The following is a 72,089-nucleotide window of genomic DNA, read 5'->3' as shown; positions in this document are numbered from 1 at the left end:
TGTCTAGTTATTCTCCACTCCAGTTGTTCTTTCTTAAAGCTGTTTAAACCAGATAAGAAATTATACACATTAAACTTGTGAAATTTAGTAGCAATATGCTACATTATTTTCAGTTAATAAGGCTATGGAGTTAATAGAAAAACCAGAATTTTAGATGACTCTGTGTTCCTCATTTATTGAGTGACTTTTCAACAAAATGTGGCAAAATGCAACATTTTAAGAAATAGGTTGCATCTTTTTCTGATGTTGTGCTGGAAGGTTAATAATATATGTGTGGAAAGACACCTGTGCTCATATTATAAAAAAGCAGATGTGGAAATGAATGATATTTCTTATTTTAATAACCTTTTTCGAATGTAAACAGCCAAATGGAATGTTAGCTTTTTCTATGAGGTGGGAGCCAAGATTGTCATTCGCCTCAGAGGTGTCAAGCTGCTAAACATCCAAGGTGCGAGAATTCACTATTCTTTTTAGGAAGAAGTAGCCTGAAATTACTTACTCTGTAACGGTGAGAAAGTTGCACGAACCCTGCCAGAAGTAATTCAACAGAAGGTGTCAGTCCCTTATACCCTTTTTAGATAACTCAGATTCAGGGCCTAAGATTTTTTGACTCCATACCAAAAATCTGTTTTTGCTTCATACCTTAAAAATAATTTTTAGAAACCCTGAAATTGTTAGCAGCTTCGTCAGCGCAGCTAGGCATGTGAACATGTGTTGATGAGGCAATAAACATACATAGAACCTGTTTACTTTAGTAAAGAAAACAAGAGTCCTTTTATTTAGCAACTCCACTTAGAAGCGGACAGGAAAGAGAATAGAGTCTAGTCTAATCTATCTAAGAATGCAAGCAGATGAAGGAAGGAAGTTCTGTGTTCTCCATAGTTGCATGATGGAGAGAAAGCAGGTGTGTGCTAGTGAGGGAGAAGGGGGGGGGGAGTTCCCTGAGAGTAGCAATCTACAGCTCAGTAGAACAGGAAGGTGGAATGCATGTCCTCTCTACCTCTCTGTCCTTATAGTATGCTGCTCTGTGTCTGTTACCTGAGACAAGGGGCAGCATAAAGTTATTTACTTGTTACAGAAATATGGTTACTCCAGTGGACTCAGACCACCTGAATCATTCAACAGCAACAAACTTTCCTTGTGAGGTTTCTGAGGTGAGAACTTCACATGGAGGCCAATTCAGATATCTCTTCAATTTCTATAATCTCCCTCCCTCTGCCCCCTTGAGGATGAATAATCACGGAACTCGAGCCTCCTTCTCGAGCACCCACATTTCATAGTGCATGTGGCAGAAGTGTGTCCTTTCACTCTTCCATTGTGCAAGAGAAAACAGGGTTAACATACCTGTAACTTATGTTCATCGAGTTCTTCTGTGCTGACACACATGGGACTGCGCAGGTGCAGGCCAGCTGCCGGAGAATTCTTCAACGCTTCTATAGCTCCGAAGGGGCCGTTTGTCGTGCACCTCAGCGACCGTTTTCCTGCCCAAACGGTCACATGTCTTCCCAGCGACCAACGGCCCCTTCCCTCAGTTTTCCCTTGCCGCCGCTATCCAATACACATAGCCATAATCCTTTAAAACATCAATTTTGTTATAGTCATCATATTATCGTGCATTGGAATTCACAGCGGGGTAGGAGGGAGGGATGTGTGTCAGCACAGAAGAATTCGATGAACATAAGTTACAGGTATGTTAACCCTGTTTTCATCTTCGTTCTTCTGCGCCTCCACACATGGGAGAGTACCAAGCTTCACACAATAAGGAAGGTGGGGTGAAGTCCAACTCAATTTTATTATACAACAACAGTCCTAGTACCAGGACCAATAAATAAATAAAGCATTGTACAGTAACATTTAACTTGTTCAATAAATATATACATATATACATATATACACAAAGTGTCATTGTCAGTTATCACAACAATACTCTCCAGCATCCCTTTAGGAAAACAGGGAGTGAAGGACAGCTTTGGCTACAGAAACCTCTTGCTCTGCATTGACATCCATTGCATAGTGTTTAACAAACGTGTCAGCAGAGGACCAAGTAGCTGCCTTACAGATATTAACCAGCGGCACACCCCTGATGAGTTCCGAAGAGGCTGCTTGAGACCGTGTGGAATGGGCTCTGACCTGCAGTGGGCAACCCACCCCAGCCAGAGAATAGGCCTTACTAATGGCCGACACAAACCACCGTGACAGGGTCTGCGAAGATGCCCTGTGACCCTTGTCCTTGGCCCCGAAACAGACAAACAAGTGGGGACCATTACAGAAGTCCTTTGTCCTATCCAAATAGAAAGCCAAGGCCCTCTTTAAATCTAAGGTATGAAGGGCCCTTTCCCCTTTGGAAGATGGCTGCGGAAAAAATGCAGGTAGCGTAATTTCCTGCGACAGGTGAAAAGCAGACACCGCCTTAGGCAGTAACTGAAGGCATGGCCGCAGGACCAACCTATTACTGTGGAACAGGAGGAAGGGAGGGTCAGCCCGTAGTGCTGATAGTTCACTAACCCTTCTGGCAGACATTACAGCCACCAGAAATGCCACCTTGTACGATAATAAATCCAAGGGGCACGTAGCCAAAGGCTCAAAGGGAGGCAGCATCAGCCTGGACAACACCAGGGACAGGGACCATTGAGGCACCGGAGGGGACACAGACGGGTAAAGATTAAACATCCCCTTCAAAAACTGGCGGGATTTACAGTGTGAGAATACTGTGCCACCGTCTACTTGGGCGTGGAAGGCCGAAATAGCCGCAAGATGGACTTTGAGGGAGGTAACTCTTAAACCCTGCTCCCTCAACTGGCATAGATAATCAAATATGGGCCCCAGGGGGCTACTGGCAGGCACCACTCCTCTAGCAAGTGCCCAAGCCTCAAACCTACGCCACTTAGCCTCATAGGACCGTCTAGTGGACGGCTTCCTAGCATTCAGTAAGACCCTCTCCACCTGATCCGAAAACGCTACTGGTGGGGAACGATCCGCCAGGCCGACAGGTGCAGCTTCCTGGGGTCGTGATGGAACAGGCTCCCATTCCACAGGAGATCCTGCTGGGGAAGCAGACTCATGTACGTCCGTTGGGACATCTGCAGGAGCTTGGGAAACCAAAGCTGCCTCAGCCAAAAGGGGGCCACAAGGATGCAATCCGTCCTGTCCTCCTCTATTTTGCAAAGAACCCTGGGAATCAAGGGGAACGGTGGAAACATATAATGCAACCCTTGGGTCCACATAAACTGGAAGGCATCCCCAATAGAGAGGGGGTCGCTCCCTGCCCTCGAACAGAACCTCTGGGCCTTGGTGTTTGCTGCAGTCACGAAGAGATCTATGTCCGGTTGGCCCCACATCCGGAAGATCGGCCCAATGTACCCTACGTTCAGATCCCACTTGTGATCCAACAAGAGGACCCTACTCAGGGCATCCGCCCGAGCATTGTCTGAACCTGCCACGTGTATAGCTCGAAGCATTACACCATTCCGAATTGCCCACTGCCAAATGAGCGTGGCCTCCCTGCAGAGAATCATAGATGCCATGCCCCCTTGCTGATTTAGGTAGTACATGGCAGTCGTGTTGTCCGTCTGCACCAACACCTGGCGATTTTGTAGCAGCGCTGCAAGGGACACAAGTGCAAAATGAATGGCTCTTAGTTCAAGCACATTAATATGGAGGTTCTTTTCCCTCTCAGACCAGACATCTTGCACACATACATCACCACAATAGGCCCCCCATCCCAGCAGGGACGCGTCAGTGGTCACTGTAACATCAGGATGCTGGTAGCCAAACAGGGTCCCCTTAAACAAGTTGTCATCAGACAGCCACCAGTCAAGGGAGGATAGAATAGCCCTAGGGATGGAGAGTTTGAGAGACGGAGGGTGCTGCATAGCATTGTACCTCCGCACAAACCATTTTTGGAGCAGACGCATATGGAGTCTAGCAAAGGGGACCACAGAGGTGGCTGCCGCCATATGACCCAGCAAACACTGGATGGAGCGGACGGACTGGAACCATTTCCGCTTGAACATGGACACAAGACCCTTCAGGCACTTAGCCCTTTCACGGGGGAGCAGCGCCTTACCCTCTACCGAGTCTAAAATCGCTCCAATATAGGAGACGTTACGGTTGGGCACCAGCTTAGATTTTTCAAAATTTACCAGGAGCCCCAAGCGTTTGCAAGTGCTCAGTTCTAATTCTATGTCTTGCACCAGCTTAGACTCCGAACCAGCCACGATGAGCCAGTCATCGAGGTAGGGAAAGATAGTGCAGCCCTCCTCCCGAAGGAAGGAGACCACAGGAGCCACACATTTGGTGAATACACGTGGTGCCGTGGATAGACCGAAGGGCAGCACCTTATACCGGAAAACCCTTTGCCGGTAAACGAAGCTCAGGTATTTCCTGTGCTCCTCACGTATCCCCACATGAAAATAAGCGTCCTTCAAATCGAGGACAGCAAATCAATCCCCTTTCTTTAGCAATGAGATCACAGTTGACAGAGTGACCATCTTGAACTTAGTAACCTTTAAAAAGGCATTAAGGCCCCTCAAATCTAGAATGGGGCGTAAACCTCCATCCTTCTTGGGGACCAGGAAGAACCTAGAAAAGAACCCCCTTACAGATTCCTCATAGGCCATTTCTTCCACAGCACCCTTGGCCAAGAGCGACACTATTTCCGCATCTAGCTCTGCCATAGTATTATTTACAGCCGTTAGAGGTGAGCTACACCTAGGCAGTTCTAAAAATTCCAGCCCGTATCCCACATCAATGATCGTTAAGACCCATGAGTCAGATGTTATTGACTCCCAGTCAAAGATGAAAGGCTTAAGCCTGTCGGAAAAGTTCGGGGATGTGGCTGGATCGTCCCATCAATACTGCCTTCCAGGACCCTGCTGATCCTTCTTCTGGGCCAAGGGTTGAGGTGCACGAGGTTTGAAAGGCCTACGCCTCCTAGGCTGCTGAGCAGGAGTGTAGTGCCGCTGTGGGTAGGCAGGGTACTGCTGGTAGAAAGGCCGCTGTTGCTGGTACCTGTCCTGGTAGTGATACGGCATGTACCGTGCGGCGTACCGTGGCCTGGGTGCAGGTTTGTCCGATGGTGCCAACCCCAAGGACCGCGCCGTCTGCCTGTCCTCTTTTTTCTTCTTGGCCTTCCTCTGCATAACAGCCCTCATCTTCCTTGGTAGTCACCCATCCACACATTAACCCTGCTTAGCTTCAAAGCTCTGATCACATTATCCTACTCTGGCCTGTCAGGGCTATAATTGTGTATTGTGGTGTCCCAACCAACTCATGACAACCCCAAGAATATGGAGATTTCAAGGCAGAGGTGGTTTGCCATTGCATGCCTCTGCACAGCTGCTTCCTTGGAGGTCTGCCATCCAAGCACTAGCCATAACCAACCCTGCTTAGCTTCCAAGCTCTGAAAAGATCAAGCTTGCCAGAGCTATTCAGACTTTCCTTTCTATCTATTCTATTTTAGGGATCAGCTGTAAAGGTCCATGGAGTCTTATTGAAACTATGTTGACAGACTGAGACCAGCCAAACCCAATTCTCTAATCTGGGAAACTGGTTACAGCCAGGTATTTCATTCTCAGTGATTATTGACAGGGGTAGAAAAAAGGTTATTAGGCAACAATTCCAGGAACACTTACCTAGAAGCGAATTCTATTGCACTCAATGGGATTTTCTTTTGACTAGGTCTTCTAAGGACTGCGCCTTATAGTTCAGTTCAGGAACTATATTATGTTTTATAGTTAACTGGTTCTTGACTGAAAATTATTATTTGGATGAAAATTACTGGAGTTGGCTCCAAGTAGTTTCCATTACAAGGTGCATGGCAAGAAATAGTTTGAGGAGAATTAAAGGGTCTTGAAGAATTATAGCTGGAAGCCACGATTTCCTTTGTCTGAGCATAATGTTTTCCTCTTTGCAGGCAGCGGGTTGCTCTCTCCATGCTGCTGTGGATGGTCCACTGACTTTCAAGAGTGGCTCCTGCGGTACATGAAGGTTTGCAGTGTGAATAAGGGAGAAAATCCCCGTATCCTTACAGAAGTCCTGTGCGTGGCCCTTTGTATCCCAGTCTATATATAGTTTTAAGTGGTGTTGCTCATTAAGTAGGATATTTGTGTTTAAACAGGATTTATAGAAATCAGATTATAAATTCCCCAGTCAGGCAGCATTCCAGAGTTTCAAAGAATAATGAGCTTTTATTGAAGTAATCAGCACCTGCCCTGCTGAGAGCTGGTTTAATGGAACTTTCCATCTCTCTACTGGACTCAGCTAATTATTTGAAATTTAAAAACAGTGGATTATTTGAAAATAATCACTTTAATGCTTGTGAGCTCTTAAGATCTACTACAAACTTATTCTAAGTATCAAGCAGGAATAAATTATATAAGCATATTATTATCCTTTCTTGTAAGACTAATGAAAATGATTTCTTTCTTTAAAAAAGACTTTTAAATACTCTGAATAATTGATGTTACTAACTTCTAGCATTAACACAGTGAAAAATCTTTTCATACTGTTTGATTTAAAATGGAAAACTTTGTTATCTAATGTGTTGGATCCAGCCAGATTTTTTTCATTCAGTCTTGCCCATTCTCCTCTTCACCACAGGCTCCATCCCACACAACATGCAGGTCCCAGAGCATTTTTGACGATCAAAAGGGATTGTTCAATTGTTTATCACTAGCTGAAAAGATCCACTCCTGTGTTAGATGTTGATAATGCTAGAGCATGTATTTTTTGTTCTTGTTTCTTGAAGTGTCATATTTATTTAATTTAAAGCCTGTCTTTCTCCCTAGTTGGGACCTGAAGTGACTTACAACAGAGTCCTTCCCTTGTTCATTTTATCCTCATAACAATAACCCTGTGAAGTAGGCTGAGAAAGACTGACATGCCTGAGATGGTGACTGAGCCATGGCTGAGTGGGTGATTCTTCCATATATCATGTGGGATAATAATGAACTGAGAGTCAGGCAGGAGTAACAACAAAAAGTCTTTATCATCATCATCATCATCATCATCATCATCATTATTATTATTATTATTATTGAGATTAAGATTTATAACCTGCTCTTCCTGCAAGCGGGCTCAGAGCAGGTAACATCAATTAATAAAAATCACATTAAAATACATTAAAACGTAAGAATCAGTGCAAGAAGGCAGCAGCTCTGCACAGCTCTGCACATGCCAACCCCAAACCTAATACATCCCATGGGGGTGGGAGATGGTACATACATTAGACGAGTCAGCAGACAATCAGAAGGAGGGGGAAGCATTCCCTGCTCAACAGGAGATGCAAAATCTGCTTGTAACTCCTCAACATCCTTTCCTTCTTTCCTTCCTTCCTTCTTCTCTGCTGCGTCACTTCCTGTAGCTGTTTCCTCTCACTCTGCTTCCTCCTGTGTTCCTTTCTACTTTCTTAACTAGAATTGGCAGGCCCCCATAACTGAAAAAGAGAGGTGGGGTGCCAAAGGTGCAGGAGTGCCAATCCTTCTATTGCAGTGAACAGAGGCAGGCCAGAGCATGTCAGTCACGCTGGGGGGAAAGTGGGTTAAAATAGTTTTAAATTAGAGTTGCAATGGATCTTTAATCAATAGAGAGTCAGATGCTTGTTTGCCTTTTAAGAAAAGTTTACTCTCAAGGAAAAAGGTACACAGGGTTCCTACAAAATAAAGAAATCTATCCCCTACATCTTGACACTATGGAGTACAAACCTAAACAGCATGGATAATGGAGATTCTTCTTCTTGCTTTTCTTCTTCTCAGGACAGGAAATCACCTGACCTATTGCCCAATAACAGTTTACAAACACATCTCAGTTTCCCAGGCTTTCAGATAGATAAGGCTATTGGCCTTCTGCTGGGTTTCCTTCCAGGTCGATACAAACAATAGAACACTGGGTAAACACATTAACCCCATAATGACTGAATGTCAGAACTTGCAACCTATATTCCAACAAGTCACAGAAATGTTAATGTGTTTTCTAATACTGAACAGACAGTTTCTTCCATGCTACATCTCACACACCTGATAGAGCTCAGATCTACAAAAGCTTCTTACAAGATGTCACAAGGCTCTGTTTTTTCCACAACAGACTAAGGGAGCCATCATAAGCAGGTCTGTTTGGAAATATCCCATTTTATTCAGTTGTTCTTACGCCCAGGAAAGTGTTCTTAGGATTGCAGTCTCATACCTCTTTCCCACTGGAATCATTTGGATTGTTTGGTTTAAAGGCATTTTTCTGTTTCTCTTTGAGTTTACTTAACAGAAGTATCCCCGAACTGTAGTAGGTCTTTAGCATGCCATAATATAGGATGCTTGTGTATATTTGGCATCAACAAGGTTCTGTGAAATGCATCTTTTGATTCTTCCTAGCCAAATATCCGTATTTCAAAGGGTTTAGTGCATTTAGCTTGTATTACCTTGGTTGATATCTCCTTACACTTTTTAATATTTGTATAGTTTATTCAAATATTTCTGGTATTTGCTATGACACGTCTTCTTACCAGATGAGAATGGCCATGTGAATCTTTATTATTTAAAGAATTATCTTTAGGGATGGGGGAAATCTACCTTGTTAAATTACTGAAGTATGAAATGAATAGCCCTCACTCCATATTGTTTTCAAATTATTTCAGAATTGCACTTCTAATCCTACCTTTTCACTTTTCATCTAATCCTTTCTCTCTCTAGCCGGTGAGAAAAAAACCCTTTTAAGAACAGTTTACAAAGATACTGAGCTCTTGCAGGAATTCTTAACACAGAGTCAGTCTTCTATTCCATAACTTGTTTTTAATGAATCTAAAATATCATATTCAATCAATATTTTTTGTTAGGCTCTACTTTCAAATGTGAAATTACTAATAATTTCTAAATGTAATTTTAGAGTTCTTTCTAATTGTACCATTATTGTATATGTATAGTTCTTTAAGGATTATAAACTCAGGAAAGGAGTTTGTTTAGTAAGCCTGTTCTAGAGGGAGGGTTTGTAATTAAGAAATTAGCTTCACAAGGTGCTCCCATATAGCTTGTACGTATTCTAATATCTGAGCATAATGTTAGCTTTACAGTGTGGGATCACTCAAGCCACAGTTGTATAACTTAAATTATTTCCAATTTTCTAGGTCTTTCAACGGAGATATAAAAAAGATACAAAGATCAAAGAGAGAAAAAGTACAATCCCTATCCACAAGGAAATAGATTTTCTATAGCCAACACAATAAATAATTTCTTTATTAGATACCACATTCAGTGTTCACAAATCAGAAAATAATAGCCTAGACCATGTTCCAGCCAACCAATAAACGGAGCATAAATGATTCACACCCTCTCTTCACATTTCTGAAAAACTATATGAAGTTGTGAATGAGAAAACAGAAGCTGCTATACTTGCTTAACTTTGCACTTCATGGTAGGGAAAACACATAGCTTCTACTACACATTATCAAAGAAGCTGGGAAAGAGGTGGTGAAGTGCCTTGCGAATCTTCTGTTGAGACTAGAGATGGGCATGATCGGCATTACGATAGAAAAATACCCACGATAATGGCATTCAAGCGATCAGGACCCGGCGGATCGGTGCCGTCCACGGCGACTGATCCAGCGTTTGGGGGGGGGGCTTCATCGGGGCTTCATTGGAGCGATCGGTATCTGATCGGAGATCCAGTCACTCCGGCACCAGTAATCTATTCCCCTGGCAATGGAGCCAGGGGAATGCCTGAGCTGAGTTTGCCCTCCTTCTGTCACCCTGGAAACCCGAATGGAAGCTCAGCTTGCCTTGATCAGCAGGGCTTCCTTCCAACCACGGAGCAGCAACGTACTCACCAGTTGGGAGAAGACAGCCAGGGGAGGGAGGGGGAAGGGGGTGTTCTGTAACCATGGGCACTCCAAACATTTTTTGCTTTTTAAAAAAACGGGGCTTTGTAGGAGGAATCATTGTTTTTCTGTCTGTCACTCTCTGTTTTTAACCTGCTTTTAAAACACTGTCTTTTGTGGGAAAACCTCATTCACGGTTCTGTGTGTGTGTTTAAAATATGCTTTTGGAAGACTGGCTGCTTGCTTTTAAAATTGGGTGGGGAGGAATGGAGGATTCTGTCCCTGCTTTTTTAAAAAAGCTGGCTGAAACATGATGGGGTGTCATGTTAAAAAGAGCATTTTAATTTGTAGTTCTTAGGTTGTTGAAAATGAGCCTTTAAATCAATATTAGCTTTATATGGTTGAATATAACATTCACAGTTATTTATATTTCTGATATTTTTTCTGTCAGCATTAAAGGAATGTTAAACTGTATAATGAAATTACTGAATCTATAAGATCCCTGTAGATGGTTTTCTCATTTTTACATAGAAATGTGATGTGTATTGTACATGGTACCGTTAGGACAGCTTGTCAGAATGGATTTGGTCTGTTTTCTTACTACTGAGTTTTATATGTCATGATTATATTGTGACAGTTTTCTATGTTTAGTTTAGAAATACAGTATGGGTTTTTTGTATGTATACCTTTTTAGCTTTTTGAAACAGCAGGAAGATCTGGGTTCAAATCTACGCTCATTGTGAAACCTACTGGGTGACCTTAGGCCAGTCACACACTTTAAGCCAAAGCTACTTCACAGGCTTGTTGTGAGGCTAAAATGAAGGAGGGGAAAACCACGTATATAACAACAAAGTTTATTAGCCAGAGGCCATCACATTCTTGAAATAGGAAAACCACATGTTTCCCTGTGTTTCTGGGAATAAGAGCAAGACAAAAATACATTAGATAATAAATAAATAATGGGCTGGAAAGCTCATTATACCTTGTCCCCTCATGGCTGCCAGGTCCCTTGCTATGGCAGGGAATCTCCTACCCCCCAGCCACCACTCCCCACTGCTGCGCACCTGCCTGGCAGGGGGAAAAGGTGTTGGGAAAGGGAGAAGGCAGGCAGGCATGCGTGGAAAGTCAGCACCTGTGGCCCTAAGCAGTTATGTCATTTCTGTCAAGACTTGGACCTTCCCTCTCCCTGTGTCCCTCCACGGCAGCTTCAGGGCCTTCTGCAGGTGCCACTTTGTCTCAGTGAGAAAGGCAGTCTAAAAACATTGTAAATAAATAAAACTAATAAAAATAGTCTTTCCAGGGCTGATTTTTTTTAAAAAATTGCCCCAAAACATAGCTGTGGGCCATGGGCATGCATGTGCTCTTTGCACATGTGCACAGCACCCACACGCCCCATTTTGGACTTAGAGGGACCTGACAATCCTGACACAACTAAATATACTAGAGGTGAAAGCAGTGAATTGTGCTCTAGTTGCTTTTATGAATGTAGTTTACGGCACAATTGTTCAAGTGGTGACAGACAACATCACAGTGAGCCCTGAACAAACATGGAGATACTAACTTTAGCTGTTATGCATAGAAAGTCTGAAATATGGGAAGGTGCATCTCCCCCAATGTCATGATACGTATTGCAGGTGTCCAAAATGTGGTGCTAGATTGCTCATGTAGATCTCTTACAATGGGTGATGAATCAGTCTTATAGTACAGCACCTTCCCCATATTTCCCACTGCTGGAATCATCTAGACTCCATGATATGCCATGCAAAATGTCCTGGGTTTCTCTTCTCCCTTGGGGATGTACTTCTAATTGCTTGATATAGATTTGTGCTCTATTCTCCTTTACGCCCATCTCTCTAATAAGAAAGGTGTGCAGAATCTGACAGGATGGGTCACACTGTGTCTTGATAAACCTTTTCTAATCCAGACAGACCTTATTCATGGCTCTTGTGTCAATGTCTCAAGGTTAATCGCACATACTATTTCCACTTCTTTAAGGAAGACTTGTAAAGGCAAGGGAAAGTGCTTCATCATAACATCAAAGCACTACATTTGTCAGCTTTGGTTTATTCAGATGGTCTGGTTCAAAGAGTCCTTGGAGAAACTAGAAAACCTTTGACTAGGAAATTGTAGTGAGGAAAAAAATGATTTTTTGTGTGTGTGTATGTAATTGGACACTTCAAAAGCACATTAACCCTTAATCCTGTCCCTTGGGTTTAGTAGGTAACTATCTTTTATCCCTGGAAGATACTGGTTTGGCTTGTGCCTGAATCAAAGTTCATCTAGCACTTACAGAAGCTTTTTGTAAGTCCTTGCTCAGAGGGAATCTAAATCCTTTAAAAATGGGCAGTACAATTTGTATCCCCTGATAAAGGCTCCTATTCCTCAATGGTGTTTGTCTCTTGTACTCTCAAAATGAACACTAAAGCCTTTGGAACTGCTAGTCAACTATGCTTTGCAGTTTTTGACATGGAAAACTGTTTTCCTCCTTGTTATCACCTCAGCTCACATAGCCTGAGATCTATAACCTCTTCAACATGAGCTACTATTCCTGAAGTTTCTCAGAGAGAAAGTAGTTCTAAACACTATTTAAAACATGGGAAGACCGGTCATGGCTCTCTTGTGTTTTTCAGTCCTTAGACCACCACATTGCTAAACCCAAACTTGATGCTCTCAGAACATATGACAATTCACCACAGCCATCACTGTTTTAGACCAATGAACAAACTCTTCTGCTGAAATATACCACTTCAAGTATCAAATATTTTGACTGGAGGTATTCATCTGATTTATCAATGCATAAGAACAGTTTATAAAGTATGCCTAAATGGAATGGTCTTACTTGTTATTTATTCTTTGAAAATAGTGCCACCGAGTGGTTGAGATCCTAACTACATGCTTCCAATAGCATAAATATTCCTCTCTCTGCATGAATCAAGAGTATATGCTATTCTTATTTTAGCAATAAACTGGGCTAATTTCAAGGGGGAACACGCAGGAACGCAGTTCTGGCAGTTCATCAAAGAAGTCACATGTCAGGTGGCCCCGCCCACCTGACTCAGCCATTTTGAGCCCGTTTCATCCTGGATTGGGGCCGAAATGGCCTGGATCGGGCTTCTAACGGGTGGTGGATCACTCTCCTGCTCAGCAGAGGCTCACTCCTGACCATTTTGGGCCCCTTTTCGGCCATTTTCAGCCCCTTTTTGCCATTTTGGGCCCAACTTCAGCCCTGAATGGCCAAGATTGGGTCCAAAACAGCCAGGATAAGTGATGGCAGGGGGTGTGGCATATGCAAATCAGTTATGCCAATGAAATATTTCCAGTGGTGGCAAGGGGCATGGCATATGCTAATGAGATATGCTAATGAGTTCCTCCAGCTCTTTTTCTACAAAATGACCTCTGGCAATAAATGTTATTTGATATGAACGTCAATGTACTATAATTCAGAGATTAACTGCTTTCTCATTTATGTGTAAAAGGATCTTATACTATATAAAGTAAGCATAAATTCCAAAACAGCAACAAATACCTAATCTTCAGAGTGTGAACACTAGAACTTTGGCCCAAATGAAGTGAATAAAAAGGGGCACAAACTCTGGGGAAACAAATGTAATTGGAACACAAACTACGAAACTGAGAAATTTATCATTAAAAATGTTAATACAAGCAACAAAAAATTCATTGACTATATCAGAAATAGACCCAAAAACAAAAACAAAAAAAACCTGATACAAATGTCAAAGCCTGACAAACAATCTGACAGAAACTTTATCACATGATGAAGGAGTGAAAGGGAAGATAAAAAGACTGCAAAGCCTAATGACTTCTGTCTATCACTGCAGAAGAACTAAGGCCAAGGAAGCCATTTGAGATTGCAAAACACATGCTGATGGAACTTTAAAAAAAAAATTCTTTCTCAGGATCCCTTAAGTTACTTTACCAAATCTTCAGATATAGTATAAACTTCAAAAGTTACACTGATGGTACCCTAAAGATAATAATGGGTACCTGGAAAACTGGGTAATTAACAATGTTATCCTAAGCAGAGTTACACCCTTCTAAATCCGTTGACTTCACTGGACTACTTAGAAGGTGTAACTGATTTAAATTGCACTGTAAGGATCTGATTGACATAACTGGCATAAAAAGTGGGGAAACAGGTCATTGTGGTTTTCAAGAGGTGCTTCAGGTCCTGAGGCATGGAAAATAGGAAGTAATAAGCCTCTCCTTCTAACAGGAATGGTTTCGAGATATTTTTTCCACTAGAAAGTTTGTTTTTTTAACCAGTTTCATATATTTTTGTCACATAACTGGAAAGAGAAACATGCAAAATTAGGAAAATATTACAGTTTGTCTTTCCCCCCAGATTATATGCTGCTCAAGAAGTCAAAAATCTCTGTTCAGTATCTATGACCTCAGAAAATAACAACAGATACTTTGGGTGATCAGGTAAAGGTAATTGTACAGGAACAGCACTTTAAAAATTTGCAGGACTTCCTCAGTAGCTTTTATGAAAATGCTTTATTCTTGGATGATAATTCAAATCTAGACTCTGAAGGGACTGCCTGAATTTTTGAATGTAATATGCAGGCTTCACATTTCACTAAAAACTGTAATTTTCCAAACAATTCAATTTGGATCTAGTTCAATATTGACAATTTTTCTCTGAGAGCTTTCTAAAAAAAGCATATTTGTTTTCCAAGCATTGTCTTCTAGGTCAGATGTTTGCCCTTACATCTTGACTCGCTGATCTGGGAAGGACTCTTGTTCTACATAACTAGAGGCACTGCTTATCTAAGCTATTTCAGTTATTGGACATGAGATGGGAGGAGCAGATGTGTGCTCACTCTACAAGGGAGAATCTTAATGGCTTGGATATGCTTTCTTCTGTCTGGCTTCATTCTGAGAGGGAGGCTTCTTTGGGTGAGGAATACAGGCTCGAGAAAGAAGAAAAAGGTCAGAGATGGAAATTGGTTAAAATTTGAGTAAGAGGCAACGTTGGGTAGAAAGCACAATCTCTGAGAATTTCAAGTTGTATGTCCATAGAATGGATACAATATATGTATAAGCCTTGAAAATTATGTGTTTGTTTGAAATGTATGAGGCCTATGTTCCTCTGCACAGTGGTTTCTGGTCTTGGATCATGTCCCTCTGGAGGATGGTGACTTCAATGCAGGCTGGGTGAGGGGTTGCTTGGCAACAGGAGTGAAGTGTGGGGTTAGAGTTGCCTGGGATGGTCAATTTTAATGGAAGAAGCATTCACTCTGGAGGTAATGGAGAATTAGGAGTGAAAGAAGGCATTCCTGGGAAGGACAAGCCTCTGGGAAAAGGAGAAGAGTAGTGACAAAGAAGGCATGGACCTCAGATAGGATTGCTATCCCCCTGCCCAGTGTCATTCCCCCTGCTGCTTCCACGGTGTCATGAGTCAGCCAGGCCTCAGGTAGAGCGAGGACTCCTTGGGAGAAGAGGAGCCCCATGTAGCCAGTCCTGAGGTAACAGAAGCCAACCAGCAGGAGAATGAGTGGCAGGCTTGTCAGGATTAATAGCTGGTGCAGAGCCACTGAGACCTTCCAGCCCTGATTCAGCAGGGCAGGGGCAGGCAGATTGCTTTTTACTCTCTCTCCTTCCTTTTGGAAGGTGGGACCAAGGCCAGCGGGGGGGGGGGCTTTCCCAGGCTTTTTCATGTCCAGTCTGCCTACGGTTGCCAGGTCCACCTAGCTTCCTCATGGGAAGGGAGGGGCCCATCACTTACCTGTCCAGAGTGACATTATTGTGCAGGCCCCAGCTGCACTCTCTGACTTCGTGCTGGGCTGATTTGGGCCCCCAAACAGGCTGTATTGGCCAGCGCAAAGCCCACTGGAGGAACAGCAACCCTAAGTCTGCTCCTGCTCAAAAGGTAGTTCTGAGGATAAAATGGAGGAGAGGGGAATGATATAAACTGCTTTGGGTCCTCACTGTAGAGAAAAATGGGGAGGAACTAAAATGAATAAATAATTGGTAGGTAGGTAGGTATAGCTGAAGATGGGGCAGAGGTGTCTAAGGTGGGTGAACCCTCTGGCCACTGTTCCAGGTGCTGCTGACAGCCACCCAGACCCCTAGCAACCCTCCTAGAGGGATACAACTAGAGATGGGCAAGATCCCCCCAAAAATACCGATTAAGCTGTTCGTGGATCTGGGCCGCTGCCGAACCCAGGCCACCGATTCTAACCGATCAAGTCCCATTTCTGATCCGGAATCGGGAACGCCAAAGCGGGAGGGCGCCCTGCTGTTTCCAGCGATATAGGAACGGTGGTTGGTGGCAGCGGCCACCAGGCCCGGCGGGCAGGGGGAGGCAGCGATGAGCCACCTCCCTTCAGGGAGGGAGGGGACATTCACACACACACACACACTTAGAGTGGGGGGGGGAGTTTTTAACCTGGCAACGAGCCGCCTCCTCTCAGGGAGGGGACATTACCAGGGCCAGATCTACAGTTGCCAGTGCCCAGGGCAACCGTAGTCAGGCTCTTGCACATGCATGTGCGCTCCTTGCCCCCCTGCCCACTCAGCAAGCTGGCTGTCCCGATGCGCTGCGGAGCTGGCAGCAGCGTGAGTGGCTCGGTGGCTGCCCGCGCTGTTCACCTGCCCTGCAAGACAAGGGGTGGCCAGCTTGCCCGCGTGCCCCTTGTCCTGGGGAAAGGCAAACAGCGCAGGCGGCCTCCCAGCCTCCTGCGCTGCCTTTTGCCTTTCCCCAGGACAAGGGGCGGCTGGATTGCCCACACGCCCCTTGTCCTGGGGAAAGACGAACGGTGCGGACAGCCACCCAGCCTCCTGCGCTGCCTTTTGCCTTTCCTTTGTGCCCATGGCTTCAGAACACCCCCTTCCCCCTCCTTCCCCTGGGTTGCTGCTCCATGGTTGGAAGGAAGCCTGCTAATCAAGGAAAGCTGGGCTTCCATTCGTGTTTCGAGGGTGACAGAAGGAGGGCAAACACAGCTCATTCCCCTGGCTCCGTTGCCCCGGGAATAAATTAAATTACTGGCGCCAGAGTGTCTGCAATTCCGAACAGAAACTGATACATCCTATCAAGTCTCGAACAAGCAAACCTCTGACTGCTGGATCGGTTGCCGTGGGCGGAACCGATTAGCTGAGTCACGATGGCGCAAACGCCAAAATCGGTTTTTTTTTGAAATCATAATTCAGATCATGCCCATGTCTAGATACAACTCACCTATTTTATATGAGACTCCCCAGTCTCTGGGTTCTTAGTCTGGAGGACCCTGCACACAGTAAGTCAGACACTCGAGGCACAGGCATAAAATAAAGGTAGTTATTTATTGAGTTAGAAGAGTGTTTGCAGCATAGCAGTAACCACTCTCAAGGCACAAGCAATGGCAAATAAAACAAAAACAGCTTTATTCTATTCTGGCTAAAAGCTGACTAACTAGACACATGACTATCTAGCTTGCATTCTCTGGTGGTTGGAGTGCTCATACTCGCAACACTGTCCAAAACCCAGGCCAGGCAGCTCTGGTCGTTTCAGGCCTGACAGGGCACAAAGTCTCTCACATGCTGGTCCATGAGGGTCGAGGCAAGATGGTCAAACCAAAAATCCTAGTGAGAGTGAAGCCAATTTTAGAGTCCAGTGAGGAGCCAACTTTTCTAGCAGTGACAGCCAATCAGCAGTCACTTACTGTCAGCGTTGCTAGGCTGAGACAGAGAAAGAGGCCGTGCAGAAACCAACACTCCCTTTCTGTCAAGGCCGCCTTGTCTAAGCACCAGCAAACAGGTGCGACTCACTAACTGGGTGGCAGGCCAAAACTGGACCTGAGAGATCTTAGGAGCCTGAACAAAAATGCTCTAAATAGGCTTATATGTGAACTTCTAGACAAGGGGCAGAGAAAAGGTAAATTTATTAATGGGTGGGAAGAAGAGAAGAAAGCAAAGAAGGGTAAGGATATGGGCATTGCCAGGAAGAAGAGGGAAAGCGGAAATAGTGTGTGGAAGATGATGCAGTGGAAAATAAGGTGTCCCTCTTTACGAATTCTCCACTGTGCAACTGGGCTTGTGCTTGGAGACTGATACTGAGCAACTGGGCCATAGTTTTCCCAGGCAAAGGCTGCCAGGGGTAGAGAAAGAAGAAAAACTGATGATGGGGTCAGATAAAGGTTGGTTCTCTTGTGGGTGGGAAGGAGAGAAGGAAGCAGGAATAGGGGAGTTACTGGATTTTTCAGAAAAGAGAAAGAGGGAAGGGTGGTGGAGGAGAAATTAGATCCCCCTTGCAAATCCTTGCAGTTCCCAAAGCTTGTTCAGTATATTTTACTAGTCAGCAAAAGCAGACTAGACATAATAGCCACTGAAAGTTTTCTAGTGGTCTGATGGCCTCTCCCCTCTCCTGGCTGCTCCACCCAAGGGTAGAAGGGCCCTGTCTGGACTGGGGGAGAGAGCTTCCAGTCCATGCAAGCTGTGCCCAGCTTGGAAAAGGCATCTCCTGGCCCATGTGTAGATGCACCCAGCCCAGCAGAGCCAGGCACAGCATGTAGATGACTGCCTGGGTCTGGTGGAGCTGTAGGAGGGACACAACCAAGTGATGTGTCAGGCTAGCTGACTTCCTTTGCGAGGACAGGGCTTGGACAGGATCGGGTATGTGTATCCAGGGCCATATTTCTTCACAGTCGGCTGCTAGAATTCAGGCCAGGGCCAAAATCCTCTCTGATCATGTCTTGATTGTATATATTGATTGAACAGAACTGTTGTCAGACTGTGTTCCTAAGCCCTTTGAACTGGATGTCATTTCCATTGAAAAGGTAGAGTTTTGAACTAGAACTTGGGAATGCAATCAATAAGACTGCTTTAGAGTAAGTGCCCCAAGGACTGCCATAATTTGTTTTCTATAATGAAAAACAGGAAATGGAAATCGATTTTCTATTTGTAGAATCATTACTGAATACAAAAGGTATAACTCTTCTACACAGAACTATTTATTCTTTTCCTCAATTTATTTGCCTTGTGGATGCCAGAATTAAGTTCTTCAAATCAACATAAAACAAAGATTTAGTGATGTCTGACAGGGGGTGAGAATGAGACAGAGCGTTAGGTGGATAAATGGAGCTTGTACAATAGCTCGAAATAAATACGTTTGAAATGTCTTATCATTAATGATTCTACTAATTGCGGTTCCCTCTTTCAGAGAAAAACTAAATAAAAAGCCCATCAACTCTTATGATATGTTTGTTGTAGAAAAAGCAAAATCGTCATGCCAGGAAAGACATGTGTGAGGACTTCTGTAGCCCACTCTCAGCATGGCATCTAATGCTGTCAGCACAGCAGTGGATGCTGCTCACAAATCATACAGAGAGTACTCAAGGGCAAAGTTTCCCAAGGGGCAGCACCAGGAACAGCATGGGAGTGCATATTGTGTGTGATCTAGACCTGCTTTCCCACATCACCAAAGAGAAGAAAGAAGGGGCCATACTGGTGAATTATAGCCAGGAAAAGTGGAGCCCTCCTGGCTCCATGGCAACTAGAGCTGCCAATCTTCCAGTGGAGCCTGGAGATCTCCTGGTATGACAACTGCTCTCCAGGGAACAGAGATCAGTTCCCCTGCAGAAAATGGCTTCTTTGGAGGGTGGACTGTATGATATCGTACCTTGCTGAGTTCCTTTCCCATTTCATATTTGTCTTTGGTTTCTAATTGTGGGGTTGTTTTTAGTTAAGATTATTTTATTATATTGCAAATCTCCTCAGGAGAGGTGGCATGGAAACATTTTAAATGTGTAAGTACCTGAAAAACATTTATTCCCTATACCACTGAGTAAACATGCCCCAGTGATTTCAGCAGCTTCAGACTGTGTTTGCGCAAATGGGGCGGGGTGGGAGGAGTTGGCTTAAAGAGCTACACTGCAACCCTACGGGAATAAGTGCCTCTGTAGAACTTCTGAGGAAGCATGTCCTGCATTAGGCTCATAATCAGAAATAAAACTTTCAGGTATGATTGATTTCTATGGAGCTGAAGCAGCTTTCTACAGATTGTTCCCCAGATAATTGTTCCTATTTAACTGAATTTAGCCACACTACAGTCTCATTGAAATTTCAGTGGAACTTCAGCAGAATGAAATTTAGGTGGCCACTTTGTGCCATTAGCACTTAATTCACTTAAGTGCTTTCCTCAATCAGTTCAGAGGACCTGAATAATTTCTTTCTGACACTGTTGATAGGCAAGTGAATTACTAGACAGACAGGAAACTTAGATGCGAGAGCAGAATGCACATTTATTTAAAGATCTGGACATCAAGGTATATCCGAAAGCACTGGTGAATCCAGGTTGGATTTTTTTTTTATGGTCCAGAATTCTGTGGTTGTTGTGTATTTATGGCTCACATGAAATGCTAAGGTGAGATTCTGGATCAGCATTCTCAGTTGTTTGTCTTCTACGACTGCTCTCACCTTCTCTGATCTCGTCATCACCTACAAAAATGCCCCCTTCTGGGGTCATTGCGGAAATGGTAGCCATACAACTGGTACTTGCATCTATGATATCACAATAATTATAGTCTATGGATAGCTGCAGTTTTAATTTCTCTTTATCTCCTTTGTTTGCAGCTGCAGCAGCAGCTTTCTTCTCCTCTTGGCGCATGTCCTGATAGACTTGATGGATGATGAACTGTGTTGTGTTCCTAGGGGCACGCATTCCTGGTGCTCTCCAGCCACACAAGTTCATGGGGCGCAGCCTTCCCTTGATAGCTGCACACATAAGTGCCAGCAATCGCTGTCGCCTCAAGAACCGCTTCCGGCTAGAGTAGCAGCGGCGACGGCATTGCCAGGCCCCACGGCATCTACGGAACCATTGATGGCGTACAGTACACCAACACTTGGTTTGCTTCTTCCTGTGTGATCTCCTCCAGAAGCCTCTCTTTTTCTTCCACTGTTTACAGAATCTGCAGTTGTTCCATTTCACAGAGTAGTGAGTGTTGGGCTGCTTTACTTTAGTATAATGCCAATTGTGAGACATTCTGTTTCTTCCTGCATTTGGGATCATCAGAGGCCATTGTCTGTTATAACCTTGTTGCATACAAAGCTGCTGATAACACAGTAGTCCCTGTCTCCACATCTTAGTGAGAGATAACTTGTTTTAGTCTCTCTGCCTTTGGTACTTACAGTCTTTCCAGTGTTTTCCCTACTGCAACAGCCACAGTCTTTGCTGTTTACTTTGTGCAATGCTGTTTGTTCCAGCTGCCTCTGAATAGCTGGGCACCTACTAATCTTCTAGTGACTTTTTAAAATCTTATGTAGGCGTTCAATCCTCCCTTGTGGCTGTGGTGCCTATTCACTGACAGTAACTCAATGAGACTTTTGGTGTGAGATGCAGTTTGGACCCAGATTCAATAGGGCATACCACCAGTAGTGGTGTCTTCCGTTTCTGTTGAGAGTCCTGTACACGTTGAATAAAGCATCACAGTCACCCAGGGCAACAAAGAACCAATCATAAAGCAATGGGTGGGGCTCTGACTGGACATTCTACTGGCTTTTGATCCTTGAATCAGTATGTGAAAGGTTTATTAAATCAATTGTTCTGTTTCCCTTAGGTTCTGTCACAGCTGGCCCTACACACTTACCATGGTAGCCACAGTGGTGAACATGGTTTAGCTAGAAACAGCTTAAGCCAAATACTAGCTTCAGATAACCCAACACAGTGTAAGTGCTGAAATTCTAAACTATCATATTAATCTGTCATGTCAGAGCTATGTTTTGAAGCCATCACTCAACTTTACAGCATTTAAAATCTATACCAGCATCAAGTTTGAATGCTTTTTCTTGCTCTTGGTGCTTAAACTAACTATCCTGGCTTTCAAAATATTTCATTGATGTTGGCAATCATTACTAATTCTATTTTTTAGAACAGAAGATTGAAAAACAGGCCTGTCTACTTGATTTCCAAATCACAAACTAACGATGAGATCTGGAAACCAATTTTAGATGTTTTAAATGCCAAAGAAGTAATTCCCCCCACACAACAAAGTTAAAATGCTCATTTATTGTAATTCTTGGGTTTTTAATAATTTGCCAAGAGTGGTTTTGATAATGTCTTTTATGGCTTAGTTTTAATCCCTTTCTTGTTTGTACAGTATGGTTTTATCATTTCTTGTATTAAATTTGGATAAATAAAACAAACAAACAAACAAACAAACTAACAGCGAATGCAAGAAGCATAAAAATTTTACCCGTAATCTTCTCTATCTACTAGGTTTGCTGAGTTTAAGCACAATTCCTAAAATGATTCTTGGCCTGAGAGAAAAATACTTAAATCTACAAAAAGAGTGAATGCCATATGCTTTGCTGTTTTTGATTAGCATGCTCTCCTGTCCCCATACATTTCTGGAATTCTTATACATGGCCGTTTTCACACTACATACCTGCTTCCGGAATATCGCAAAATGTAGCACAAAAAATGCAGAAGATAGCATCTTCTCGCGAGAGTTTTGCGCAACATCACGCAAAACTCTCGCAAGAAGATGCTATCTTCTGTGTTTTTTGCGCTACATTTCGCAATATTCCGGAAGCAGGTATGTAGTGTGAAAACAGCCCTTATCTTGATTTTATGGCTAAAGATCATCATTTTATAAATGTTTGCATAGTCAAAGATTCAATTTTGAATTGGTGGAGCTTGCCGTACAGAGGATAATGGCAATGAGGTTGCAGACACAAGAAGGAAAAAAAACTGTTAATTTGTCATACTGTGCTAATACCAAACTATGTGTTATGCAACATTATGTGTAACCAAACCCCAATATCCCTTCTGCTAGGGGTTAAATTGATTTGAGTGACAGTGTCTTGGGGAGAAAAGCTGTGTGTGGGTGTGTGGGTCTCATCCTGTCAATTTCTGCTCAAATTGCTCCATCCAAGGAGTTTTTCCCCATGTAAGATTCCAAATGTGTTTGACCTCACAAAGAGCACTTCTTGAACTGGTGGGGGGAGATGAAAACAAGATGGGGGAATTTGGAGCAGAGAAGCAGGGTTAAACATTTTTCCTGTCCCTACTTTCCATTTTAAAACACACACACACCCTTCCCAAAGGGATTTTTCTTCAGTTAAAGGGAGGCTGAGTTTGATTACAGATCTCAGTGGATCATAAGAAGATTGTGAAAGAATTATCTTTTGATTCTGAGGGTATAATATGACACAGTTATGTCCTCCACACTTCCCCAAGCAGAGAGGAATTCCAAGGGCAGCTGCTTACCTGACTTGGAGGAGAGACCTCTAGGGAACTGGCATATTTGTTGCTTTTGCTTTATTTTCAAATATAGTGGCAGAAGCAAAGAAGCACTGCTATAGGACAGCAAACTTGCTATCCTACCCATATCAGATTCCAGCTCAAGAGATCCTGCCCCTCCTACATGCTACGGCGAAGTCACAGCAATGTTTCTCTCTCTTTTCTTGAATCTAAATTGTTGTTTCTTCACACACTCCTGCCTTTTCCTTTCAACTGGGGGACGGGGGAGACTCCTCACTTCTAAGTCCTGATGAGTGCTTAGACAGAACTGTTTCATAAAATTTAAAACTCATTGAGGAGATATCCACAGTTGTTAAGAAAGACCGTTCTTCTTTCTCAGGCTGCCCCTCCCTCACCCCACAGCATGTCACTTTAGGACATCAATAGAACAGATTAATTCACAGTAACCCTACTCCAAAAACTCACAAATACAGTAACCTTGCTGAAGTTAGCAGGTCTGCTTGGGTCAGTGCCTGGGTGGGAAACCTCTTGGAGACTCTGAATATGCTTCACTGAATTCTATCATTCAAGGACAGATGTGCAATTAGATAGATAAATATCTGAGTGGCTCCCATTAATGTTTGTTAGATCATAAATAGGTTCCAGTATAAGGCACAATAAGGGGTGAAACTTGCTTCCTTCACAAGATCACAAGGAGCATGGAGCACGTTTAGCCCACTCAGTTTCACGGAGGACACCCTCCATGTGAAAAAAGCATCACACATTGCATCTAAGTAACATAATGCACTCCATTGTATATATTGCAAATGACAGTTGTGCCATGCCAACTTAGGCTTGAATTTAAGATTCAGAACATTAGCAGTTAAAAAATACTATAGTATGTGATTCTTATCTTCAAGACACAGAAGACAAAGAATTATCTTCTTCCTGCCTCTATCAGACTGAGGCAATGGTTCCCACCTTATCTTTATTTTCTCCTGACAATTTAAGGAAGTTAAAGGACATACACATACTCTCACAATGATATTCTGAAACTTCAGTCAGCACTGGAGTCTACTATGGAAAGATTACCAAACTTATTTCTAAAAACATACAAAATATGGGGTTTGAAGGGAAAAAAATTAGGCTTTTCCAAGATATTACTGTCCTTCAACACATGGTGGCAGTAGGATTCTGTAAAATGATGACAGATTTGAGCAAATGATCAAGAACAGTCAAAGCTCTTTATATTATTTGCATACATCCTCCCTCCAGGAGTTGGCTGAAGTCCTAAGGCCTGCTCCCAACCCAGCCTCAAAGAGGAACAAGACTTGTTCACCAGCACAAATTCTAAGAGCTGATTAAGGAGAAGTGTGTGTGTTCAATTCTGGCCCATTTTCTCCCTTGTATGCAAGTATAATTTTAATTCTCCTCATGTACATCTCAGAGCATCGTGTCTGTCAGCATGCATGCAACATGTCTGGTATGTTAACTAGAGCTGAGTAAACATTTCGATCCCCCTCCAAAAGTGGCCTCCTGTTTGTGGCCATTTGGGGTGGGGTGGGGACACCAGAAAAGGAATGGGATGATGTGCAGTGGGAGAGGAACGCTTCTCTGTGGCCTCAGCAATCAGGGTGATGCTTCCTGTTTTGTAGCTCTGGGCTGCAGCAATGAAATCAGCACAGCAAAACAGGGAATATATGCACACTGGAATTAGCAAGGGAACACACATCATAATGCACATTTAAAAGTCACAGACTCTAATGGTATAAAATCTTGAACAAAGTAGGCTTGAGAATTTGCTTTCTAGTTTTCTTACCGCTTCAGCACTGTTCTCATAGTCCCAATCTTGAGAAGGACAGTTTATGAATAAATGACTTTAGGCCCAAAATAAATATCATAAGCAGAACACACTTTGAAACAAATATTCTTTGGGAAATTGTCGTTCTGTGTTCAGAGGTGTCTTACATTATGCTTTCAGAGAAAATAAACTAGATGGCTATGTGAGGTTCATGTAATTGGACCTATATAAAGTAGCTATTGGTGTCATCATGTAGCACCAACCTGATTGTCTACATAGCTCCATTCCACTGGGATGGATGATGGATCCAGCAGAAAAGCTAACTGAAGGAGTGGATGAAGCAGGTCTTTCCTCACCTTCCTCTCCTCAAAAGTCCTTCTTAATACCTGTTACCTCTGGAGATGCCAGAAACTGACAATACCATCCTAAGTAGAGTTATATCCTTCTATGCCCCTCACCTTCAATGGAGTTAGAAAGGTGTAACTTTGTTTAGCATGGGACTGTGAATCTGGGACATCCCATATGTTAAGCATGTGCTCCATCACTGAACCATGGCCTATATATTTACAGAAATTAAGATCATCATGCAACAGTTACTGGTACGCTGAAAGGCCTCACAGAGGGCTCTAGGCAATGGGGTGCTAGAGGAAAATGAACGTGCATAAAAGAACAATACCAAACAATGGAAACAGTTATTGGGTTATTTCCCATAGCAAGCATCTCATAAGGAACAAGGCTTCATATTTTAACATTCTTTTCCCCACGGTGGTATTAAAATAAGTAAATGAAATACTCTACACAGTTTCTGGAGTACTATCACTCTTCCATATTATATGAGAAATATTCAGCACTTGAAACTATTTCACATAGTTTTTTATTGTTGCTGTAAGAGAGCTGGTTAAGCAGAGATAAAGGAAGCAGAGACTCTTATTATTTACTATTATATAGTCCTGTTATTACTATGCATACTGTACATTTATATATGTGTATAAGTAGATTTTCCATATTTTCTTTCTGGTACAAAACAGTGTTCAACATTTTACAAAGAAATATATTCATTTTAATATTAATATTTCAGAAAAATGACTTGATGTATATGACACAAAAAGTATAGAAAAGGCTGGCAGATGCCAGGAACAGGGAATCTAATTAAGATCAAGATAGCATGAATCAGTTACTATTTACATACAATTCTTATGAATTTCCTACTATCATTAATGTAGATACAATTATGAAAAGGAATCATAAACACCCAACTTCTTTAATATTTCTGCTTATTAACTTCTGTCACCATATGTCAGCTACTCTGTGTGGCTCTGTATTGGCTACAGATGCTATATCTTACAGAGGCATGCTGTTCTTCACTAGAAAATGAGTTTATATTCAGCATTGCATGCTATGAATTATGACTATTTGCTCGTTATTTTACGTTAACAAAACCATATCCCATGTTTATGAACTTTTAAAACAGTACACTTTAGAAAGCAATGATGTGCTTATTTTCCAAAGAGACAATGTTGCATGACAGTTCTGATTACAGCCCAAGCTTAAAAAAGGCTTCCAACAGGCAAACGTGGCAGGCACATATAGGCATAAGGGGTTTTGCTCAAATTAATGGGGTTGCCATCTAACCTAATGTCTTCAAGAGTTTTACGAACGTAAGAATAATCTTTCATTTTGCAGAAAGTATCTTCGTGCATTTCTTGAATGTTGTTGTTCTAAAAAGAAAGCAGGAACATCTGTAAAGACTCCAGGATAATAAGCAGCTAGCTTATGCCATTGTTTCCTTTTTCTGCAGTAAAGCCCAACATTTCAATTTTCCTTTTAAGAGATATCCAAAACTTATATATCTCTAAGCGGCTATAATCACAGTCGTCAGTTGAAAACTGAGCAACAGATAGGGTTGCCGGTCACCCAGTGGTGGCAGGGGATCCCCGCTCCTAGCCTCCTCCCCCTACTACCACGCATCTGGCTAGTGAGGGAAAAGGTGCAGGAATGGACCTCCCAGGGCCTGCTCCTGGAGCACCATGATGACGTCATTGTGCAGCCCCCAGGAGTGCTCTCGGGCTTCACATCAGACCAATTCAGCCCATTTGGAGGCCCAAATCAGCCTGGTGCAAAGTGTGGGAGCACTCCCAGGGCCTGCATGATGAAGCCACTCCTGGAAGTTCAACGGGTAAGTGCCAGGTTCCCCCACCCCCACGCAGGGAAGGTAAGGGGACCTGACAACCCTAGCAACAGAACACTCGCTCTGCCTTCTGAGGCACATACGCTTGATGCACTTCAGGAATCTACAAGATTCCTTTAATTGCCTCTGAACATGTGCAGAACTCAATGCGGGACTTCACAGGGACCACAAATAAGAAAAGGAACAAGCATATTTTTGTAGAAGCTTTTGCAAAAGTTTTCTCTGACTTAGGCTTCATCCCAAATAGTGTAAGTAAGGATCAAAAATATTGTTAGGCATAACAATGTGGTAGCTGATTCTAATGCAGTCTATAGACAAAGATATATATTGGAATGCAATACTCTACAGTAAAAAGGCTTCTGAATTATGATATTTTTAACCTTGGTTTGAACATCTAAAATGTAATACAGGAGCAGTCTTACGTATAATAGTTTCAGATATGTAGCTGTGTTAGTCTGTAATAGAAGAGCAAGATTTGGGTCCAGTAGCACCTTAAAGACTGGCTAGACTTAGAGGTTATGAGCTTTTGAGAGTCAAGGCTTCCATCTTCAGATATATTTAGAAGTGAAAGTATGTCCACTTATAAAGTATTATCCAGTCAGAAGGTGGAAGGGGTATTTAAAGTAAAAGTGTAAAGTACAATAATACTGTAATCAGCATCTGTAGTGAGAGATGCAGAGGAGTTAGCTGTGTTAGTCTGTGGTAGCAAAATCAAAAAGAGTCCTTCTCCTCTCACTACAGATGCTGATTTTCTGCTTTCCAAACCTGTCAAGCTAATTACAGTACTATTATACCTTACACCCTTATTTTAGATACCTATCCCACCTTCTGGCTGGATAAAACCCTACATACTTCCACTTCTACATATACCTGAAGAAAGGAGGTTTGACTCTCAAAAGCTCATACCCTGGAAATTGAGTCAGTATTTAAGGTGTGAGAGGACCGAATCTTGCTATTATGTGCAATAAAATCAATGAAACAGTGTTGCTTTACTCTGGTTTTGACTGTAGCCATAAAATAGAATCTTAGGCATCATGTTTCTTCATGTGTTCAAAGCTGGCCTTACGTAAGTAATTGTCTCCGTCTTCACTCCAAATTTCCCCTTCATTTTCTCATCCATCTGATTTGCAAGGTCTCCTCACCTTTCAACAATATCCTGGTTTGCTAGCACTGGATATGAATGTGTTGGACTTTTCATAGTCCCGGTCTTTGATTAACAACCATGAGGTGACTCTACTCTGTTACTTGGTTGGTTCTCTTTCCTCTTGCCAGTAAACTCAATCTATATTTTATGGGTAATTGTAACCTACCTGGAGATGAAGAGACTGGAGACTTTCAGGGAGTGGAAGTGGAATATGATCCAAGTTGTTATCAGTGATGTAAAGATGATGCAAGTCAACCATATCCTGCAGACAACAAAACAAAATTATTTCTAAACGTTCTGTGCTGATTTTATTTGCTTTTATTCTGAGCCAGGCACGAGTACAAATACTTATATACAGGTAACATTTTAAATCTATTATTCATTTCAAAGCTTCGGTCAAGTCCCCAAAAATGTCAAAGCCACAGTTGTGTGTGTGGGCTTTAACACAGTGAGTTTGCTTTGCTAGCTTGTTCACAGCATTTGCAAAACCATTTTTGCATTTCTTCAAGACGGATTAGATGAGACAGCAGACTAGCCATCCTGCACTGTTTACGTGATAGAGAGTTGTAGGAGCATGAGCCAGATTAGAGCCATGGCACAGGTACAGTTTAACCCTTTCCTCTGTGACATCATCCTTATCTAAACTAGTCTCGTACACAAATCCAAACACCATTTGCCCTTCAGAGAGAAACATATGTGAATGTACATGAATGGTGCCTCTGTGTTTTATCCCTTAAGGTAAATAGCAGCGTTACAGCATAGATCTACTTTTCCCTCATCTAGTTTGGTCCATAAATCCAGATGTCTTGTCAAGTCTTAGGAGTTGGACTTGAGAGCGGACTTGTCCTCACTGTCCTCATGCCCTTTCCATGGCATGAAAGGTAGATTTGTAAGATGGAGCCACTGCTTGTTTTCTCTGAGGATATTTTTCTACTTGAGTAAAATGTCTCATTTAAAAAAAGAATGTGGGTCCAGTGTCAGATATGAAGTGTATATGCATGTATTTATCACATATCCCTGTAAAATATATGCCAGTGGCCACAGAACAAGGCTCTAGCTTGTGTGTATATTTATAAAGGCTAAGATGAACCAAACATTTTGGGGAGACTGAGGCCCTTTTCGCACTTACGGTTTAAACCGCCATTTATGAGCATTCTCCCCGATCGCAGTGGCTTCGGCATTGCACCTGTTCATTTCACACTGTCCACTGAAATTTCAATTTGGTGTCTGTGCTTCATTTCAAAACCTCGGTGCAATTTTGGGCTTTTGGGGCCTTGCAATTCATGTCACACTTTTTAAAAAAAAAATTGAGCATGCGTAGTAACGTTGCAATGTTGGAACCCTTCCCCCCTTTTTGCTGATTGGGCTGTCCCCTGCCCACTGGAGAGGCAATTGGTGGCAGAGTTCTGGGGGAAAACATGTACCACTCTCATTTTTTTAAATCAAGCCAGGAAAGGGTTAAAATGCTGCCGATTCATCTCCTCCCAGGAAGCAGAGGCTTGTTTCCAAAGGGCTGTGCAAAGTGCTTGGGTTTTTTCCCCCTCTTTGGCAAAGTCTGAAACATGCCTGAGAGGTAGGGAAAAGCAGCTATTTAACACTTTCCTTGATTTTAAAGCCAGGAAGAAAGTGCAGGAACATTACAAAGTTGCAACCCATTCTTGTCTTTAAAAAAAAAAGATTGTGTGTGCATACCCTAAGGGAGGAAGGAGAAAGCAGCTATTTAACACTTTCCTTGCTTTTAAAGCCAGGAAGAAAGTGCAGGAACATTACAACGTTGCAACCCATTCTTGTCTTTAAAAAAAAAAAGAATGTGTGTGCATACCCTAAGGGAGGAAGGAGAAAGCAGCTATTTAACACTTTCCTTGCTTTTAAAGCTAGCAGGGAATTAGCAGCAAGCTTAGGAATCATTCCTGGCTTTTGAAAAAAAATAAAACAGCATGCATACCAGGAGGACGGAAACCAATGAAGAAGCAGCCTTATGACCCTCAGCTTGCTTTACTAAAAAAAATGGTGGACAAGGAGTTCAGAGAGCTGAGGAGGGTGGGAGTGGTTAATTCTGCACAAACCATTCAGCTCCCAGGGAAAAGGAGAGGGGGGGGGGAGAGAAGCAAAAAGGGGGCAAAAGTGTTCACATTAGCAAAATGCGGGCCAGCTGCCAGTCGGCAGCGAACTTAAAAAAACATCGGGGTATGTCCGCAGGGGGAAAAATTGGGGATACAGCGGACAAAAAGCGGGACTGCATCCCATGACTGCTTTTAAGTGTGAAAACCTTGCAAACATGGGATGTGGAACAGGTACAAACGCGCTCTAAAAACCGAGTGCGAAATGTACCTGAATCTCTTCTCAAGCCTATTCCATGTTTGTTTACCACCCTGATCAACAGCTGAATTCTATTAATATAGAGTTACCAGATCCCCCAAGACACCTGGTGGGAGGTGAGCGATCTAGTGCTTACCTTTCCAGGCTTCTTGTGACTGTCCTCGCGCACGTGCAAAGCACACACACCCCGCAACCACACAATGACATCACTTCCAGGAAGTGATGTCATCATGCAGGCATTAGTGTGTGTGCACACTCTGTAATGGGCTGATTTGAGCCACCAACAGGCCAAAAATGGGCCCAATTGGGGCCAAAATCAGCCCAAAGTGAAGTGCAGGAGCGCTTTCAGGGTGGTGTGATGATGTCACTTCCAGAAGTGATGTTGTCACACCACCCTGGAAGCCACCTACAAAGCCTGTTCCTGCACCTGCCCTCCCTCCCTGCTGGTCAAGTGAATGATGGTGGTGGGTGGTGGGTGAAAGCAGGGGATCCCCCGCTCCCACTGGGGGAATGAGATCCCTATATAATCATTCTTTCTGACCTACTAAAAGTGCAATGGATCTTTTATTTTCTTGTTAGCTTAATCTGCCATCAGTGGAATCAGCATAAAGCCAAACTTCAATAAAAATTGTACATTTTGCAGGAACCATTTTTTTAAATAATGGTGATGATTCAGCAGCTACTCGGGGTTATGAAAAAGCTTGCTAGAGAGCAGCTATCCTGCTACTCAACAGGTGGAAGGGAAGGGTGCCCTTTTTTTAGGGTGAGAAAGGACTGAGGCAAGGGACTTATTGTTCGAAGGGGGAACCATTTTGTCCATTTTCAATAAGTGATTTCTGATAAGGAGGCACATGATTTCTGGGGCATGGATTTTAATGCAGCTTGCCCTTCACCCCCATCTAATTTTAATGTAAGAAATACTAAAAATTCATAGGTGCATACTTTTTATCTGATGCAGTATCAATATATTTGTATTGTGGTTTTGTGGCAGGATACAAAAATATCTCAAATGAAGCAGGCCTTGAGAGAATGAATAGCGGATAGCAACACAATAGGATTCTAGCACTTGATTTATATTTGAAAGTGCTGAGGGAATTGGTGGTGGTGGTGATAGCCTTTTAAAACAGATGACCTGTGATTATGTCATGGAAGATTTACAAGTACTCTAATTGCTGAAGGAGTGAAGCTCTGAACAACAGGGAGTTCACAGATTGTCCATTCTGTGAGCAAGGTGAAAATTCAGTTTAGTTGAGGTGAAATCCTCAAACAGGCCTTGGAAATATGAGGATCAGTGTTCATGGGACTAAGAACTGGAAATGCCAGTAGCAAGTGATTCTGCTGGGTAAAGTTTATGCTTGATGCGGAAAAAAACGGGGTACACAGAACTCACTTTCCTGGCACCAACTGGTATTTCACCTATAGTCTCAAATTTTGACATAAAACTACTTACTAGTGTTAAATTTATAAAACAAACTTAAAAGCACCCATAGGGTTCTTATCCTGAAGCCTGTTTACACTATGGCAGAAAAAAGATACTTTTAGATGCTTTTTTACTGATATCCAGGGTTTAACTTCATAGATTTATTTTTATTGTATCCAGGGATATCTCATTTTCAGTATCTGAGGCAGCCCATCCAAAATGCACTCTCTTCACTTACACACACATACACACATAATACAGAACACAACCCCCTTCCTCCAAAAAAAGAAAAAAACCCAAAACAAAACAAAACGAAATATAGAACACAGCCCAACAATAAATTGTCCTGTACAAGCATTCATTGAAATGAAGAAAAGTTGTACAGGAGAACCAGCAAACCATGCTGCATGGGTCACCTCTGTCTGGATCCCACTGTGCCATTCTCAAGGGCACCCAAAGACCACTGCTTGAAGAAGCTGCTTTCCCCTGCCTCCCAAGACGGCCATCTGGAGTTCTGTTATGCATTTTGGCATAAATGTTTCAAGTGAACAATCCAATTCCCAACTCACTTTGAAAGCTTCTTGTTTTATCCCTTTGCGACCAAGCCTATTGCTACTAATATCAATGAATGTCAGTGTTGGGGGTAGTTCTGGAAGCTGCCTTATCTGGTTATCTCGAAGTATCAGTTCCTGAAGCTGTGGCAAACTCCTGAAGGCATCTTCGTCAATTTGAGATATAAAATTTGAAGTCAAGTCAATCCTCTTTAAGCTGTCTGGCAGGGGGAAATGAATAACACAATAATATAATAAAATTAAATGGAATTAAATTAAATATTTGTCTACTTAAAAAAATTGAACTCATAAAATCTACTGTCATTTATATAGATATAAATGGATCTAAAGTATTAATCATTGTTTATCAGATCATTTATTTTCAGTCTAAAAATGTATATTACCAAGCAGATTGTTCAAAATGAATAGATATGTTCATAGCATGTAATAAAATGAAAATATTAACAAACTTTTATTAGCATAGTTATCCGTACTTAAGTTAGCAAAGTCATCCTTGTTGACCCTTTTGATTCTATTGTAGCGGGAGTAGAAATGGGTGGTTTGCTTGGGCAAGGGTGGGACAGCCTCAAGTTCACGGTCATCACAGTACACAGAGGCACCCAGACAAGTGCACAGCAGACACGTTGGAAGGCCTAGAACATGGAATGAAAAATAATTTATTTTTAGGCACACGTACACACACACCTGTGAATTACACTAATCCAAATAACGGTCCTGTGTGGAATGAGTTCTGAGTGTACCAGTCTTACCATTCTGCTATTTGGGGTGGGAGATCCCTGCTGCCCGTGGTGCTTTCCACTGCTGCTTAGCTGGCTGGAAGGGGGGAAAGGACAGGAAATGGGGGAGGGAATGTCAGTAGCATCCTTATGTGCTGACATCACTTCTCATGTACCTGGAAGCGACATCAGCAGGATCTGATATCTGGGCAAAACTCTATGGTTTAACCATATTTTTGCACAAATCTAATAGCATCCCTGATGATGTGTTGATGTCGCTTCTTAGTGCAGAGGAGTGATGTCAGTGCATCACCAGCAATGTGATGGCACCAGCAGTGAGCCTCCCCTGCAACCCAGTAAGTCCCTCCCACTCACTTCCAGTTGCCAGGAGGGACTGGAAACCTTAGAGAATACAGTTTTTTATTTTGCTATTAGCGCTGAAAAACTAAGAATACACACACACTGCACATCCAGAAAATTACAAATCAGCTTTTTGAATCACCTAGATATCTAATTTAAGATTCTTGAAAGCATTTTTAAAAACTCTATTTATCCCAATAAATTGATGGCAGCCTGAACCACAAGTCTCTGTGTGTAAACATAATTGTTCATAATTTTTAAATAGCCACAGACTTTGCTGCAAAGTTCCCTAGGCACACAGAACTATGTTACAAATGGGCTTCCACATTTGTTTCTATGTGAGGCATGCAATTGATGATACTGAAGTTAATACTTAAGCCTATGCATGTATGTGAATCCTTATGCTTATAAGGGAACAAATCCCAGTTATTTTCATGTTTCCACCTTGCTGAACTCTGGCATAGAGCGTTTGGTGCGCGCACACACACACACACTCTTTGCCATTGACTGACTAGCTTGCTGTAGTGGGTGTCTACTTTCATTCTAGAAGCTAGCTTTGGCACTTTTAGGTTGGCAAGGCAAGCAGTAGGCTTAGTGGCAAAGCAGGCAGGCTGCCTCTGCTACTAACTACCTGTCTAAGGATGCAGGGGTGGGGAGATAATAGAGGAGAAAAAAATCTAACAAGAGGAAAGGTCCTAGGGGTGTACATAGATCAAGCTTCCTAAGACTCACCCGAAACACACTCCAAAAAACACTCAACTCACTCCAACAATCACAAAACTACTTTGCACAATCCCTCTATGTATCACTCTTCCCAGTCTTCCTCTTATTCCTCATAGTTTAAGGTAATATTTGCCACACTAATCAAGTAATTAAAATATTAATTAAAATTAAACCAATTAAATTAAATATTAAACTAATGTCTTATGGAACAAATGTCTTATGGAATGTCTTATGGCTATGATCTCTTTAGATTATATGGTACTTTTAAGAATTTGAGCCACCTTCTTTTAATACTTGATAATGTTGCCTATATTTAGTCATGCAGCCAAATTTTTTTTGATGATTTTTGAGGAAATTGAATTTTTTTTTATAAAGATGGTAATTTCCTTAGAATTATCATTTCTGACCCCAAACCATTACATCAATAAATCTTCCTGTTATTCATTATCTTCTAAACCCGGTTGAAAGCTGCAGAATATTACACAAAACATCCCAGCTGCCACTGAACAAACATATTTTGGGAAGATGTTTCAATTTTCATGTCCTTTTCAAGTAAGATGCAATAATGATTGATAGAAATAACTTGTACACTTAATTTAAGAATGGTTTTGAAAAGAGATTGGGGAGGAACTATCATCATTTTATATAAAATGTAGAAAGGTACTGGAAAACAATTTATTTCTGATACTGCAATTGCTTCTCCCAAACTGGCAGAAAAACAGTTGACATATATAACGTTACTAGTCAACAGCCAAGACATTTTGGGGGAGGAAGATGACCAGTCCTTTCTATACCCCATCTCCCTGTTTGTTATTACAACCTATGTTCCCTGCCTTGGGTTGCCAGGACCCCCGGGTCTCAAAGTAGAAGTTGGGGGTAGTGCACTTGCACAGTACACATTCCAAAATGCTTCCACATTACACGGAGAATGACTTTATTGTCAGTATGCTGTGGTAAAATTTGGCCTCTAATCTAGCATTTGAGGTTAGTTTTTATGAAATTGGACTCTGGTGCGACACAGAAGCATTCTGGAGTGTACAGGACAGGAGTGCACTCGGTTTTTTTTTTTTTTTACCCATTTCTGTGCCTTTCTCCCCATGGATCAAGTGAGAGGTGGGGGGTGGAGGATTAGAGCAGAGGATATCCTGTCTCACTGGGGAATGGTAACCCTGTCTTTATCTCACTTTCTGCTTAGTCCTTTCTTTCTTCCATCTATGGTTGCCAGCTCCAGGTTGGGAAATCCCTGGAGATTTAGCAGTGGAACCTGGGAAGGGCAGAGTTTGTAAGGGGAAGGACCTCAGCAGGGTATAATGTCTTAGAGTCCACCATCCACAGCTGCCATTTTCTCCAGGGGAACAGGTCTCTGCAGTGGAGATCAGTTGTAATTCTGGGAGTTCTCTATCCACCACCTGGAGGTTGGCAAACCAACTCTCAGTCCAATTTTGACACCATCATTCTTCCAACCTTTCTCTCCCACTCCCCCTTACCAATAGAGAAGAAGGCAACAGGGCAGCAAGGAAGCTGCTGTCAGAAAGTACCTAAGCAATACAAGATGCTTATGTAATGGAATTACTGAGGGACTATACTCCCCAACAGTCCTGACTCTGATTCTGACCTTGGTAACAGTTGCCTCTTTCCTCTGAGGGGAGGAGGAGAGGGCAGAAAAAAGGGAGAGAACAGAGAGAGGAGAGGTCTGGGGGAAAGATCTTCAGGAGAGACAGGCCTACGAGAACTGCAAGAATACCACTGGGGCTTGGAGAATATGAAGCAGAGGATATTGACTCCTGTGTCAAAATGCTGTGTTAGTCAGATGGACGCTCCAGGTGGAGACTTCCTATACTGACTGAGCCAGGACAGCCCTGGGAAAAAGGGCCTGAATCCTAGGAGGGCATTCCTGTTCCTTAACTGGCAAGCATAAAGGGCCTAATTAAAGACTACCTTTGAAACCAAGTTGTTATTTTTCGGTTGAAGCTCAGTTGAAACTTCCCTATTTATTTACCTAAATTCTTTTTGCTGTTATTGCTACTTGTCTGTACAGTGACTGGAACCTGCCAGGGTTGATAAGAGAAGTGATCGGATCCATCTAGGTATCTCAGGGCCACTAGTGGGGGTGGGGGATCCCCTGCTCCTACCCTCCACTCCCCGTAATCACCTGACTGGTGGGGGGGAGGGGAAGGTGGAGGAACATGTCTCCCAGGAGCGCTTCCAGGGTGGCTTGACGATGTCACTCCTGGGAGTGAGGACATCATGCCCTCCTGAGAGCGTACCTGTGCTTCACGATTGGCTGATTTTGGCCCCAAGCGGTCCTGTTTGGGGCCTAAATCAGCCTGCTGTGAAGCGCATGCATGAGGACCAAAGAAAAGGTGAGTGTCAAGTCCCCCCTCCCTCTGGGAAGGTTAGGAGACCTGGTAATCCTAGATCCAACTCAATGGCTGTAGCATTTCTGGATAAACTATAAAGGCATCCTTATTATCAAAAATAATCCCCCCCAAATGTTTGTACTGTTTCTTTCATTTAAAAATAATTTATTCATGCATTTCAAGGTAAGATCAGAGGGTGCCATTTGCCCAAAAAACCATCAGTTATTGTGACTGCCCTTTGTACATGAACAGGGGCCCAGATGCAAATGCATAGCTGGCAGCATTGGAAGGGGTTGAAGGAAAGAACCATCAAGCTTCAAGCACAGAACACTGGAGCTCTTGGTTATGCTAACGACTCTGGAGGAAGCAGAACAATGGCTTGCCACTCCACACCCTGCTAGAAAGTCACATTTGAAAGGGACAGAGGGGGGAACAGCCAAAGTGCTAGAATTAAAATTTGTTCTTTCAGATAGGAAAGGGCAGTAAGGTCATCCCAAGATGGAAGGGAGAAAGGGGTTATTTAAACTCAGGACACAAAGAAGAAGCTCTCTTTGCTCTGGAGCAGCCACACAAACCATGAAGGGTTAAGATTTTACCCAGAGACTCGATATTATCCATGTGTCAAGGGACAATGGGGAGAAGTCCCAACCATGATAACTAATGTAATATTGAACTTTAAAGGGCTGCGAGTTCAAATTAAACTAACCTGTCCAAATTAAACATCATTTAGGATACTTTCTAAGTTTAGGGAAAGGGAACTGAACGTTGGTTGTTGTGGGTTTTCCGGGCTGTATTCCCGTGGTCTTGGCATTGTAGTTCCTGATGTTTCACCAGCAGCTGTGGTGAAACATCAGGAACTACAATGCCAAGACCACGGGAATACAGCCCGGAAAACCCACAACAACCATCGTTCTCCGGCCGTGAAAGCCTTTGACAATACATGGAACTGAATGTGTTCACTTTGGGGGGGGGGGGTTCCTTTACTCGCCCTGAAGTTCTTGAGCAGAACATGTGTATTCTTTTTGTTACTTTATTAAGCTTTCTTACATTTATCTTTGAAAGCTTTAACCCTGATCTCTGGAAAAACACCATGTCTATTTGGTCTTTCTGTTTTAAATGTGGTGGCGGGGTGGGGCAGTGGATAAGCTTGCCATAACGCAGAATTGTGAAGTTGTGGCAGATCACCCCTCCAGAGGAAGGCAGTCCTTTAAAAACCCCAGACATTCTAAGACTTTAAAAAATAGAAGTCAGCATTTTGAATGGTGCTTGGAAATGAATGAACAGCCACTGTCATTCTTTCAGCAGCAAAGATACATGTCCCCTTATAGCCCTTACCTACCAGCAGTCTTGACTCTGCACTTTGAATCAACTACAATTTCCAGTCAGCTATAAACAAAGAACACTGTAGCCATCTGACCTGGATGTGATCGTAGCGTGGATAACTCTGTGACCAGCTCTTGCTTTTCAAAAAAGGCCACAGCGGGTGCAAGAACTGATGTTAGTAAAGATGCTGTGTGTGACAGATGATACCTTAACCTCTGTCCTCAGGTATGGATCTAAAATTACCCTAAACTGCAAACCTTATCCTTTCAGAGAAGTACAGCTCAGAGAAGGTTGGAGCCAGGTGAATTTCTGTGCAGGGGAAGTTCAACAGTCTTGGCATCATGACAAAAAAAGCCTGGCCCACATCATCTTAATTGGTGTGTATGGTCATATGGTAGAGCATATGACCTTTAAATAACCTTTAATGTATCTAAGCTCTTCACAAGTATGAGTTGCACGCATTTCAGAAACTTCACTATAATGTGACATGTTAATGTAATTATTCTGGTGGTGCTCAAATTCTCTAAGAGCATTTAGTAAGAGATAAAAATGATAAAGTGAAAATACAGAAGATAGCTGGAGGAGTTACAAGATAATGATGGTTGAAAAACCCCAGATCTGGTAGGCTAAGCAGAACATAATTGTGTCCCAATTTTCTTTTACAAACCTTCATGTGTATGTGGACCAAGAACTCCTGGCTCATGAGGTGAAGAGCCATCAATAAGTTTGGGTGTAGATGCTTCTTCTTCAGGTTCTTCTGGCAGTGGTGAATGCATTTCTCGAGCTATGGATGGTAACACTGTTCCAATCTCTACCTAAAAAGAAAGAAATGCACACATATAAAGGGAGCATTGTGGCATGCAATATGTGTTAATAATAATTTGCCATTAAAATTCACATCAAAAGCTGGCATGGGTCTCTGACTCGGAGCTGGGGCAGTGCTATGTCTCTATGTCAGGAAAGTAAATGAAATCCTTAGATTCATTAGTTCATTTGGAAATAGAATTTTGAATGCCTTCTTTAAGCTACAAGATGGATTTTTACTGTCTTTGTTCCGTTTGTGGGGCCCCCAATGGATTTTTGTTGTTGTTGTAATAATGGCCAAGTATGTTTGTCTTTCTCCAGATGCAGACCAAGAGGTTTTCCACATTGATGTTCCCCCATTGGTTTTGACCTCCTTTATCATCATCAAACCACTCCTCCCCTCCACTTTCCCCTCCCCCTCCTGGTTTTGTTTTCTATCTTTTTAAAGTGTCATTTTCATAGCATTATATTGATCTACCATTGTAACAATACATGCAGCAAATTCTCTGAATTCCCAGCTTTCATTTTTTAAAAGAAGTAAGTTTAGTCCTTTCCATTGCAGAGATAGGCTTTTCCCCCTACATCTCTACAAAGGAAAGGGCTAGAGGCTTACTTTTACAAAATAAAAGCTGGGAAATCAGAGAATCTGCTCCACCTATTATTACAATCTACTGCATATAATGCTATGAAAATGATTTTTTAAAAAAATTACAAAAGTCTTGGAGGCCCAGGGAGGTGGTCACTTCTGGTGCCAGAAAAAGCAGTACAGTTTGAAAAGCACTGCTGCTCTGTCCTCTGTCCCAACAGAGATCAGTTTACTGCTGGTGTGGTGACCTCCACTTCCTAGCTCTGGGTCAGCCTGGGTCAGGCTGTCCAATTTGGACCATGGGGGGGAGGGGGGGACTTAGGTATGGGTAGTGGAGCTTCTCCCCTTTTAGGCTTCCCCATGCAAAGAATTCCCATATGTTCATTTTCCATCTTTTATTTTAAAAAATCACTCCTTATATCGATATCACATTGTAAGCATGAGAAAAAATAAAAGGGTGTGTGTGTGCTATGATGTCACCAATGATGCCACTGATGACAACAGAACCTTCACTTGAAAATCCGGATTATTTATTGCATGTGCAGGAAAAAATAAACTAACTCCACAACTATAAAAATGCAAAGTGAGGGCAGATGTGAGGAAAAACAGTGCAGAATCCAAATAGATTCCAATGTTTGGGGATCAACTGCTAGGAAAATTAGGAATAAACCGAGTGTGTGGAAAAGCCCCAAGTAAATGTGATCAGTAAAATTGTCTTTAAGTGTTTATGCTAATTTATTATTTATTTGATTTATACCCCACCCTCCTCACAAATGGGCTCAGGGTGGCTCACAACATCCATAAAATACAATAAATTAATCAAAAAACTATAAAATCAGTAACAATCTTAAAACAGTCCAGGCATCTTATCCATAGGCTACTTAGGCATACATATAGGCATAGCACATGGCCGAGGGCAGTCCCAGAAAAAGTGGGGGGGACATCCATTGGTCCTCAGCCAAAGGCCTGGTGGAACATCTCCATTTTACAGGCTCTGCAGAACTGTAACAAGTCCCACAGGCTACGATCTCCATCAAGAGAGCATTCCACCAGGCCGGGTCCAGAGCAGAAAAATCCCTGGCCCTGGTCGAGGCCAGAAGGATGTCCTTTGGGCAGGGGACCACTAGAAGTTGCTTGTCTGCAGAGTACAACACCCTGCAGGGGTCATAATACTTAAGTATCTATGCTACCTTATACCAATTTATAATGAAGACAGTGATTCCATTTTATTTTTCTTAATAAGACCTCTAGTCTTCCATATGATACTTGGTGACAAAGACCATTTATTCACATAACCTGTGTATTGTTGGTAGTAAGTGCCATCAAGTCTTTGCCGATTTATGATGATCTCTGCTGGGGTTTTCAAGGCAAGAGACTAAAAGAGGTGGTTTGCCATTGGCTACCTCTGCATAGCAACCCTGGTCTTCTTTGGAGGTCTCTCATCCAATTACTAACCAAGCCCAACCCTACTTAGCTTCCAAAATTGAATGAGATTAGGTTTGCCTAAGATATCCAGGTCAGGGTAACCTGTGTATTACATAACATTCATTTATGTAAACTTAGCATCACAATCCACTTTTTTTTAAAACACCAACTATCCAGCTTGCATTGGTGAGTTCTAGAGGTGGGCATGAACTGAAATATAAACCGAAATTCATCACAAACTGGGCCAGTTCATGTTTTGTGAACTGGCGGCTCGTCAGAGGCCATTTTCACACTACTTACTTGCTTCCGGAACATCGCGAAATGTAGCGCAAAAAATGCGGAAGATAGCATCTTCTCATGAGAGTTTTGCACGGCATCGCACAAAACTCTCGCGAGAAGGCGCTATTTTCCACAGTTTTTGTGCTACGTTTTGCAATGTTCCAGAAGCAAGTAAGTAGTGTGAAAATGGCCAGAGTCCATTTCTGATGAACCGCCACGAAATTTAGGCCAGTTTGTTTGGTTTGTTTTTCGATTTGTCACTGCAGACAGCCTGGCACCAATCAATCAGTTTCCTAGGCTACAGGCGGTATGGGCTTTCTGCAGCCCCAGAAGTGACCTTCTGCTGCCCTGGAAGTGATGTTTTCATGAACCATATGAACCGGTTTACGAACTGGGGCAAGTTTGTGGTTCGTGGTTTGTGAAACGTGAGGAACCACAAACTGTATGTTTTGGTATTTTCCTGGTTTGTGCCCACCTCCAGTGAGCTCCCATTCCACAATGCAAGTTTCTTCATTAAAAGAAATAATCTAGTCTGTTAATCATCCACATACAGAATCCGCTGGCTACACTACCTTTCCTGTAATGATCACATTGTTGAATCATATTTCATGCAACGCAGGCTGATCTAGACCCTGCATCTCTCTTTCATGAACTCTCTTCAGTTCATGCCTTTCCATGCAGAAAACCATGCAATTTTCTGACAACAAATGCCTTGCTCATTTGTTGTAGATTATTTTATTATATTTATATGATCTCAATATATGTATATCTGTCTTGCTTTTTTATTGTCTGAGGAGCTCAGGGCAAAGTAAATGAATCTTTCTACCTCTGTCTGATCCAATTACCCAGGGAGACAGGTTAAGGTAGATTGAGAGGCACTGTCCAATGGATATATTAGAGAATCTGAGATACAGAATAATTTGAACATGCTTAGAATAAGGGATACAATATATATAAGATTTAGAAGAATATAGTTAAAAATAATTTAAACGATAAGATGGGTTAAGGGTTGGAAAGCTGTTGGAAGTCAATAAGGAGGGGGGAAAGGGTGGGGGTTGTTATAATTTAGGTAATATGGGGAATTTATGTAAAATTTATGTACTCACCAATAATTTTTTTTTTTTTAAAGAGAGGCACTGTCCAAAGGTGTGCTTTATACCCATGTGGGAATTTCATTCTACGTCTCTGTGGTGTTAATCCAACATGCTAAACATGACATTACACTGACTCTTTCTGTTACTATTATTGTTGTTATATGTGTGTAAGCTGCCATGGCCAACTTATGGTGACCCCTCATGGGGTTTTCAAGGCAAGTGACAAGCAGAGGCAGTTTGCCATTGGCTGCCACCACATGGCAATCTTGGCCTTCTTTGGTAGTCTCCCATTCAAGTACTAACCAGGCCTGCCCTTCTTAGCCTCCATGATCTGATGATACTGGGCCAGCCTGGACCATCCAGGTTCTCCCAAAATCCAAAGAAAGTGACTTTGGGCTTAAATTTCTCAAACTGCAGTTCTCCAAGCCGCAGGGCAAATGACTTTTGAGATGGTCAGTGTCATTCTAAACACAGTTAAACTGTTCAAAGCCCATTGATTTCAGGGGATTTAGAAGGGCATAACTCTGCTTAGGATTGCACAGTGAAGAGCTTCCCCAGAGCAATTTATGATAGCGCCTATTCAAATAGGAAGGAAACTCCTATTAAGTATGCCTATATGGTTTGGGGAACACAAGAATTAACTCTTTGGAATTTTGGTTTAACTGATACCTTACACAGACATACTGATAAGGGGGGGGATCATAATCCTGATCCAACACTAGATGGCACATATGTTGCAGAACCCAATAACCCAGGGCGGAATAGAAATTTGAAATAAATAAAATAAATAATAAAATAAATAAATAAGGAAGGGAAAGAGCTTTGGGGAAGGAACAGGGTGGAGAGGATTCTTCAGAGCACTTTAGCTGTTCACATGCCAAAGAATGCAAAAGAACCGCATCATCTACCTGTAGCAAAAAAAGAGACTGCTGAAAGTGCAGTCCCCAAAAAGATGAAGTAAAAATGGTAACTGAACAATATGCCTACGCTTTACAAACGTATACATGAGGAAGCCTGAGGAAAAGCTGCCAGAAGTCCATGGGTGGGCCATGCCTATAAGGATGTGTGGAAATGGCCTTGGTTGCAACTCAGTGGCACACATTACTTTTACTTCTACTCCCTAATGGTGCTATCTTAGGTCCAAGATACATACTACCTCTGACACATGCCAGGTCATTGGTATGCAACTGGACTCACAGTCAGACACACACTGGGGGAACTCAGTTTAGAAAGCACTTGTTTGCTCAGCACTGTGAGTGAGTGCTGAGGGTGGGGGGAGAAGGAGCTTCTGGTTTTTCTCCCACCCTACTTTTGCCAGCAAAAAGGGCAGATGGGGTGGGGGGAGCTTTGCCCCATTTCTTGAGCTCCATGTGCCCTAGGAAGGACACATGGAGCCAGAGAACAGGGGCAAAAAAATTTAAAGTGACTAAACTAAAATAATTTCAATAATTGAAACTGAATAATTTCAGTAAGATTAATGAACTTTCTAGGTGGGGACAGGGGTGGAGAGGCTTCATATCACTAATTTTAGGTTTATTTGTGGTTGCTGCTATTTTATAGCCAGACATTCACTTCCTTTACTAGCTGAAAAAGTGGCAGAAATTCTTCCAGTGAATCTTTGCAGTGATGAAGAAAGAATGCATCAATTTATTTCTGCCTGCCATGCAACTGTCAAAGTCTCTGTTTCATATTTTTTTAAAGTTGCAGCAGTGGATTTTATAGCACATTTATTTATTTATTTATTCACACTACTCTTTCCTTCTAGGACCCTTCAGAACTACTTAACAATATTTTGTCAATAAAATACATAATTAACATCACAATAAAATCAGCAAAAGAGAGAACACCAGGCATCAGGTTCTTCAAAAAGTGTGGCCCACCTGCTGAATACTGTGGCCTCATAGAAACTGAAACCAATTTCTCCTACACAAACCAAGAGGCAAAAGATGAGCCACTTGGGAAAACAAAGCAATGAAGAAAATATTTTCTGTTTATAGAGGATAATTCGACCATACCTCCGGGCAGCTTCAGCTGCTCAAGAAGGGGGTCAGGCATTGCTCCCCTGGATGGAGGGAGAGCAGTGCACTTTCCCAGGGAATCCGGGTATGTAGTGGGGGTGGAGCCAGCAGCCTGCTTGGGTGGCTCTGCTTACCCAGCTTCAGTTGCCTTCAACGCTCAGCCCACCCTCCTCTCCCTGTTTTTGGTGCAGGATCAGCCGGTTGCTGTATTCAGAGCCAGGTAGGATTTTTTCCCCCTTATCTCACATTGAGCTGGGATGAGGGGTTTTTTGCCTACCTTGCACCTGGACACGGGTGGAAGAAATTGGCTTAGGGTGGTGCCTGTTAGCAGGGCCGGCGCCAGAGGTTTTAGCGCCTGCGGCGGCGGGCACGCATGCGCCCCATGGGAGGCGTGATGACGTCATCGCAGACGTCATCACGCACCACAGGGGGGCTGGGCTGCGCGCGGACCGCCGAGCGCAGAAGCTGTGGGCTGCTGCTGGAGCAGCGTGTGGAGGCTGCTCTGTGCGCTGCCCCAGCAGCAGCTCACAGCTTCTGCGCTCGGCTGGGGCGGAGGAGTGCGCAGCGGAGCTGAGGTGGCTGGCTGCAGCAGTAGCTGTAGCCAGCCAGGCAGCCCCGTGCCGCCACCGCCACATGCCCCAGCCGAGCGCAGAAGCTGCGGGCTGCTGCTGGAGTGGCGCGCGGAGGCTGCTCTGTGCGCCACCCCAGCAGCAGCTCATGGCTTCTGTGCCCGGCTGGGGCGGAGGAGCGCGCAGCTGAGCTGGCGTGGCTGGCTACAGCTGCTGCTGCAGCCAGCCAGCCAGCCAGCTCCGTGCTGCCGCCGCCGCGCACCCCAGCTGGGCGCAGAAGCCGCGAGCCGCTGCTCGAGCGGCGCACAGAGACTGCGCCCAGCTGAGGTGTGTGGCGGCGGCGGCGGCAAGGGGCTGGCTGGCTGCAGCAGTAGCTACAGGCGGCCCTGTCATGCCAGCTTCGCTGCGCGCGCCTCTGCCCCCAACGCCCCCTCCAGCGCCCCTCCAGTGCCCGCGCGCCCGAGGCCACCGCCTACCTGGCCTCCATGGGCGCGCCGGCCCTGCCTGTTAGTGGTGTCACTGGTGGAATAGAGTTTGGTGAGAGGCAGCCAGCCGGTGAGCACCCTTGGTGGTTTCCTATTGGTAGGGAAGAGGGGTCTGCTAGGAGCGGCTGGTACTGCTTGTGACGGATGCCACCGCACGTGGGCAGACTGCCTGGGGGAACCCCATGTGCAAGTCCTTCCCTCACTGTTGTATGTCTGAGGCTTAGGAGCTTGAAAGGGGGGAACCAAGTTGCCTGGCCAGCTGGGTCTCCTAGCCATCCATGGGAGGGCTAGCACTCGGGGCTTTGGGGCTTGCCCAGACAGGTCAAGGCGGAGGTCTAGGCGTGACCCCGTGGCTCGACCTGTACTGCTTTTACCCTTGTCACAGTTATGGTTAATATTCATGTTGAGGTTAATTTAATAAAGTGGCCCTTAGATCCAACACCTGTGTCTGTCTCTTCATTCCGACTAGGGGGGCAATAGTTTATGTCATGATAACATTGTAAAAAATTAAATAGCTCTAATATTAGTTACTGAAATGCAATTTATAATAAACTGAATCTGAAGAGCGCTGAGCTGTAGACCTAGAGAATAGGTCTACTAAAATTCAACCTGTCTGTTTAAAAAACTTCATCCTGAGCTGAATTCTATATAAGAAGCTTCAGCATCCTATGTCATGCTTTATATGCTCCTGTAGGCTTCAACAGGTATGACAGGCACCTTGAAGCTTTCAGCGCTGGCCAAACTCCTCAGAACTTCACTCTAATGGTGATGAGAAAAGAATGTTTAGGTTCACTTGCTTAACTAAAACTAAGATTGTTTTAAATGGTTTATTTTATCTTGCAGCAGAAAAACAGCTTGTTTGACTATCAAAGATCCAGTAGTAAGGTTTTTTTTTTTTAAAACCATCTGTTTTCTTAACTTGGGATGTCATTATGGGCTTCTGCTGGGTATGTTTCCTCATAGGCAAATGTTCATGTATCTGTAGGTTCAAGATCATGTCTTTGTAGGTTACTAGTTCCAGGAAGGTAACCATTTTAGTCTGTTGCAGGACACTTGTGGCACCTTAAAGACTACCAATATTTTATTTCAACATAATTTTCATGGACCATAGACCAGTTCTTTAGGTACAATGACTGGATACTTATTATGCACACTTTTTATGTAGGAGATATGCAAAAACAAAACAAGTAAATATCCTTGAACACTAGGGTCAAGGTGCCATAAAATGTAGGAAGTACAGTGCAAAATGCAATAATGTAAAATTAAAATCTAAGCAAGAAAAACACTCACTGATTACCTTAAGCTGATGAACACCTGCAACTATAGATCATGAAATAGTTACGTAAAATACACATCTAATCAAGAAACATATAAAGATTAATCAGATGGCTCTAGGGTGCTGATTTGTCCGGTCTGAGGATATGGACAAGATTCTTGGATGTTTCCTACCACCTGCTTGTACAACCCTTGCCTTTCCTGACTGCTTTAATCTGCTTTGGAGCTTAGCAGACTAGGTCTGAGAGACAATAAATGCCTCCCTGACAGGGGTGGTAGTCACCCCTTCCTTTACACAGGTAGTTATGCATCCACACCTAAAGAAGCTTAATCTGAACCCAGAAGAGTTGAATAACTACCATCAAATCTCATTCTCTAGCAAGGTGATTGAACAAGTGGTGGCTGGGTAACTTCAGGGATTCCTGAATGAAGTGGATTGTTTGCATTTGTTCCAATCTGGTTTCAGGAGGACTAACTATGGGACTGAAACATTACTCCCCCTACCTCATAGCTTGGGGGTAATGCTGGACCCAGATTTCCTGTTGGATAAACAGGTGGCAGTGGGGGTCAATGGTGCCTTTTATCAGTTTGGGCTGGTCAGGTAGCTGTGGCCTTTCTTGGGTGGGAAAGATCTTACCAATGTGATGCATACCCTGGTAACATTTAATTATATGACTCCACTGCACACTATATGGAGCTGCCCTTGAAGGCAGCCCAGCCTTCAGTTGGTACAGTTGGTACAGAATTCTGTGACTAGAATGTTCACTGGAATGGGTTGGGACCATATCACTCCAGTCTTGTTCCATCTATGTTGGCTTCCAGTTTGTTTCAGGGCCCTATTCACAGTGCTGGCATTGACCTTTAAAGCCCTATATGGCTTGTGGCCACTTTGCCTTAAGGATCACCCATTTTTGTATGGACCTACCAATCCACTCTGGTCCTCTTCAGAGGCCTCACTTCTGAGCTAAATGGATGGCAACCTGAGAAAGGCCTTCTCAGTCCCAGCACTGAAAGTTTGGAATTCCCTCCCCAGGGAGATTTCTCTGTTTTCCTCTATGCCTCTTTTTTGTTTGGCATTCCCTCACTGTTATTGGCCCTCATCCTTAATTGTGTGGTTAGGTATGTTTAGTTGTTTATATGTTTTATTGAATTGTTAAATTCTGTTAATATCTTGATGTTTTAATGTTGAAATGTTTAATGTTTTGATGTTTTCTGCCTTGGGAACCTTATTTGGATGGAAAGGCAGCACAGTTACTTTTAAATAAATAAATAAATCACTAATTATACTAAGCTAGTTAACACATGTAATGGAAGGAAGTCACAGGCATAAGTCTCTGTTCAAACTTGGGGAGAGGGTAAGTTGTACATTAGAGCCGTTAGCTTTGATTTCATAATCATGAAGCTACTGAGGAAATACAGTTCATGGAATATCCATATCTGATGAGATGTTACTTGAATTCTTGTCCCTCTGGGGTTGGAAGACAAAAGATGGAGACTGCTTTTTTTATGTGCAACACACTGCTCCCATCTGTCATTTTTAAAAGGGAGATAGTTTATGAAAAATGGACTTGGGGACAAATCAAAAGAAGACCTGAAGAACACAGGAAATCAAGGCAGATGTTTTTAGCATGGAGGAAGCCTAGAGGGAAAGATATGTTCCAGACATATTGGCCCAGCATTAGCATCAGGCAAAAGTGTTAGCATATGCATGTTACATATGACAGCCTATTAACTGGAGTCATAGGCATTCTGAACAAGTTACTTTTTATCAGTGCTGTACTGGAAAATGTTTTTAACCAGTGATTTTGAGCAGCAATATATTCATTGTAGTATTTTTATAAAATATCATACAGGTTGACAGGTATCAAAAAGAGGAAGGTAACATTTATATTCTTAATGGGATTTGTAAAAGAGTCTTTAGTTTCTAATTAATCCCTTTTTGATCAAAGAGAAATTTGAAGAGAGGAAGGACAGGAAGGCAGGTTCACTCTGTCACTCTGTCAATGGTCAGAGACAGGCAATGTCTTGTCAAGCCCTCCTATTTCCCTGCTAGAGCACCACCTTGGGGTATAACTTAAATCAACTGCAAGGACTGAGGTTACAAAAGGGTGCTTTGATTTCTCTTGGAAGATAAATGAAAGAAAAATTAAAGAGAAATCCTGCTCTTAAAATAGAAAAAAGATAGATGTAAAAAAATGAATTTGGAAAAAGATATTCCACACCCTATAACAACCCTACAATTTCCCTGCTAGTGCAGAGGCAACATCAGTCCAATAAGAACAGGTTAAAAATACAGATATATGTACTAAATACTGTGGTCATGTGGCCTATTGGTAAAAAATCTGCTTCTTATTAGTATTTTCCTGAACCATGTACTATTGCTCCTTTTATATATTTGATCCATCAACCAAAGGCTTAACAAACAAAGTCTTTATCTTTAGATAAAGAACAAAATGGATCTTTATCTTCCACATATTTGTTTGTTTTGGGCAACACTCGAATGATCAGAAATTTGATATGAATGGAAAAAACAACACTTTGGATTTAATGTTTTGTCCTCCTCCTTCTTTGTGTATTTCCTTTGTTAGTCTAAGACAGGTTTTCTGCCAATAATGTTTTCATATATAAAGGAAGTAAGGGAGTGAATAAACCAAGGGTTTTTAATGGGGTATGGTGATCCATTAAATTGTCATGAATCTCACAAAGACAAATCATGAGTACATGTGAAGAAAAATATATTGGGAACAGTAAATGTCTTTATGATGAAATTCAGTCTATGATGAAAGAAGCTGTAAGTGATAAAAAAATTAACATGGAGGTTTTGAAAGTGGAAATTTGATTGGCTAAAATATTGGTATAATGAATTGGGAACAATCTGTAATATATCTATGTGCCAAAATTATGTCAATTATTAAGAAGCCCTCATGTCAATCAGCGTTATTCTTTTAGAGCTTCTTCACAATGTGTGTGTGTGTGTGTGTGTTGCTCTCAAGTCATAGCTGACTTATGGCAACCCCTGGTGGGGTTTTCATGGCAAGAGACTATCAGAGGTGGTTTGCCATTGCCTGCCTCTGCAACCCTGGTCTTCATTGGAGGTCTCCCATCCAATTACTAACCAAGGCCAACCCTGCTTAGCTTCTGAGATCTGATGAGATCATGCTCACCCAGGCTATGTAGGTCAGGGTAGAATGGGGCTTTAAGAACTAAAAACAGCAAGCCTTGTGATTCTCAATATTTGGGAAATTCCAGTAACTGCTTCACTGCTATGTCATATGTATTTGTGTGTTTTGAATATTTATATATTGGTCAATAGCCCCACCTTTTTAATACATGAAAACATAAATCTTCTACACTTCTGTTTTAATAACTTCTAAGAGTATACTGTCAAGGTTGATGCAGAGCTTTTTCTTCTATTCAAATGAAATCAACACCTCTTGAGTAAGAATTTGTTATTCATGTAATCCAAGAACTATATGTTCTCATCTCTGAAATATGAGCTCAGCCTGGTAAGAATTATACTGTACATTCAGTAGAATGTGGGGAATCAATTGTCTATATAAGGACTGAACGTGCCTTCCACGCAGCCTTGACTGGTGTGTGAGAAGTAGAGGGGTTCTGGCTTGTTTCAACTAGGCTTACTCTTTCCCTCTTGCAACTGACATGATGTCTGAAAAACCACTCTCTCTCTCTCTCAGGATTTCTCTACACCTCCCTCTTGAGTATTTTCGTTCTACTCTGTTGTAACTCTGTGCAAGGCTACATATGAAATGACAGAGAAGAGGTTATGATTAGCATTTGTAACCAGGGCTGTACGATTCAGGTTTCTGATTCAGAATAAATACCCAAATTGGAACTGAATCGTAAATAGTTGGGATTTCTGAATTTGCCCCGATTCAGAAATTCCAAATCAAAGCTTTCTGAAGTGACTGGGGTCGCTTCAGAAAGCTTCCCGGCCTTTTCAAACCCTGCAGCTGGCTCCAGCTGGCTGGCAGGGGAGCTTCCTTCTCTGCTAATCAGCTGGAGTTAGCCTCTGGACTTGAAACTTCAGCTGGGAGGCGAGGGGAATCCCACCTCCCAGCTGAATCCTGGGGAAGCCCCAAACAGGTGCTTTAAACTTCAGCGGAGAGGAGGGGGATTCCCCCTTCCCAGCTGAAGCCTGGGAAAGCCCCAAATGGGCACTTTAAGCTTCAGCTGGAAGGATTTCCCCCCTCCCAGCTGAAGCGCGGGGAAGCACCAGCGCTTTAAACTTCAGCTGGGAGGCCGTGGAATCCCCTGCCCCCCAGTTGAAGCATGGGAAGTACCATCCGCTTATTTCACCCAATTGGAGGGGGAGGAGGGAACCCTTTCTTCCCCTCTCATTGGGTGAAATAAGCTGTGGGGTGGGAAGTTTCGGTGTGCTCCAAATCGGGAAAACCTAATCTTTCTGGCATGCACACAGCTATTCATAACTTTGTCTTTTTGTTCTCTCAAATGGTGCTTGTGATATGAATTGCACCTGTTCATAAAACTTGCTTTGATTTCAAGTGAACTTCATTGCTCTAAAATTCTTATTTTATTCAAAATAAAAATAGTTCAAGCTTTGGTTATTTTTACACCTCTGTGGTTGCCATTCATCAGTCAAAGCAACAGGGGTCACAAACAATCTTCTGCATACTTACCTGGGAATAACTCCTGTTGAACATGAGGTGTTTCTTCTGTATAGACCTACTTAGGACTGACTTCAATATCCTTAGAAGGGTACAACTCTGCTTAAGATTGCACTGAGAGTTAGAGCTTGGAGCAAGGTATCATAGGCATATGCAGTGTACAAAGAAGAAAAGGAAGCATTACTTAGGTAACATGCCACCTTCCTGTGCACCTCTACAACAAATCCCAAGTGCCAGTGCTAGAATGTGCCTTTACAAATGTGAGCCAATGAAGAAATCATCATAAAAGCAAGCATATTTTTTGAGCTTTTATACATGCTGCTTGTAACTGGGAACCCAATATAAATTGTGTCATAGGGAATTTGTTCCTCCCTTTTTCTCATGAGTCTTCAGCAAAGTTTATAAATAATTTTAAGTCTAGTCTCACGACACCTCTGCTTTTCAAATACAATCACAGGGCACAGCCTGTCCTTCCCTTAGGCACCAATGCATGCAAAAGGAGGAACTGACATAGAGTTTAGTCATGAGGTTCTAATCTGATATTAAAAATACACCACATTATAGAATTGCATAATTCAAACTAGATGTTCTTAAAGAAAACTTGGGTGTACTTTTCCTGAATTGCAGAAATGTGCCCCCAGAGACCTCAGGTCTAGTAGGCCTTGTGGAACCTTGAAAAAGCCACAGAAATGCTTTTTGCGTGATTCCTAAATTGTAGGATAATGGAAATGCCCCCCTCCCTGGAAGTTGCAACCTCTTCCCTTTCTTGAATTTCTCCCATTGGAATATGATCTGATGAGAAGTTGGGAAGGGTCTGATTTGATATGCAACAGGATTTTGCAATTGCCTTCTGTTGAAATCAGTGTGATCTCATCAAATACAATTGAGGGACTTACTGATTTACTTTAGGATATTTCCCTTAACTTTTAGCTGTGTGTTGACTATACTTATAGAGTACCTTCAAACCTGTCAAGATTTTGAGACTGTCATGTCTGCTCATGGTGAACCACTGCATTATCTGAAATTATACTGGTGGTGGTCACATAAGACAGAGGCTTTCAGCCATTGCTTCTAAAATACTATAAATATCACCTACTAGGGTTAATTTGTGCCCATCTGTTTTGTTCTGATGAATATAGGTATGCACCCCAAAATTCCCTAACTGAAAATATATTTGGAAATTGCTGCTTCAGGTCATCACTGTAATTTACGAAATAGGAGACACAAAACTGGGATTGTTATGTGTTGGACCACCGCTAATCCCCCCTAGAAAACAGTGGAGAGAAGTGCACCAAGGGGGACAACTTTGTCCATTCTACTTGATTAAAGGGAGTACTGGGTTCTGTGCAACTTTTGGTGTCATTATCTTTAAAAACAGTGTCACTCCACCAGATTGGTTCCCCCATTTAAAATAATGATCTTAAAATTCAGAAACTGGGGGGGGGGGAAACAGATTTGAACCCCAAACTAGTACTTTCCTACTTGAAAATCAGGGATAAATGGGAAAAGTATCCTCGCAGAATTCCAGATCTGAAATTATAATTATTTTTTTTTTGGAGTACACCCCTACTGAACACCATTTTTTTCCAGAAGAACTTTTACGTGGGGCAAATTACTTACAATGATTCTGATTATTTTTAATTTGTTTTGACATATTACTGTTAATATTTTACTCTGTATAGGTTTGTTTTGTGATTGTAAATTGCCTTGAGTGTTTTTTTAATAAAGAGGATAGCAGAGGATGTATTATCTAAAAAAAATGTTTTTGTCTTTTTATGTAATGTCTGTTCAAAGCCCAGTGATATATTATGATCAGTGAAACTGCAAAAGTAAAATATCAAACTTTATTCATGTGAGAAATTTCAATTGCCTATCACATTAGACATTTCTTTCCACTCAGCTTTACTCAGCTGAGTGGATATTATGCAGTTTCTTTCAAAGGAGGATGCTATTTTGGTCTTGCTGCTGAAAAGGAACTATGTTTTGAAATGGTTTTATGAGAGGTTTCTGTTAAGTGCTTGGTGACACTCTGGCAAAACCTCCAACCTGAGGCCCAGAAAGCCTGAAAAATTCATATACTTGTCAAGAATGCAAATTCTTCAGTGACAGCACTCTTCTTTAGATGGCACTGTGTAAACATTGTAACTTAACTTCAGAAATTAGTCTGGTAGTTGATGGTCATGGAAGCTCATTTTTCTTCCCTGGCACTCAATTCCCCCTGCCCCTATTAACGTTGACACCAGAAACCATAGACTTATGTGGAGCTGTGTTATCCAAAAGCAGGCATATTGACATAACATTCTAATATTACAAATGTTAGTAATGTGCCTGCGTAATATTGATTACTAAAATAGCTGTACCTTTACATTCAATGCAATCTGAAAATGTAAACTTGTTACATTTACTTGTCAATGTAATGTGAAAACAATCAAGTCACAAGATCTTCACTCAGACCCCAGTGATTTGTAATCACAAGTTTTTTTTTCAAGTCAAGCTTACATAACAGTTGAGGTCATTTCCCCACAATTACTGAGCTCAGAGAATGGCATGGTTGCTAGAACTAAACCATTAGCCCTTTTGGTAAGTCGGAGTCAGAAATGGCTGTTACTTCCCTTTCCCTGCTCTTGTCTTCTGTGGACTCCTATAGCAGGGAGAAGGACCCTGCTTGAAACAAGGCAGAAAGTAACAGCAACATGATCCTCATGAAAGCATCAATTGACTTCTGTGCATGTACCCCAACTGCACCCCATTCTTCTTGCTCAAATACAACCCTTCAACAATAGCCAAAGAATGGAAATTAAGGGATGTTGTGCACAGTTACATAATTGGTATCAAAGACTTTGATCTGAAGTGGTTGTTCACATAGTGCAGAGACCCTGGGAAGCCACATCAAATTGCTGCTTTCTAGTTTGTACACATGAATGTAGGATCACGGTATGTTTCTTCCATGTAGTAGTATAGGAATTCTTCACTTTATAATTTTGTCTTTCTGCTATAGTCAGACTTATATACTATCAAATCTCACAACTAGAGATGGGCACAAACCAGAAAAAAATTAACCATGTGGTTCGTGGTTCATCACATTTCACGAACCATGAACCATGATCTTTCACGAACCTGCCCCAGTTCACGGATTGGTTCATTTTGGTTCGTGAAAATGTCACTTCCGGGCCAGCAAATCACCACTTCCAGGTCAGCAGAAGGTCACTTCTGGGTCAGCAGAAGGTATGCAGGAAGTCCATCCCCTGTTGCCTAGGAAACTGATTGATCGGCACAAGGCTGTCTGCAGTGATGTACTGAAAAAACAACCAAACAAACCATGGTGTTTCGTCAGAAATGGGATCTGACAAACTGCTGGTTCATGAACCACGAACCGGCCTGGTTTGTCATGAATTTTGGTTTGTATTTTGGTCTGTGCCCATCTCTACTCACAACTTACTTCTACCATCTAGACAGCTATTTTTGTTGTTGAATTTCAAAGAACAGAAAATGATTATGTTTAAGTCAGAGTGTAAGCTTTTAAGAGATTTTGAGAGTCAGCTTTAGGGTTGCCATTTCCCCTCTGAGGGTGGGGGAATCCCCCGCTCCTACCCTCCACCCCACCCCCACCCCCACCCCCACTTACCTGGCCAGTAGGGGGGAACACGCCTCCCAGGGTACACTCCTGCATGATGATGTCACTTCTTGGAAGTGAGCACAAAAAGAGATCACAAGGTAAGTGCCAAGCCTCCCACCTCCCACTCAGGGGGTAAGGGGACCTGGCAACCCTAGTCAGCTTGGGGTCTGAGGAAGGGAGCTCCGACTCTCAAAACTTACATTCTGAAAATCTTGTTGGTCTCTAAGGTGCCAATGGACTCAAACTTTGCCATTCACTTTTAATAATCTAAATATCTAAAATCCATAAGAACATAAAAAGAATCCCAGCAGTCCTTCCAGTATAGCATCCTGCCTCACACAGTTGCCAACTGCTTACTCTGGATGACAAACAACAGGGCAATAAAGGCTGAGGCCTTCCCCCAAAACTGCCTCCTGGCACTAGTTTTCAGTTTACAACCTCTGAATGTGGATATTCCCCTCAGTCATCCTGGCTAGAAGCCACTGATAGACCTGTTCTCCATGAATCTGTTTATGCTTTGTAAAACTATGCCTGCCTTTAGCCTCTACCAGTGAATTCCACATCTTAATCACTCATGTAAAGAAGTATTTCCTTTTGTTCTTCCTTAATCTATTGCTCATCTAGGAAGTCTTGACTCAGTGAGACAAGTGGACTATAAATAATGTAAATACAAATAAAATAAATTTGTATCTCAACAAATTTCATTTAAAAGATTCTTCCAATGGAAGAATTAGTGATCCAACTCCCCTATCTATCAGCAAATTTGTTCTTGAATTTTATCTCTTTAATGTAAGGTCTCTCTCCATAAATTTATACTCCTGATTAGCACTTCGAATCCCATCTCATCCCTTCTAGGGTTCTTAGCTCTGGGTTGGGAAATTTCTAGAGCTTTTGAAAACGGAGCCTGGAGGACAGGGTTGGGGGAGGGGAAGGACATAGAATCCACCTTCCAAAGCAGCCATTTTCTGCAGGGGAACTGATCCTTATTGGCTGGAGATTAGGTGTAATTCCAGGAGGTCTCCAGCCACCACTTGGATGCTGACAACCTATCCCTTCTTGGCTCAGTTCAGAGGTGTGAAAGAAGAACTCTCTCAATACACCATTCTGTGGGCATGTACTTCAGTTTGCTTTCTGCCTAGAATGCTATTTTGGCAACATTCATGTCTCTTGCTTTGAATATGAATTAACAATATCCCCACTCCAAGAATTTTCTAGCAGCAACAGACATAGCTAACATAGCTACATTTCTGGAATATGTCTGCTGTGCTACACCAAATAAGAGAGAAATATTTATGACACAAAGATACTACATTTACTACATTTAGAAACTGAGCTCAAAGACTCACAGAACCTTTAATGAAAATGAATAGATACAGCTAAAATTGTACTCCTTTCTAATCCCTTTCTCCTGCTGGACCAAACCATATCTTCCTTGTTCTCCTGTTTATTTTTTTTACACATTTCCTTTTTCCTGTTGTCTCTGCTCCGAAACAGCCACATAAATTATCTCTCTACTACTTGAATGACATCTTTTCTTTGCTCAAGGCTCTCCTTAACAATAAGCTCCCTTAGGATGAAGTCTTTCAAAAAAGTTTCAAGTTCCTGGAATTTAGAAGTTACAGGAGTAATGAAAGCCAGACTTTCATCTCATCTGCATGTTTATACAGAATAGTACATAACTTCCAGCACTTTCACCTCAAGTATTATTCTGAGTGATGATTGCCTTAGGATAATTAAAAAATCAATCCAGGCTTTTATTTAGATCTGCTTATTTCCTATTTAAAAGAGTCACTATGATATCAGAAAGCAGTTTGCAAGAGCAGAAGTTGAATTTCTTCTGTAGTTGCAAATCTATACAAAATGTAAACATTCCTTAGTGCCTGGGCTCTAACATATATCATCTGAGAGGAGGGCACACTCATACGGAACTTTTGGCTTGGATAAATGCAAGATTTATATAATATGTAAAACAAAACTCCATGAGGGGAAAGACCTCCCACTGGCAAAACACTGAGGCAACCCCCCCCCCCTTATCTCAAGTCAAAATCAAAAAAGAAAACCAATATATTTATAATAAATACAACAATTCAGAATATTTTAGGATCCTGTATCTTTTATAGGACACTTGTGTAATACAATCAGATTTTCTTCTCCCAGGTGTCCCTAGCTTTTAGGGTTGCCAACTCTTGGTTAGTAAAAAGTCTAGTAGCACCTTTAAGACTAGTTAACTTTATTGGGGCATAAGCTTTCAAGAACCACAGCTCTCTTTGTCAGATGCATGGATCTGATGAAGACAGCTGTGGTTCTTGAAAGCTTATGCCTCAATAAAGTTGGTTTGTCTTAAAAGTGCTACTGAACTTTTTACTATTTTGCAACTACAGACTAACATGGCTAACTCCTCTGGAACTCTGGGTTAGAAAATTCTTGGAGATTTAGCGGGTAGAACCAGGCAAGGGCAGGATTGGTGGGGGGGGGGGGAACCTCAGCAGGGCACAATACCATGTAGCACGCACCCTCCAAAGCAGCTATTTTATCCTGCAGAAATGATCTCTGTAGTCTGAAAATCAATTGTGATTCTGGGAGCTTTTCAGCCCCCCTCCCCCTGGGAAGTTGGCATCCCTATGAAATAGTATATTAGTCAAATCATTGGAGATTAAATTCTTATTCCTGATCCTGCCACCAGTTGCCTTAACTCACACCTGAATGGTTCCCTCCTCTTATTAAAGTTTCACAGACTGTCTTGAAATGCCAGGCACAGCTTAAAAAACTATGAAGCCGTTTCCCCTGAAAAACACGTGCTCTTCTTTTGCCCTTAATTCAAGGAATTTGCTCTTAGGGGGCATCAAACTCATGCTCATATTAGTTGCTTTGTCTGGATAGGCCGAATGTAATTTGTTTCACAAAGAAGAGCTTTCAAAAACTCTTGAAACTGTGCTGAAGTTGCATTTTAGTTCAGTAGAACTGAAATGGGACTGTTCCTGAACTTCTGGCACATATAAATCTTTTCCTGGATTTTAGGCTTGCAGAAGCTTAACAGTTGCTTAATAACCTGTTGAATTCTCTAGTGGGTTACAAACAAATATAGTTATGATGAGAATGCATAAATCGTCATCAATTAACAGCCATGAGATTTAACATGTTCTGATTTTTAACTACTTTGCTGATCATTTCAGCTAGTATCTCTGAAATCATGTGGAATTCTTTCAGTATGGCCAGAATCCACAAACTGTTGGGGGTCGACAGTTCAATTTTAAAGTTATGTTTTACAGAACAATCACTAGAGTAGGGACTTCATGTCCAACATAGGAAGGATCAAATTAGGGAAGTCCTGAATTTAGTAAAGCAAATGCATTTTTTTTCCTGCAGACTCTTTCCACTGAACTGGCCAATATTGGATCCACTCTGTTTTTGAAATAAGACTCCCCCTGCCATGTGACCATTATTGCCAGGCTTATTTTTTCAGTCACTACTTTCCCTTCCTTGCAGGAGGCATTATTTAGTCTGCAGTTCCAAATAATGCTATCAGTTTATGTTAATGGCAGATACTCTAATATTCCTTGAGGAAATCACCACTGTGTGTGCTCCTTGGCTCTGACGGAGGATATTACCAGGGGCAGGCGGATGTCCCTCAGATAACGATAATAAGGAGTTTAAGGGATAGTAGCCTATAGATTAGAAAGTTTGTTTTAAAATGTATAAAGTGTAAGAAAAATACAACTAAAGCTAAAAATATAATGATTTCTAGGCCTGGCTTCAAAGAAAGTTATACAGATATTCTAAGACTACATTTAAGTTATATGATACCAGCATCAATAATAGATGCAGGACTGTGTTTGATATTACATGATAAGGGAGACAAGCTCAGGCAAGTTCCATTGAAGGTGAATTTTTGAAAATTTATTAATATTTTATGATATTAATTAAGTTTGCACCGTATTACACTTTGTAAAAGAAAAAGGGGTTTGAGAAAATTAAATTGCATTTTATGAAAGAGGCAGTAAATAGCTTGTTCTTACAAATGCTACTATATTACCATGGATCTGTTTGCTGTGTAATGATCCAACAGTATTTTTCAGACATCAGCTGAAGCTTTTAAAAGTCTTAAATTTGTTTCCAATACTATTTCTGGATATAAAGTCAAGCAAACTAAAATGGAATGTTTTATGAAACAGGAGCCATGGTTCAGTGGCAAAGCATGCAGAGGTCCCAATCTCCTACTTCTTCAATTAAAAAAAAATGATCAAGTGTCTAAGACCCTCTGTCTAAGACCCTGGAGAGCTGTTGCCAGTCAGAACACTAGCCTTGATGCACCAATAGCGTGAATCTGTATAAGACAGGATTATGTATCATGAGTACAATCTTTGTAGCACAGTGGCTGAGTTGTTGAGCTGAGAGTCAGCACTTTGCTGGTTCAAATCCCACTACTGCCATGACTTCAGCATGTGGCCTTGGGTAAGCCACTCCTCTCAGCCCCAGCTGTATTGTGGGGATAATAATAATACTAACTTTGTTCACCACTCTTAATGAGCACTAATTTGACTAGAAGAGCAGTATGTAAGAGCAGTTATTATTATAGATTTAGTATATACAGAAAGCAATTTTTCAAGGCAAATTATAAGGATACAGGTATCAGAAACCTAGAAATAAAATGTTCTATATTCTTTATAATGAGCTATAAATTGCTTGTTCTAGTATATCTTGTCAAAAGACATGATACTATGTTACTGTTATTATACCACAATTTTACTGATATTATGACAGTACACTGGCCATGATGTTAACAGGTTAGGTAAAGAATATTTGCTTGTCTTTAGCTCTTTCCATTACTGTATCATCCCCAAACAGGGCTTTCAATAGGTACTTGTTATAAAATCATAGAAGAAACATGTAAATTTCTGACTGTGATCTGATCTGTATGTTGAACACTGTGCTTTGATTTTTTTTTAAATTGCCGCTGATTTATAGATTGCATAAGACAGAGTCAAACCCATGAATTACCTGTGCCTGATCAACTGACAGATTTTCATCATAGTCGTATAGGTTATCCAGATCTTCTAAAGCAATGTCATATGTTTCAGAGTCATAAGTCATGGAACTCATTGTAGGAGCAGCCACAATAATGTCAAAGATTATAAATCCCACGAAAATGCTTGCCAAGTTCTTCATTCTTCAATCTTGTAGTAGTAAAAGATCTAGTGGGAAAAATTATATGATTTATGATATACAACAATTCGTTTGACCATTTTAACTAGAATGCTGATAATTAGAGGATTAAAAAAATAATTCTATGTTCACATATAGCATAACTGGTTATTTAAGGTGACAGATGAAAAACAGGAAAAGGACAGAGATACAAGCATTTTAATATGGAGGACAGTCACTATTCCTAAAGGTTTGTAATGAAATTTTATCTGCCATGAAATAAAGCAACAAAGACAACCAGCAGGCCTTGTTTTTCCATGTGCTGTATTCCATGTGCCAAACAGCCTTGTTTTCCACTGGCAGGGCTAGATTTAGCTATATTTTGTTCCTTCTGGTCAGTTGCCAGATGAAGCCCTCCCCCCACATCCATGGTGGGAATAAAGGAGGGACTGATTTTCAATCATTCACTACCTTTTGCTGCACTGTGCCTTTAGTAGATTAGCAGGCTATCCTCGCCTGTGATTTTTTTTACTTCACTTTTGTGGAGGTTTTTCTGTGCCTCAAAAGTAAGCTTTTCCCTTCTATCTTGGTATTTCCTGAGCCAGAAGGAAGGAAGAAGATGGAGGAAGAGAGATAAAGCAGAGCAGACAACTCCCTCCTATTTGTGTTGTCTAGCAGGTAAGAATGCAGGATTTTTTTTTCCAAAATGCAATTTGCTATCTCTGTTAAAAAGCTTTCCAAACCCAAAAGTCCCCTGGATATTTAGTGATATTCAGTCTGATCACTTGCATATTTATTCAGAAATAAATCCTTACTGGGTTTAATGAGACAAGGGTTGCCAGATGGCCTCCTGCCCCAAAACAGATGGGGCCCCTGGCACTCCGACCCCAGCATGATGACATCACTTGCAGAAGTGATGTCATCCCTGGAGGCTGGCCATCCATCTGGACACTTCCCCACCCAGGAGGCCTGGCAGGAGGGCCAGTTTGGATACTTCTCCAGCATATAGGAGGTAGGATTCCCAGGTGCCCAGCAATTGGCAGGAGGGGACAAGCTCCCGGAGATTGCCCGCCCCCAGCAGGCACCTCAGGAGCATCTGACACATGCGTGGCCCCAGCCAGCACAGTGACATCACTTCCAGAAGTGCTGTCATCATGCCGCCCACAAGGGCATTCCCACACTTAGTTTGGGGCTGATGTGGAGCGCGGGAGCACTTGCACGGGCATTGTGGTGATGTCACTTCTGGAAGTGATGTCATCACTCTGCTCTGGGGTGCACACGTGAAGCATGTACATGAAAGAGGACCTTGTGCAGCAGACAAGGTAAATGCCAGGAACTCCACCCTCCTGATGGGAGCTGAGGGGTACCTGGCAACCCTAGCAGGAGGGTAAGCACGCCAGCTAGGCACTTCCCCAGTAACCAGGAGGCTGGGCTGGTCAGCTGGCTGCTTCTCCACTGCACAGGAGGGCCAGGCAAACGGCTAGCCAGGCACTTCCTCATCATGTACGGGGCCAGGCAAGATGGAAGTGGGGGGAGGGGGGAGGCAGTGCAGGAGGCTGAGCTGCCTGCTGGCCATCCCCTGGGCTGCCTGGAAGCAGGGAGAGGAGGTAGAGGTGGCACAGAAAGGCCTACTGGCACAGCCACCATTTCCTGCACACCACCAGTCAGCTGCTTCTCCCCCAAATACCAGACATTTATATGTCCAGTATTTTAACCATGTGTATTCCAGACAGTCTAATAAAAAACCAGACTGTCTAGGGGGAAACCAGACTGCTGGCAACTCTAAATGAGGATTATGCACAGTTAACTGTGCACAGGATTGAAGTGTTGAACATATGAACCTGTTTTACTAAGTCACTCTTATGGTCCATTTAGCCTGATTCTGACTAGACATGGGCATGATCAGAAAAAAACCCCTGAACAAGCTGATGTTGTTCGTTGCCATCCATGAACAAAGAACAGTAATGATCATGATCCTGTTCACAAACATGTTCATTTTTCGTGGCCCTTTAAAGATCCCTTTAAACTATCAGATGGCAGGTGGCAGAGGGTTTTCCCCCCTGCTGCCTGCCAGCTGATATTTTAAAGGGCCCTTTCCTGCCATGTGCAAGGGGCAGGGTCCTTTAAACACCCCACAAACTGACCATCCCAATATTCAATACCCACCAAATTTGCAGGGGACATAGTCCCCACTGTCCTCCAAAGACCCCAAGTTTCAGAGAGATTGCACCCTGGGAAAGGCATGATCCATGGGTCCACCCCTTTGCTGTCATTTTCTCTTCACAGTGGCAAAAACGGGACTCTCTGCTGGAAGCTACTTTGAAGGGTTAAAGCCAGAAGGAAAGCCAGAAGGAGTTCAGACAGAGTTCAGTTCCTGCCATTGCCAGGGGAATTGATTGAAAGGCGCCAGACTGTCTGGCTTGATGAATGGCTGACGAAGGCAACGAACGAGGCTTGCAACGACCACTTGTTCATTTAGAATGGGGCCTCACGAACGGCTTGTTCACGAACAGATGAACGGGCTGTTCGTGGTTTTTTTCCATTCGTAATGCTGTTCGTGCCCATGTCTAATTCTGACTAGCAGTGATTCAGAGTCTCAACTACAGATCTTTCTCAGAAATGCTATCAACCTGGGGACCTTCTACTTTTGAAGTGTGTACTCCACAACTAAACTATGCCTCTCCTAAACTGGGAATCCTGTATCTGAAAAAGTAGGCCCTTCTGAACTCTTGTCACAAGAAATGTGTCAGTCTTCAAGATGCCACTGAATTACATGTTCATGGAAAACCTGTCAGTCTGATTTACTTGTGTAATAAATACTTTTGGATCAGAATTTAAACTAAGCATTACATTGGCTCTTTTAACAGGAAATGCATAGGTTTCATAACAAGGTCAAATATTATGTGCATGTACATTTGTAGAATAAAAGCCCCAAATGTTAAGGACTTCAGGAGTGCTCCAAATTTTTTTTTAAAAAAATTCTTCATCAGAAAATGTATAGTTTATATAGTATTTGACCTTGTAATAATTATGAATTTTCTCTGTGGTTTGGCTTTTTTGCATTACATGGCTTTTGAATACTCTGATTTTTTAAAAAAAATTCTTCTACAGCAAGATCTGTTTTGCATGTGTTTTGAATTCCCTGTCCTATGGATTCACATTCTCTGTGACGTGGCTTACCTTCTTGAACGATTTGTTGCTTTGCCTGGGGGTTGAATGATGTGTCATGCAGTAAGGCTCACATTCTTGAGATCTGTTCTGCATAATTTTTGAATAATCCGCTATGGATTCACTTAGTATCTCTTCAAGCAGATTTTCAGAATCAGTATTTTCTATTTATAATATAGATTATTTGTTTTTAAGACTGTATTCTAAATGCTTAACGATAAATACTATATTGCAAATGAGTACTATAAGAACATAAAAATAGAATAACCCTATTGGATCAGACCAAAGGTCCATCTACTGCAGCATCCTGTTTCACAGCTGCCTCTGTTTTTGGAGGTTCCCTTTACTCAACATGGCTAGTAGCCATTGATGGACTTGTCTTCTATGAATCTAATTGCCCTTTAAAGCCATCTATGCTCATGGCCATCACTACATCCACTGGGAGTGAATTCCCTAGTTTAATTGTTTGTTGAATAAATGTCCTTTTAGTTCTTCCTTTGTGATTGTAGTAGGTTTACCTTTTTTGGCTTGTTATCTTGTGTGTATCATTTGGGGGTCCATAGAACAGCCCAATCTGCTGTTCGCGAGCAAGCTGTTCGTGAAGCTCCATCCTAAATGAACAGGTGGTTGTTAAAAGCCTTGTTCGTTGCCTTCGGCAGCTGTTCGGCAAGCCAGACAGTCTGGAGCCTGCTGCAATCAATCCCCTTGGCAACCGGAGGGAGGGACTGAACTCTGTCTGAACTCCTACTGGCTTTCCTTCTGGCTTTAACCCTTCAAAGTACTTCCAGCAGAGTCCCGTTTTTGCCACTGTGAAGAGAAAATGGCAACAAAGGGAAGGACCCATACATCATGCCTTTCTCAGGGTGCAATCTCTCTGAAACTTGGGGGGTCTTCGGAGGACAGTGAGGACTATGTCCCCTGCAAATTCGATGGGTATTAGACATTGGGTAGGTCAATTTGTAACCCCTCAAAGTAGCTGTCTTCCAACAGGCAGTTCTGTTTTTGCCACTGTGAACAGAAAATGACTGCAAAGGGGGGCCACATGGATCATGCCTTTCCTGGGGTGCAATCTTTCTGAAACTGGCGGGGGTCTTCAGAGGACAGTGACAAGTCTATCCCCTGAAAATTTGGTGGGTATTGGACATTGGGAAGATTCTCCCGGGTGCGAGAGAGATGGGGAGAATCTCCCCACCTCTCTTGCACTGGGCAGGCAGCCTGGCTGTGCGACTGCTCTCCCGGCCCTTTCAACTATCAGCTGGCAGTCAGAAGGGGGAATTCCCCCCCTGCCACCTGCCAGCTGATAGTTTAAAGGGATCTTCAAAGGGCCAGGTAAGTATGTTTGAGGGGAGGGGGGCTAAATGGGGGGTTGGGGTTGGGGTTGGGGTGGTTCTGGCCCCCATGAACAATTAACATGTCTGGGAACAGTTCAAGTTTGTCCATGTTCGTCGTTCGTGGATGGCACCGAACGTCAAACATCGTGTTTGGGTTTTTTTCTGTTCATGCTCATGTCTAGATGATAGCCCATTCTGGGATGGACATCAGGAACTGAGGCTGTGATATCGTGTTCAAAGGCTTGGAGGGCATTAAGAAAGAGAAGCAGAGATTGTTGAGAATGACCATGTGGAATCAGTGACCTGTGCATTGTTGCTGGAAACAGATTGCTATCACATGATTGCCCTACCTAATGCCCTCTCCTAACAATGTGACCAATCCTAGTAAGCTCTACAGTCCACAAGCATGAGTTACTCTCAGGCACAAGATCCCCTAAGCATATGTATCCAGTTATTGTATAAATGTATGAACCAGCTATATCAACAACAACATTCAATTTATATACCACCCTTCAGGATGACTTAACACCCACTCAGAACAGTTTACAAAGTATGTTATTATCCCCACAACAAAACATCCTGTGAGGTGGGTGGGGCTGAGACTGCTCCAGAGAGCTGTGACTAGCCCAAGGTCACCTAGCTGGATTCAAGTGGAGGAGTGGTGAAACAAACCTGGTTCTCCAGATTAGAGTCCCACACTCTTAACCACTCCACCACTATATCCTTTGTATGACTTAAAGTGGGGTAACTAGCGGCGTAGCCAGTACCCATATGGGACTAGGATGCTAGATAACTGCTGGAGATAACTGCACGAATATTCTGCTAGCATATCCTTGACACACAATGCAATCCTAAGCAGAGTTAACACTTCATTGTCTCCAATGTCAATTCCATTTCTTCAACTAGTGTTAAAGAGTATAACTCTGTTTAGGATTGTACTGACGGTGAATAACTGGGGACTGGGGGCTCCATGTGCTTTCTGCTCCAATAGCCTGGATGCAGGTTCAGATTTTCTGGCCTATGAAGTTCTTGAAGGTACAAACCTTTATACCATATTGGCTCAGTTTAATCAGAACCAATGAGAATTAGAACATTTATTTTTAATTTTCTCAAAAATATTGGCATATCCTGATTATTAAACAACTTTTTCAGTTTTTATATATGTCTATATAGAAACCAGTTATCACTTTTCAATACATTCTTATTTGTAGATAATTTCCACTAATGAATAGTGGAGTCATGGAAAGGAAAACGTGTGCTAAATACATATAAAACTAAAGGATTAAATATGGATGATTTCACACATGGTTTTACTCATGTACAAACTGTACTTAAAGAGCAGCACACTGTGTATGATATTAGAAATTCATGAGACACTTTCCCTTTTGAGGTTGCCTAGACTGAGACAAACTGATATTTCGCTGCTTGAAAGAAGGCCTTTGTGAAGTACGTTTATACATGGAGGCATGAAATTCCAATGGGAACGGTGAACAGCACAAGGCTCTCTTTTTTCTCTTGTGTGCTTTCCTTTTTTAAAAAAAAAACTAGCCAGTACACAGAATCTACAGACAGCCCTCTTTTCTTTTGACCAAGGGTTAAATGTATTGCATCTTTGCAGCGCTCACTTATCTTCAACAAAATTTAAGATTTGTTGGTTTTGCCTAAAATATTACTTTAGTGATGTGCTATATCATGTGGATAAAGTTGAGTGTACACACCTGTCAATGGCTTGACTCATATAGTTGGAATACTTTGTAGAAGACCATTCTAAGTTGATAGTTTTTAAATCTTTTTAAAATGCATAATTTTGAAATGTGTGAAATCCTTACTAGTTAATTTCATGACTAAAACTCTTAGTATTACTACTAAGATTTTTAATTAACTACTAGGATTTTTAATTGTCAGAGTGCTTGAACAACATTTATCTTGACATTTCAGAAAGCACTTCTGAGGCTGCTAATTACTGATCTCATGGCACAAATAGAAAGCTGAGACTGCAAGATTGTGCCTTGAATGCATGACTTGACAAAGAGTGCAATCCTATTCAGAGTTATGCCAGTCTAAACCCATTGAATTCAGCAGGCTTAGACTGGAGTAATTCTGCATAGGATTGCACTGAACGAAAAGGATCTGGGTTTTCCAGTCCCAAGTCCACACTAGTGTACTGAATGATAACATCTTGTTTCACTAGAAAAATAAAAGTATGAACTATATAGAGTAAAAAGGATACTAAGAAGTGGTACTAAACCCATCACCAGTTATTATTATAGTAGTATAAACTGAAATTGTTCATAAGAATTAATGACATTTTTTGTCACACAAATGTAATTTTGAAATACACCTGGCTGGAGAAGTCTTCATCTTAAACAATAAGAACCACACACCTGCGTCTATAACTAGCAATATACATTTATGTATATACCCTTTATGTAGGACTTTAAATCTGCTTGCTCCACTTCAACCTGCTTGTGAAACCTGTACTTATTTCATATGCAAGATATTGGAAAATGCTGTAATTATATTGGCATCTCCAAGAGCTGTCAAATATTTTGATGGAGGTTGTGTACTTTTCAGAGGAATGCTTTCAGAAATAGCCCAGTAAAAAGCAAATAGCAGTAAGAGAAGCTTCATAATTATGGTACAATTCTATTATAAAGATTAAAACACATGCCTTTACTCATTCATTTAGTTTCCAAAATTCCAATGTACTAATTAATGGGGGGGGGGGAAGAAACAGTAAACTTACCTTTGGCTCCTGCTTTCTCAAATGGCACACAGTTCGTCTAAATGCTGATTCTCTGGTATTTGACCCTAACCAATGGCACTGGGATGCTGAGTTGGTGGGAGGGTGGAACAGGAAGCTCTAATCATGAGAAATTTCTTACTGCTTAAACACCTTCCTATCACATATGCTGAAAGACAGCTGAATGCAAAAGCCAGTGCTGTGACTGAGTGCAATTCATTTTTGAAGGAAGAAGATATATTTTTTAAAATCAATGACTGCATCAGCCAATGCATCATTCTCAAAATTTAGTTTTTAACATTTGAGTCAGAAAAAAGTAGGAAATGTCTAAATTCATTGGATATATTGCACATTATGTGGCATTTTATTATTTATAAAATTATTAATTATTTTTCATCATGTAAGTATGACTTCTATAAAGCTCTTTACAGTAATTTGCTCATTCATCTGGACAAGAACTCTGTGAGAAAGATTAATATTCTAATTTGAGGCTAAGAGAAAACGACTTGCTCAAGGCCATCCAAAGAGCTCACAGCTAAACCATTTGAACCCAATTATCCATAGCTAAAAATTGCAATATGGTTTTGTCTAACGGCCACAAGAATTTTTCCTCTTCACTAATCATTATAATAAGTAAACCTCAAACAGTACATTCCACATATGACACATACTTTAAGAGTGCCATGAAATGTTGTAATTAACAGCACAAATACAGTCAATCACAAATGGCAGTTACTAAGGTTTCTTTTACCTATTTTATGTATTTATTCATATGCTAGTTTATTAATTAATTTATTTAGAGAATTTCTAGGCCATAATTTCATGGGTAATGTATTCAAAGTGCAGTATAATATTAAAAATACCATGAAATTGTTTCAGAACAAGGTCATTGAACAACTCTTAGATGGTGCTGAAATCTGAAGCTGGAATACTGGAATTGTCATGAACTTGGAAACTGTCCAAAACCTATTTGTGCCTGGAGTGGGGACAAGCCCATGGTGGTGCTGGGGTGGGGGGCGATAACACAAACAGTGCTGGAGAGCGGGCAACAACTTTATTGATTACAGGTTCCTTGGGTCTTGGCATAGCATAGGTTGGGGATAATGGGTATGGAGCAGTTAACAGCCCAACCGCTATGAGCACCTTCCCCAACCTGACCATTAGGGTAACCAAGGGAATAAGGCTGGTATTGGGGCTGGAAGCAGCAGAAACCACTATTCCTACCCATCAGCATCCTACTGGGTGTATGGTTGGTGGATAAGCCCCTAGGTTGCCCCCCCTTCCCCCCCAAGCTCCTTAAGGGGACCCCCATTTATGGTTATGCAGGGAGCTGACCTTGTACAACCTGTACTATGTTCCCTAGTCAATGTTTAAATGCCAGCAGTCAGTTGTGACAGTCATGCTCTAATTAATAGCACAACCAGATATACACAGTATATAATAACATTCAATTATAACATTTGATTTGTATACTGCCCTTCAGGACAACTTAACACCCACTTGAAGTAGTTTACAAAGTGTATATTATCTTCATGACACTTACCCTGTGAGGTGGGTGGGGCTGAGAGCACTCTGAGAAACTGTGACTGACCCAAGGTCACCCAGCTGGCTTCAAGTGGAGGAGGGGGGAATCAAACCCGACTCTCCAGATTAGAGTCCTGCTGCTCTTAACCACTACATCATACTGGCTCCCATACTCCTAGTTATGACAAAGGCAAGAACTCCAGGGCCTATCAGCCAATTATAGTTCTGGGTAAAATTCTTTCCCAGCCCTGTTAACCAATGACAACAGAAGTGACATTAGTCCACTCTGTGAATTGCCATAAACTCTACTGTAAAGCCGTATTTCTGGCAATTCCGAAAGCAGACTGATATCATGTCCAGGATTTTTCTGGAAGTGACATAAAGCCATCATGCCAATGGCAATTTTTTTTTTCACCTGCTGAATATTGGGGAGGGGAGGGGGGATTCCCTGTCCCTGTTGAAAACTCAGTGAACCTACAAGTGCACCTGATATAAAATTGTCTTAATGCATTCTTTACAGCAGGTACCAGTTGCTGCTGTTTTCTGAACCATGTTTTGGTTTGAGGCTGTACTTGTTTTCTGGTTCAGTTCACACTTTGATTATTTAAGGATTTTTTTAAAAAAAAATTGAGGAACAAAATTACGGCTGCCAAACTTATTCTCAGTAGTTGTAAATTAGGAAATAAGACCTTCAGTTTCAGGTACAAGTGAGATTCATTCCACAGTTTGGAATTGTCGGGGTTTAAAGTAAAGCATATTTTTACTTTCAACTGAAAGAACCTGTGCACTAGTTGACATAATATACACATCCAGAGACTTAAAATTAATGGGGAAAGTGATACATGCTAAAAAGGACATAAAACATGTTGGGCAACAAAACTCAAACTTTGGAAACAGTGCTCAAGTAGGGAAGCATTTGGGCTCCTAAAACATTAAAGAAATACCAAAGAACCCAGATGAGTAGATAGATGTTATTTTCTCCTCTGCAAAACATAGCACACTTACAAGTACACACAATGCGTATTTGTCACCACACCTTCTTCCTTAATTTAGACAATTGCTATCACACTGTAAACCTCTCCTTTTATTACCAAGGATAGCATGGTTAAAGTATCTTGGAAAACTTTTTGGGGTTCAGCAAAGGCTTTAAGAAATCCAGAGACAAAAACATTGTTTGTTTGCTTGTTTGCTTGCTTGCTTGCTTGTTTGTCTCCCGCCTTTCTTCCCAGTGGAGAACGAAAGTTGCTTACATCATTCACTTCTTTACATCAACCCAGACAGCTTCCATGGCAGAGTCCCCCAGATCTTAGACCAGTACTCTAAGTATTACACCACGCTGGCTTTCAGAACGGTTTAATACAGGATGATTGATTCAGGTGAAAAAGGTAAATTTTAGGTAATCCAAAAATAAACATAAAATAGCATTTTGGTTATAGTACAAATGAATGTAAGAGCAGCTGTGCTGGATCAGACCAATGGGCCACATAGTCAAGCACCCTGTTTCAGTAACTAATCAAACTTCCCCTGGAACTTCCATAAGTATCTAATGGATGTCAAAGTCCAAAGCAACCACTGCCCTTCAGTACCAGTATTCAGAGAGTTACTGCTCGGAACATAAAGGTCATATCCAATTAATGTGGATAATTGCTATTGTTGGACCTTTTCTACAAGAATTCATCCAATCCCCTTTTAAAGCTAACCAACCTAGTGATCATTATCATATTTTACAGCAGTGAATTCCACTAATCGATAATTGTTAAAGAAATACTTTTTACAATTTTTCTGAATCTACTGCTTATCATCTTCATTGGATCCCTTTAAATTATAATGAGATGTGATGGGAAGAAAAGTGTTACCTCACTCTTCACTCCACCCCAGACAAAATTTAACAAGCTTCTAAATGTTGTAATGCAGTTGCTAAATACTATTGATCATATACTATATAATTATAATAGCAAAGAATCAGTGGATTACAAAGATTATTTCAAAAGAGCAAGAGTAAACTTGTGTTTTGACTTTGCAAATATTATCAGCATTCTGTGGCTCTTAATATTAATTAATATTAATATTGATAAATAATAAAATAAATAATAATAAAAATGACAATTATACCTGGCAACCCTGAATCACACAACCTTAGTTTTAGGTTTCAAACAAAAGATCACACGTTCCATGTTATCAATAGAATGCAAATTGCAGACTTTCATAGCCTCAGTTTGCCTTTGAGCCATGTAGAGAAAAAAAAGGGGGGGTTAACCCTTCATCCCCCCCAATTGATTTCACTTCTGAAACCAGACTCCTTGTTTTATTATTAGCTTTTTAAAGGAAGCTTAGTTGGCCTTGGTTAGTAATTGGATGGGAGATCTCCAAAGAAGACCAGGGTTTCTATGGAGAGGCAGACAATGTCAAATCACTTCTGTTAGTCTCTTTGCCTTGAAAACCTGATGAGGGGTTGCCATAAGTCAGCTATGATTTGGCACCATTTTCCACCACCACCACAGTAGTGGTGGTCAAGATGTGAAGTAGAAATGGGTCTCTTTTTGTCTGGGCAATACTATTTCATGAAGAATCAGGGTTCTCTTTCCTTCTTGAACCAAGTGGCAAATGTTGTCTCAGTGAGGTAACCGTTGATTTGATCTGATCTGATGTGTTTGTGTGTATAGCTGACATACTGAATTAGACATTGCTCTATCAAGGTCAGTACTGGTTCTCTAACTGGCAACAACTCCCCAGGGTCTCCAGTAGAGGTCTTTCACAACACCTGGGCCGTTTCCAGATGGCTGACCTGCACCCGGGACGTCGTGCCACGTTTTGGATCATGCCGGGGAAAACGCAAAATATTGCTTTTTCTCACGCGAGTTTTGCGCGATGTCACGCAAAACTCACGTGAGAAAACGCGATATTTCGCGTTTTCCCCGGCACGATACGAAACATGGCACAACGTCCCGGGTGCATCAGCCGTCTGGAAACGGCCCTGTTCTTTGAATTTTTTAAATGGAGATGTTGGGGACTGAATTTGGGTCTTTTCTGTATGCAAATCTTACGTTCTAACACTTAGCTCCCCTCCTAAACCATGGTCCCAATCCCATTGTGTAATTGGTATTTGTTCCTCAGGGGAGCCAGCCTTCCTTCCTGGCACTGCTAGCTTCAGAAAGTGTTGGGGAAAAGGGGTCCATTCTGGAATGCAGACGACTTCATCAGAAGTGTAGTTTTACAACCCCTCACACAAAACTGAGGGCCAAACTAGATGTTACATTATTTTGAGAAATAACTCCTTCCATTGCCATTTCTGGGGAGAAAATCAGCATGGAAGGGAAGGCAAGAGCCCCCCTCCCCAGCATCACAGTTCCTAGCTCTCTGTTATTTTTAAACGTATAACCCATACAGTTTCATTGAGGCTGCAGGGACAGTCAAGTCCAGGGAACTCGGAATCAACTCTTGAAAAATGTAACTCCTAGTTTGTGCCACAGACAGTC

The 72,089-nt window shown here is 42.0% G+C and overlaps 1 protein-coding gene across 1 annotated transcript; it reads right to left on the bottom strand.

The window, feature by feature from the left end:
* Window positions 1-25,682: 25,682 nt before the first annotated feature.
* On the bottom strand, window positions 25,683-59,871 carry EPYC (epiphycan). The gene is made up of 6 exons (XM_054988971.1): window positions 59,704-59,871; window positions 38,576-38,723; window positions 32,900-33,058; window positions 32,424-32,626; window positions 28,282-28,377; window positions 25,683-26,501 (listed from the first exon to the last, which is right to left on the bottom strand). Exons 1-6 carry the CDS (start codon window positions 59,869-59,871, stop codon window positions 26,331-26,333), a joined length of 945 nt encoding a protein of 314 aa, XP_054844946.1. The 3' UTR covers window positions 25,683-26,330.
* Between the last annotated feature and the right edge of the window lie 12,218 nt (window positions 59,872-72,089).

The sequence above is a fragment of the Eublepharis macularius genome, chromosome 9 (genome assembly GCF_028583425.1).
Source record: "Eublepharis macularius isolate TG4126 chromosome 9, MPM_Emac_v1.0, whole genome shotgun sequence".
NCBI classification, from domain to species: Eukaryota; Metazoa; Chordata; class Lepidosauria; order Squamata; family Eublepharidae; genus Eublepharis; species Eublepharis macularius.
The sequence above is the reverse complement of the archived record's forward strand: the minus strand, read 5'-3'. Positions and strand labels throughout refer to the sequence as shown.

What these genes read in the sequence shown, in the direction of transcription:
- EPYC (XM_054988971.1), bottom strand. Translation starts at nt 59,871, where the DNA reads ATGAAGAACTTGGCAAGCATTTTCGTGGGATTTATAATCTTTGACATT. An exon ending in TAAAACAAGAAGCTTTCAAA is followed by an intron (nt 28,378 to 32,423) that starts GTGAGTTGGGAA and finishes TGTTGTCTGCAG; the next exon opens with GATATGGTTGACTTGCATCA. An exon ending in TCCAGTCTCTTCATCTCCAG is followed by an intron (nt 26,502 to 28,281) that starts GTAGGTTACAAT and finishes CTTTCTTTTTAG; the next exon opens with AACAACAACATTCAAGAAAT.